Below are 70663 nucleotides of genomic sequence, written 5' to 3'. Positions count from 1 at the left end.
AAGCTTTGCTAAGAAGGCTAAAAGTCAGTTCTGGTAAACTTATGGGTAAAGGATAAGGAAAAGTTCGAAGTTGGTTCAAGAGTCGTTGTATAACTAAACAGGCAGGCGGTAAATTGGAACCCTCTGCTCTTCAGCTTTTCAGGGGAATCAGTCAAATAAGGCAGGTGGTTTTTCTTGTTTGATGTCGTGTAAGAAGCGCAAGGGTTTCTCAGTTTCAGTTTTTACTACTTCTTCTTCTGAGGGTTCGGTGGCCCCCCGTATTGGGCCACCCGGGTCGAGATGAAAGTTGGTGCTTGGAATTGTAGGGGTTTAGGACAAGCGGACACCCCTAAAATTCCTTATATTTTGTCGTAAGTCCGCTTTTATGGTTTAGATGTAGTTTTCCTCATGGAAACTATGCTTCCTGTGCATAGTGTTGCACAAAAGTTAGCATCTTTATCGTTTTCGGGTAGTTGTGGTATAGACGCGGTAGGCCTAAGTGGTGGTTTGTTTGTCTTTTGGCTTGCTCCGTTAGGATTGGTTCCTATGTTTATATCCCAAAATGTTATCCTTTGTAAATATGTTATGAGTGATGTAACAAAATATTATATGCTTGTGTATGGTGCACCGTATATTTCTAATAGGTTGGAAGTTTGGAATACGATTTCTGAGCTCATAGATGCTTATCCAAACGTGATTCTTCTAGGCGATTTTAATCAAGTTGAATATCTTTCGGATAAAGTAGGCGGTAATGCCTTGATTCCGGGTCAGTTGGACTTTACTCAATGGCGTTTGGATTCAGATCTTGTGGATATCCCGTTTTTAGGTCCACAATTTACCTGGACTAACAATAAAATTGATTCGGATTCGATCTTGGAACGTTTGGACAGAGCTTATGCTACTCCTTCTTGGCTTACTGATCATTCGGATGCCACTGTACTTCATCAACCTATTTTATTCTCGGATCATGCTGCCATTATTTTCCGGGATTCAATAGAGGATACTGGAGTTCAACGACCTTATCGGATTGAAAATTGGTGTTTATCGACAAAGGATGTACATTCTATAGTTGACTCTGTAGTTTCAATTGTTGTTGTTGGTTCTCCGATGTTTTCCCTGTCTCGCAGGTTATCTTTCATTAGAGATCGGTTGTTAGCTTGGTGTACTTCTCATAAACGATTGTGGGATATTGATTGGAAGTCTCTAGCCCTATCTATTGGTCAGGCAGCTTCTAGCTTGCATACTCGTATAGGTCGGTGTCTTTTTATCACTACGGGAGAGAAAAAGGTTGCAGAGGCTCAAGCTACTTTTATGTTTTGGCGTCAGCGTGCGAAAATTAATTAGGACGCGACTGGAGAAAGTCACTCTCGTCTCCTTTTTTCTTTAGTTCATTCTTGTCGATGTCGTAATAAAAATTCACACTTTGAACTCCTCTAATGGTTCTTGGGTTATTGATCCTGTGGGTATTAATCAGGGGTGTTCAAAAAAACCCGACCCGGTTGTTCCGTCCCGATTACCCGATGACCCGCAAAAACCCGATGGGAAATTGACAAATTTTTCTGGTTTTTTCGGGTCGGGAACCCGTCCCGCTAAAATAGCAGTTTCGTGGGCCGGGACATGGCTAATCTCGAGTACCCGTTAAAAAGAAAAAAAAAAAAAAAAGATCAAGCAATTGAAGATGCAAGAAAATATGTTGAAAATGCTAGAACAGAAGCAGAACAAGCTAAATTAGAAGCTGAACAAGGCAAAAAAAGAGGCGGAAAGCTGTTAAGAATGACGTGGACAGAAAAATTGCTGAGAACAATGCAGTTTGGGAGAAGAAGTTTAGGCAACTTCTGGATTTTCTTGGAGCAGGAAGTTCATCGGATACTGATATACCAAAGCTAACAACACCAAGTCAGCATGCTTATAGAGAACTTGCTTTACCAGAATACATAACTTGAAAATAAACTAAAAAATAAACAAATAGAAAGCACTGGACATAACAAGCAATTAAGTTATCCTAAGTCCTAATTGATTCTCACAAATCTTAGCATTGTGATAAATGGAAGATTTATAACTTGAAATAAGATATAAACTAGGTTTTATGTACAAACTTATTTTAAAAAAAAAAAATCCGGGTACCTGGGACGGGACACGGGCCGACTTATTAACTACCCGAAGATCCAGGTACCCGGATTTTCGGGTACCCGAATATCCGGGTACCCAGATATGAACACCCCTAGTATTAAGTCAATGGTGCTTTCGTTTTACAAGGATTTGTATACCATTCAGGATTCCTCTCCGGTATCAGAGTCTTCTTGGTGGGATTAGATTCATCTTCCTTCTCTTTCTTTAGACCAGCAAAAAGAGTTGTTAATCCCCTTTTCAGCTCTGCAAATTAAGGAGGCCATGTTTGGTATTGATGACAACAAACCTCCAGGTCCGGATGGTTTCTTTTCTGCTTTTTTCAAAGTTCATTGGTCGTTGGTCAATCCTTTTGTAGTTGGCGTAGTTCAGTACTTCCTTACTCATGGCTATATGTTAAAGGAGTGGAACCGTACTTTCTTGACTCTGCTTCCTAAGGTTGATAGCCCAGAGCTTGTCTCGCAATTTCGTCCTATTAGCCTTTGTAATGTACTTTACAAGTGCATCGCCAAATGTATTACTGGTCGGCTCCGTCCTCTTCTACCTTCTTTGGTTTCTGATTACCAGAATGCTTTTGCTCCAGGACGTCTTACGTCAGACTATGCTCTAATTGCCCATGACGTTTTCTCCTTCATGAATGCTTTAAGGGTGAAGAAATAGTTCTATGCTACTCTGAAATTAGACATGAATAAGGCCTATAATCGGCTTCGCTGGGATTTGTTACTCCATGTCTTACAGGTCTATGGCTTCCCTCCGTACTGGATTCATATTATTCATCAATGTGTCTATAGTCTCTTATCAAGTGTTGGTCAATGGGGATCCGTCTTCCACCTATTTCCCACAATGTGGTCTTCGGCAAGGTGATCCGCTTTCTTCCTATCTATTTGTGCTCTGTATGGAGGTTCTTTTTACCATGTTACGCAGTACGGAGGAGCATTCGTTATTCAAAGGCATTTGTATTTCGTGAGGAGCGCCTTCTATTCCGTCTGCTTGTGATAATCTGATGGCCCTTCTTTCGGATTTTTGCGGTTTGTCTGGTCAAATGATTAACTTGCAGAAATCCTTTGTTAAATTTAGTCGGAATATTCCTTCAGATTATCGAGATTATCTAGCTCGTAGTTTGCGGCTTCAAAGTCGGGATTCTCTAGGTTGCTACTTGGGCTTGTCGGTTGACTTGGGGAAGAGTAAGGTTTCAGAGTTTCGCTTCCTGGTGGATAAAATGTCAAAGCGTCTTTCTGATTACGCCTCCCTTCGGCTTTCTTCTGCGGCTATGTTGGTGATTATCAATTCAGTTATCGTTGCTTCGTTCAACCATATTTTGTCCGTGTTTCAAATTCCTTCATCGATCTGTCAGCATGTTGATCGAATGCTTGCTCGTTTCTGGTGGCGAACCTCTTCCTCGTCCCGGGGGATATCTCTTCGCTCTTCTCTCTACTTCATCTTCCTAAGGGTTTGGGCGGATTAGGGCTTCGTAGTTTGCAGAGTTGTAACTCGGCCCTACTTGCTAAGCAAAGTTGGCGCATATTTTGGCATCCTCAGCTTCTAGTTTCACGTGTGTTGTCGGCGAAATACTCTTCCCTTCAGTCCTTCTAGTCTCCTCGGATTTCGCGGCCTTCGTGGGGTTGTAGAAGTCTTCTGGCTAGTATGTCCACTTTAACTCAAGGGATTGCTTGGAAAGTAGGTTCGGGAACTCAAGTTCGTCTCCTCGAGGATGCATGTTTGTTTGGCCCCTTGGGGGCATGTTTCTTTCAAATCGGGCTTGAGTGAGTCGGAGGTTCCGACTCATGTTTCTTCTATCATTGATCCGCGTTCTTACGCGTGGGATACCTCTAAGGTTCATCGGCTCTTTGACAATATTACGGCTTTGCGTATTTTGTCTGCTGACTGCCCTCAGAAACTGATGGACGATTTTGTTTATTGGAAGTTTACTCGTGATGGTCAGTTTTCCACTAAATCGGCTTATGCAATGCTGATTCGCCAATCTATGGTGTTTGTGCCTAATGATCTGATACCGGCTTCGTGGTGGAAGCATTTTTGGGGAATGCCGATTATGTCTAAGTTAAGGATGTTTTGCTGGAAAATGCTTCATGATGCTTTACCTCTTTCCGCTACTTTGCATTCCCGGGGTCTTCCAGTAAATCTTGTCTGTGTCCTCTATCATGCTCACTTGGAGACGACTTCGCATCTATTTCGGGATTGTTTGGTTATTTCTCCTCTCTTGACCACTGGTCCCTTGGCACTCCAGCGTCCTTTGTCTATACACTCGTTTACTCAGTGGTTCATAGAGCTGGTCTCTGCTTATGGAAATTCTAGGAATTGGCATAGTCTAGCCATTGTGGTCTCTCTTTTGTGGGCGATTTGGCTTACTCGTAATCAAGTTATTTTTAATCAAGCAGTCTGGTCTCATGCTTCAGTTCTTCATATTTCTGAGAAGTGGACATTGCGTTGTTTGGAAGCTGCTAAGCTCTCTAGCTCTGTTTCGTGTTCTCGATGGCGTCAGTCTCCTTATCCTTCTCCTGTTACTTTTGGGTGTTTACATGGTTGATATTCCAGTCTCGCAGATTGTTGTATTGTCCTTGATGGTGCTTGGAATGGTCGCGATCATACTGCGGGAGCAGGTTGGATTTTCATGGAGAAGCTTTCCCTTACTGTTTTGGGTGGTGGAGCTCATGCCTGTCGGACTTCATCAGCTTTACAGGCGGAATCACAGGCTTGCTTCTAGGCTCCTCAGGCTGTTAGGCGAAAGGGTTTCTTGTGTCCCCTACTCTACATGGACAACACAGCTCTAGTTTCCATGCTATGTCATTCCTGCTCGGATGATATTTCTTGTGTTTGGCTGTTGGGGGCTATTAGAGACATTCTATTACAATTCGATTCATGCTGGATTCGTAAGGTCCCTCGTCTTTGGATTGCTCGTGCTCACTGGTTGGCTGTTCGTGCTCGTCAATGTCGTTTCCTTTTCTGGTCCTTTTAATTGTTATTCAGTTTGTTTTTTAGCTTCCTTAGTCGTCTTGTGTTTTCTTGTTTTAGTCAGTTCTTTAGCCCTCTTCTGCTATTTCGTTATATAAATTCTTTGTAAAAAAAAAAAGAAAAAAAAAATTCTTAAGAGAGAATTAAAGTGTGCTGTACTGAGGTGATTTGTGAGTTAAGGTGAGGTCACACCTTGCCTTGTACTGCATTCTTTGGTAACCAGTATTCACAATACAAGTTGAAGGTTGAATATGAGCAGAGCTGCAACTCGATCCTTGAGTTGTCATCAAATCAAATTTTTTAATTATTAAAAAAAAAAAAAAAAAAAAAAAAGTAAAAAAAGAGGGAGCCAATTTAAAATTCACGCATCTGCTAATGTACACTGACTACAATATCAGCTTAATCAGCTTGAGGAACAGAGAACATTAAATCAAGAAGATATTAATACATAGAAGCTTTAGTTGGAAGATTAATGCTAGCTAGTCATTTATGTAGTAATAGATAGATAAAATCATCTAATTAGCAATATGAGTAGCATTAGTTGCAAATTGAATTCATCTTATAAAGTGTATAATAAAAAGTCACAAGGCTATTCTATGATCTGATGTCAATCCAAATTCACATTCACCTTGAAGAATACAAAATAACATATCAATGATTTGGGAGGATATAAGCTTTGCTAGCTAATGCTAGATAACTACCATGCTAGTATAATTTTTCCGGGTAAACAGCAGAAAGTACATTTTTGAAAGTATGTTCATCAGAAGCACAGGAGTACAGGACAAAATAGAGCTGCAAGAAGAGCTAAGCCAACTTTCACCCCTACTTTAACCAGTTCTCTGTTATTCAACAGTGATTTGGTTATTCAACAGTAATTTGGTATCAGAGAATGTTCACTCCCACTATCTCAAAGGAAAGTCTAATCTTCTTTCAGGATGGAACTGGAGTATGTTTGGTTGTCAATGGGGCAGAGTGCCTCTAACCCAATGTTGGCAGATCTTTCCCATGCCCTTACCCCTTCATATCCTCTATTGACGGTTATTAGTCTTTAGTAACTTCAAGTATCTAGCATACTTAACCTTCACCATTAATTTGCATATCAGCTTTAGGGTTAGCATCAAAGACTCCTGGTGCCATAATGAAAACAAAGCACGACTAAAAGAGTGCTATGCCCTCCAGTCCTCCACCATATCATGGGTTATCAATGAACTCATCTATATCAATCAATCAAGAATCACTTGTAACCTCAGGAAGCATCGACACATACTACATATATCTTTGGCATGAACTCCTTCCATCTCAGAAAGACACCGCCAGTCTCTCCTGTTATTACATTGAAGGAACTTCGATATAGAATGCCTTTCTGAGAAAGTAAATCACCCACTATTGACTGACAGGTTTGATAAGTGCCATTGGAATGACAAATTAATGAGATAACTCTCATAAATAACACTGGGGGTGTCTACCATTCCAAGAATTAGAAAGGCAGGAAATAGTGATGATTAATAGACAAATACAACTTCCTATAGCTCATCATCAATGAATCTCAGACTTCTCACAAAGGAACAGCTGCTACGAGCAGACGAGAGACTTTAAGGCACAGAACTAGCTTCATACACAGATAAACACACGACATACCATTGAGGTAATCAAGTATTGACCCTAGCTACAATCCCCATATGGCAATGTTACATAAGTGAAGTGAATACAGTTGAAGCCATGTAAAACCTTGTCTCAAAATGTTAAGCTTAACAAGCAGCTCATAGAAATTGTAGTTAGAGGGTGAATGTTGGTTGATTATAATGATACTTGAACATGCGATCAATTCAACAGACCGGCATATGATTAATTTAACAAGGCATGTCTAAGTCTCCTAGAGGCACACAGGGTAGTTCGCTAAGCTCTTATAAAGGCCCCTAAAATATATGGTTGAGGTTCAGCCTTTTCTCATAAAGGCAAGATACAAAGGCACCGGAAGATTAGTATTTATGTAGCCTAATTGTTAAGCAAATAAGTCATAATAACCGAACATGATCGATCATAAGTATACACATACCATTCGTATTTCGCCATCCAAAGGTTCAATTTTGCAACAGTTCGATCAAAAAAGCAGCAAATAATCAAGTAAGCAAAACATATTGCATCAAAACACAGAATTTCAACTAATCCAAATAAAAAGAGGCGGGCAATCCGCCATATACATCAATTTTCGCAGTAGTTTCATGAATAATCACTGTCCACAAAACTGGACATCAAAATGTATTCTTCTTCACATGTCAAAATTATTAATTTAGCACCAAATCAAACTCTACAAAGTAGAAATATTTGATGCCACGTGATTGTATAACGCACAATTTCTTAAATTTTAACTTAATTTACCTCTATAACAGAAATTGCTTTCCTCCATTGTAATTAGAAACAAAATTCCCAATTTTGGCTACCAAAAAATTAGCAAAACCTCTAACACTAATTCTCCTTCTGAACCTCAATCTCTGCTCTCCCCTCGACCGCCTTCGAATCGGAACCTTGCTCGTCGCTCTTCGCCGCCGCCTCACGGTCCATTTCTTGCTTAACCTCCTCCTCAGCCGCTTTCTCCGCCCTCAAAATAGGTTCATAATAATCCGAATGAGCTATCATACAATTCTTCAAATTCCCAGTAACTTCAAAGCATTTCTCAACAATATCTTCCTGATTCTTCTCCGCATCTTCTACACACTTCTCCCAAGCTACAAACTCATCCTTACAACCTCCCCCTTTCATGAACAAGCAAAACCCACACTCCCCTTCTTCTTCCTCTTCTTCTTCTCCGCCATTCTCTCTCTCCTTTTCATCTAGATTGCTGGGTTGATCAGAGATTTCTGGGGTTTGATCTTCAAGGATTTTGGGATCTGGGTTTTGACTTTCGGAAGAATTGGGATCTGGGTTTTGCGGAATTGAGGGAGATGAGGACATGTTTGGAGCAGCGGGAGAATTGGGTGTAGTGGGGCTAGGGTTTTGAGATGAAGATAAAGCTGCTCCCATGGCTGAATTTGGGGGATTTTATAATAAAGAAAAACCCTTGCTAAACCCAGAACAAGAGGGAAATTGTTTGATGTGTGACTTTTCATTTTTCTGAGTATTGAATTTAATTATTTAAAGATCCACAAATAAAATTCTAAAATTTAATGTCTTGGGGAAAAAGTACCACGAGAAGTATGACCAAGTCATATACTCGCTCTGTCCACTAGTATCTGTAACATTTGTTATGAATGGATGCTCTCTATATGTGCAATAAATTTTTTTTCTTTCCTCTTTTAGTAAATTTTAAAGAATAAAAATATCACCTTACTCTTACTTTTATTTTTTAACTTTGTTTAACATCTTTTAATTACACTCAATTTTCTACCTTTTTCCCACTCAGTTTAACCCATCCAAAAACAAAAAAAATAAGGGACCACTTCTTTCCCTCCTTTTTCCCACTTAATTAAACCCACCCAAATTTAATTAAACTCCACTAAAAGTTTTGCCTAAGAGTCCGCAAAAAGGACGTTTGGTGCAGATAATCGTGGGCGGAGGGAGCATCACAAATATAAATTTTGTTTTTTTTTTTTTTTTTGGTTTTTTTTTTAAGATAAATTTGTAAGGAATATCTGGTTTTTTAAAATTGCAATTGTTCAATATTCATAAACTAAATTTGAAGCACATTTTACTACTCCCTCTATTTCTTTTGGTTAGTTACACTTTGACTAAATTTCTATTAGAAAAATATTCAAAATGTAAGCAATAATTAGAAAGGAGGGAGTAATATATTTTGTCTGAAAAAATAACGAGTGTTGTTATGAAAATGTTGAATTCGTCTCTATTCCATTCATTCCTTAAAGTTTGACTCACTTTGTATTTGCACGGTCTCCAATGAACATCTTTGACCCTAATAATTTCGGCTATGTATAAGTAAAATTTTTAAAAAGTTGATATTTAAAAATTTTGTCATAAGGGAAATCTAATAAGATCAAACTTGTTAATTTATTTTGATTACATAATCATAGAATATGGTCAAAGTTATTTTATTTTGACCATATAAGTGATTCGAACTTTCAAAAATAGAGGTATTATATACTTTCATTGTTCAAAGTTCAATAATACAAATATATGTACAAGTAATTTAAGATACTAATATCAAGATGTGTATTAACAAATATATTAGTCAAATTGTTGCAACTTTAAGAAATATCCAGAGTAGGAAATATAAACCATGTTTTTCTACATCTTATGCCCCAATTGTGAAAACAAATGACTTTATCATTTGTCATGTCATCATTATTTGTAATACTAGTTAAGTCTGTGTGTTGCCCTAATTGCTTGTAATGTATTTGTTTAACTAATGTTGTTTTCTTGTCACTAGTAAGAAATACAAAGTATTAACTCTAATTGAAAATTTTAAATCTATCCATGCAGAAAAAAATACTTTAGACATAAAATCTTGCTTCATTTACATTCCGTTCATTTTATAAAAATTACGTAGCATTGTCACCTAGGTGGAGGCATCTTTGAATTCCGCCCCCATCTAGGTGGAGGTGAGATTCCAGCAAGATGTTTAAAATAGCAAAAGTATAGAGAATGCTTTTAGGGTTTAATTTTTCTGTATATTACTTTGTAGAAGATTGATACATTTATACAGAAAAAACAGAGAAAAATAAGGAAACTATTATACAGGATATATACGCCTAACATAATTAGTCATATTCTGTTCCTATAATTAAGGAGCTAAATATGACTATTTCCTACACTCCCCCTCAAGTTGGGCACTCGGATTCCCAATGCCCAACTTGTGCAAAGTATTACTGAAGGCTTCAGTACTGACAGCTTTAGTTAGGATATCTGCCAATTGATCCTTTGATCGAACAAATGGAAGTTTGACGATCTTATCTTCTAACTTGTCTTTGATGAAGTGTCGATCAATCTCAACATGTTTTGTTTTGTCATGCTGAACAGGATTTCCAGAAATACTTATTGCTACCTTGTTGTCACAAAATAATTCACAGGCTGTTTTCTGAGGAAAACCGAGCTCATTTAACAGTTTTCTAATCCACAGGATTTCAGTTATCCCTTTCACAATTCCTCTGAACTCAGCTTCTGCACTTGACAAGGCTACTACCTTTTTCTTTTATCTTCTCCAAGTGACAAGATTCCCTCCTACCAAGGTGAAGTATCCAAAAGTGGATTTCCTCCCATCTCGGTCCCCGGCCCAATCTGCATCGGTGTAAGCAATTATATCGAGGCTATCATTTTTGCCAAAATAAATCCCGGTGCTGATTGTACCCTTTAGATACCTCGGGATCCTCATTACGGCTGTCATGTGATGTATTTGAGGGAGATGCATGAATCTACTCACTACCCCTACTGTATATGCGATATCTGGTCTTGTGTGGGCTAGATAGATGGGTTTTCCTACAATCTTCTGATATTGTTCCCTATTGGTTGCCTTTGCCCCTTCTACGATCTGAAGACCATGATTTGCTACAATTGGAGTGTCAGCCGGCTTACATCCTAACATTCCAGTTCAGCTAAAAGATCGAGAATATACTTTCGTTGATGAATAAAAATCCCTTGCTCAGATCTTAGGACTTCTATACCAAGAAAGTATCTCAAGTTTCCTAGGTCTTTCATCTCGAATTCTTGAAACAAATTCCCCTTTAAGGCAACAATTTCTTCCTCATCATCTCCGGTGATGATCATATCATCTACATATATGATTAGACAGGTGATTTTCTGTTTTGCCCTTTTTATGAATAAAGTGTGATCAGAATTACTCTGTCTGTATCCGAACTTCTTCATAGCCTTAGTAAACCTTCTAAACCAAGCTCTTGGGAAAATGTTTTAAACCATACAGGGCCTTCTTCAACTTGCATCCTTCTCCATCCTCAAAATCATGAGAATATCCTGGGGGGGCTTCCATATAGACTTCTTCTTCAATGCTTCCATGAAGAAAGGCATTTTTGACATCAAACTGATACAAGGGCCAATCTTTATTTGCTGCTGCAGAGAACAACACTCGTATCGTATCTATCTTGGCTACCGGGGAAAAAGTCTCTGAATAATCGATCCCATAAGTCTGAGTGTAACCCTTGGCCACCGATCTTTCTTTGTATCTTTCAATAGTTCCATCTGCTCGGTGCTTAATGGAGAATACCCATCTACATCCCACCTTCTTCTTTCCTTTGGGTAGGATACATTTTTCCCATGTCTGGTTCTTTTTCAAGGCAACATACTCATCTTCCATAGCTTGTCTCCACTTCTCATTTTCAAGAGCTTCTTCCACGGTTTTGGGAATGGTTGTTGAGTATAGGGAGGCGGTGAAGGCAACAGTTGTGTTAGACAAGTTTTCATTGTTGATCCTTTCTATGGGGTATTTAGACCGTTGGTCTTCATATTCCGGGTCATATCTTTTGGGAGGAACATCTCTCGTGCTTCTGGGAGGTAACTCATATCTGTTTAGACAATTATCACTAGGAATAGATACAGAGTCAGTAGGAACAGTACATGATTCATGGGTTTCAGAGTTTACCTCAACTGATATTGACTCAGGGTGCTTAGGGGTCGCCATTGGAGTGGATTGAAGAGAAGGAGCTGATACTGATGTTAAGTGTCAACATCGGTGGTATTTCCTACTTGTGTTGGAGGATCATGGTCCATCATTTCTGGATATAGTAACCAGCTAAGGTCATCATTCGTAGTCTCCCCCTGAGGACCAGGTTGGGTATAGTAATAGGAGTGTTCAAAAAACTCACAGTCAAGAGTGGTGTAGATTTTATTTTGAATGGGATCATAGCATCGGTACCCTTTTTTATTAACCCCATACCCAATAAAAACGCATTTAATGGCTCGCGGTTCGAGTTTATTTCTAACCCTTTTTGGAAGATGAACATAGACAACACATCCGAACACCCGAGGAGGTAGAGAATGATAGGATGGAATGGAAACATGGGAAGAAAGAGTATCAAGAGGAGTTTGGTAGGCAAGAGGTTTGGTAGGTGGTCGGTTGGTTAAATATATGGCTGTGGCAATAACTTCTGGCCAAAAATGGACAGGAACATGGGATTCTAACATAATGGCTCTAGTAATTTCAAGAAGAGTTTAGTTTTTCCGTTCAGCTACCCCGTTTTGTTGGGGAGTATCCCAGCAGGTAGTCTGGTGAATAAGGCCATGATCAGAAGTAAACTGTTTCATATCCAGGGTTATGTATTTTCCCCCGTTATTAGATCGGAGAATTTGGGGTTGGGCATCAAATTGAGTACAGATCATGTTGTAGAAATTTATAAACACATCATACACTTCAGATTTATTTTTTAGAAAATAAACCCAACTCATACGGGTGCAATCATCCACAAACAAAACAAAATAAGAATAGTTATGAAAGGCAAATTCAGGTGCAGGACCCTAGACATCAGAATGAATTAAAGTAAACGGTCTAGCAGCATGAGTCAAACTAGGAGAATAAGAGTGTTTATGGCTTTTTGCAAGTACACATGCTTCACAATCCAAAATAAAATCAATGTCCTTAAAAGAGGGAAATAATCGTTTAAGATAACTAAAGATGGATGACCTAGCCGTCGGTGCCACATCCAGATCTGATATTCCGGTGACCCATGAGCAAGCAAAGCGTTACCCTGTTGAGTCGCCTCATCCACATAGTATAGGCCTCCTCGTTCAATACCACGACCAATGATCCGCCCCGTCTGAGCATCCTGTACAATACAATCAGAAGAAGTCATTAGAGTTGTACAGTTTAGTTCCTTGGTTAATTGACTAACAGATAAGAGTTTGTGAGTAAGACTCGGAATTAAAAGACAATTTTTTAAATGAATTTCTGATGTAATATCTACATCTCCGGCCTGAGTAATTGGAATAAATTCCCCATTTGCAGTCTGAATCTTAGTACGGGTAGTGGATTTGGAGGAATGAAATTCGGATGGGTCGTAGGACATAGTGTCTGTGGACCACAGTCAAAAACCCAAGTGGATTTATTGCACATGAGGCCCAAACCGTGAGTTGTATGAAGGGAAGAAGTGTATTGATCTTTAGTGGGCTGGGCTTCTGATTTACAAAGGGAAATATGAGAAGCTTTAGTGGGCTAGGCGTCTGGTTTAGAAGGGGAAGTACAAGGTGTTTGAGGGTTTTCAATTTTTGTTTTGTAGGTTTCATTTGTTGCCTCACAGAAATTTCTAGAGGAAGATTCCTCTAGAAACCTCCCATTTCCTCTTTCCGTCAATTCCTCTGTGTTCAGCCATGTTCACTAGAAAATCCGGTGAACCCATTCTTGCTACTCGTACCTGTTCGCTTGTCAGTGACGGTAGTAGATGGGTCCTCACTGGTATTGGTCGGTTCACCTTCTCTGATGGCGACATTAGCCTTGCCGCCGGTCTTTGTCACCTTGGTGGCGGCTTTGCGCTGTCTTAGGTTCTCCCACCATTCTGGGTAGCTGATGAGCTTAAAACACCCTTCCTTGGTGTGTTTTGTTCCCCCGCAATGACTGCATTTTAGGTGGGTTTTATCCTCTCGCTGGGATGAGGAATCTGAACGGCGTTGAGCGACAAGACCACTTCCAATCTCTGAGGGACCTCGTCCCAGTGATGAGTCGCCGGTCATTATACCGCGACAAGCAATTTCTCGTCTGATAGAGGCGTATGCGGCATCAATGGTTGGAAGGGGATCTAAATACAGAATATCTCGTTTTTCCTTGTCAAGTGAGTCATTCACACCGGCCAAATTGATACAACCTCTGTCGTTGTATAAACGAGTTAAACAATGTGATGTCCTCTGCGCATTTCATCGGGTTAGGCATTCGTCTATCAATTTCTTTCCAGAGGGTATTTAATTTGCTAAAATACACCTTTATAGTGTCAGTCCCTTGTTTCATAGAAGCAGCCTTCGAATTCAGATCATAGATCTGCAGTTCATCTCTACCACTACTGAGAAAAGTCTCAATACCTTTCCATAAGTCTCGGGAAGTTTTATAGTCCAAGAATTGGTTTACAAGGTCTCCGTCAATATTCTCGATGATCCATGAAAGGACCATCGAGTCTCTTTGAGCCCATTGCTGGTACTCTAGATCGTCTGATGAAACGAGGTTGGCAATGATGTGATTGAGCCTTCCCCGGCCACCAATCGCTATCTGCATCAGTTTACACCATTTGGTGTAATTGGTGAAATTCAGTTTTTCAGCGACACGCACTGTTTGTGAGGTCCCTGTTTCGGTGTTGGTTGAATTTTTGTTGAATTTTTGAAACATTTGAAACAGTTGTTCCATATGTTCCATAGAAATAAGTTGGTTGGTATTTTCCGGTGGTTCTTCCATCACAGGTAAGTTATGGTAGATGATGAGCACCAGAAAAAAAAAACGATCTCTCGAGGATCGACCCTATGGCTCTGATACCATGTTTAAAATGGCAAAAGTATAGAGAATGCTTTTAGGGTTTAATTTTTCTGTATATTACTTTGTAGAAGATTGATACGATTATACAGAAAAAACAGAGAAAAATAAGGAAACTATTATACAGGATATATACGCCTAACATAATTTGTCATATTCTGTTCCTATAATTAAGGAGCTAAATATGACTATTTCCTACACAAGACACTGCCATGTTTCGGGGTTTACAAATCTTATCCTACGTAGTTTAGAAATGAAGAACCAAAAAGGAATAGGCCAACTGCTGGGAAATAGGTGTTAAGATATATATGTATATATATTCTGTTACTGTAATTTAGCTAAGCATATATTTAGATTGATATGATTGTAATTAGTTCCTAAATATGTGCCTTGTATTATGGCTAGCAACATGCGGCTATCTTGTATATATTGGGAAGTCAGGGAATGAAATCCCTTGAGGAAAATATTCCACAAACTCTTTCATGGTATCAGTTGCCTAGGGCACGATTTCCTTAACAATTTCTTAACAATAGGCAGCAGAAGTTGCACCAAAAAAAACTGAGGATAAGTAATTTTTGTCAATACAATAATTGTTTGTTTATATTTTCAAATTAATCAACGTTTCATTGCAGTATTACAGCTGATGAACAGCTTTAAAACACAGCATAATAATAAAAAATAAAAAAAAATATTTCCTGTCCTGAACAAGTGCTTCTGTCACGAGCCTCTACCCGAGCACCAGAATGGAAGCAATAGGTTCTTGGAACTATGATGTTTGCGCTAGCTGTGTATAAGACCAGCATGCTTCCGGTAACTTAAGCCGAGTAGAGGAATGCCACATTTCATGTTTTTGTTCCTTGACAATGTCGTTGTTGTCCCCCCCGCCAGCCCCTAGTCTGCAATTGATCAGTTTTGGAAGCCAAATGATTCCAGATATCTCAAATTGACCTCAATGCAATTCATCATCTAGTGATATACATCACACTTGACGGAATTCTGATATTGCCTAATCATCCTTCTCATCATCATCATCTTCATCAGTGTCATCAGCTTTATGTTTATCATGGTAATTGAACGGCAGTGGAACAGACCTGAAAGCTCTAAATTTACCCACATTGTTTACGTGCTCATTTTCCAACCTGACAGCAAAAATATTGCATCTCAGACAGATCACACGCAGACGACAAAGTCTCCCATTATAATCAGTCTCTACTGTTCTCACTACTTAGAGCTATCAGTATACATATGAAAGGGAGAATAAATGCAGCACATATACCTAAAAAAGTTCCAGATGCCACGACGAATTATTTCCAGACAAGAAATTGTGGTTGAAATTGCTGTTTTTTGCAGACCAGGGACATTAAACTCTAAAACAAGCTGAAGCCAAGCAGCTCTTAGAAGAACATTGTTGACCTGCAAAATTAACATTGTCAAAGTATTGAGCTATGCGAAAACTGCATACATTGAAAGAGACTGACAATAAAATTTAAGCCAGTTACCATAGCAACGTAGTATACACTTTTGTGTGAAACCAGTAATCTGTCCCTCAAAAAAAAGTTCTTGGAATTCTGGCGCATCAGCCCCCAGTCAACCACAATATCCCAGTATGTATTATATCCCACTGCCATAGCTGAGGTTACTAGGGCCATCACCAACCAAGGTGTTCCGCTCTTGAGTTCATAAACCGTTCTTATAACCACAGCAACTATTGCCATAAGATACTTCAGTGCATTGTATCCATGTATAGAATCTTTCTCTTGAACCAATCTACGAAGACACTACACACAAAGCACAAAAAAACTGTCCGTAACTCTTTTTTTTTATTGACACGGTAAGATACAGGGGCCCTCCTATCTCAGGAAGGGGGGTGAGATCGAACCCTCGCTAATCAGTAACTCAGTATATTAATTAAACAAGGTTAAATATTGAGAAACTATGTAAACTGAAGAATTTCAGGGTGAAAAATGCAGTAAAGTAATAACCAATGCTAGATTTAGCTCCAAAAATTAATTATACTAAAGGAAAATGCACCTGGAAACAACGGATCCAGTATGGTATGATTGCGATTACAAAATAGAAAGCATTGTATACTCCATACTTGTGGCACTTGGATTGTCCCTGAGGAAAATCTTGTCGGCTGTAGTAGCATATGTAGAACTCGATACTCCTTATTGCCGATATCTGGTATCAAAAGAATTAGGAAAAAAAAACACTCAGCAATGCATGACCAAGGATGTGTTTCCAGCAGTTAATTTCTTTAGTACTCAGGAAAGTAAAAGACCTGGCTGGTTAGCTGATCTGCCAAGAAAAAGTCTGCTAGTGTAACCTAAATAGAAAGAATGACAAGTTGATGAAAATGACCAAAAATAACTCCCATTTAAAATGCATCTGGGTTTTTTACAGTAGTACCTCATAAAAGGGAGCACAGATGCAGCGACATAGACATTTGATCAGAAAAAATCGGCTTGAGCGAAATATGATGTTGAAAGGACAGAAGGTGACAACAAGAAACACCTGTAACAAAAATTTCACAGCATTTGATTAGTGAAAGTCCAACTTTCTTTCTTTCATGATAAAATAGTTTTTCTCTGATGAACTGTGTTCAGAATGAGGAGAAAATACATTTGAGTTCGTTCACTTACCAAAAGCACTACTAGGGGGATCAACTTGGCATAATTCTTGCTGTCACTCTCTGCCAAGCCAATAAATATGTTAGAATTTGCTAAGAAGCCAGCAAGAGCAAGAACTGCAAGACCATTGCTGAGAAGGAACACTTCTCGATAACCCACATCCGTTCCCTGCTTGAAATTGAATATAAATGGATAATTGACTCGATAGCGTTTCCAGACGTATATGTCTCCCGCATACATGAACATATGCAGGATTATATACAAAAATAAGCTGCAATGGAGATGATTTTAAAGTAAGGTTGCAGCAAGTGGAACAAAAGGCATAAATTTGTACCAAAATTTAAATTATCTTTCAAACGATCTAGCTTACCTGTAAAGTCCAAACATATTATTCAAGTAATTGGAGCCTTCTTGTCCTTTCTCCATAATTTTTCTTGCCCGCATCATAAGAGTAATGGCAAGTACAAGTGCGATAGTGCATCCAAAAAAGAATCCTAAAATAAACAACAGATGCACCAGAACACATTATCTATTATGTCATGCTATAATAAGTAAGATAATACACAAGTATGGGTGTTGCTGCTACACACCTGAAAGAAAGGTTACTCTGTGCTTTTCTCTTCTTTTTATTGGTCTCAGAGGCTTCATGCCTTCCCTTCGATTTGCATTAAAGAAGTGTTTTATAAATAAGTGTTCTAGATCCTCCATGAGTTTTGTAACCTGTATTAGCAACACAATGAATAAGTGAATCCTGAAGGGGGATATCTGCAGTCCCATTCTCTGAAAGAAGTACATATGCTTCTCTACTGAAGATTTCATGTACACTTGGAGAAGTACATTGATAATTATTTTGTCGCAGATAAACTACATAATCTAAGAATACCTATGGGAGAATAACTAGATTACCTCATCACAGTTTCCCAGGTAAGACTTGTCCACGATTTTCATGTATGATCGAGCTGCAGACCTTGAGGTGGTCTGAGATCAGGAACAGTATCAGTAAACAATGATGTTTTATCAATTTACCTAGTTTCCTAGTAGTTCCTGACACAGGATAAGCATGACATGTAAATACATAAAGCTTTTTGATGCCTCATAGAAAGCCCTCTGCCCTTACCTTCTCATACTTCTTCATGATCTTGGCAAATGCTGAGAGGTTCATAAAGCTGACAAAAAACAGAAAATAATGAGCAATTGAATGTAAACATATTACTAACTGGTCACTGAGTTGGATGCATACTGAAGTCAATAGTTTCCTAAACATGAAAGTTGCCACAGTTTTCTACCTGTAATTTCTTAGAAGCCGAAGTTCTTGGTAAAATTCTGTAAAGGCAGTTTTCAGTCGCTCTTCAACTTGTTTCAACTCCTCTTTGCTAAAACTCAACTCTTTATCATTGGAATCTTGCAGAAGACCTCGCATCATTGATATTGGACCTTGAAGTGTATTATTAATCTTGACATGATTAAGGACCTTCAAGAGATCTGATCCATTATTAGTCGGACTTACAATTTCCCTGCTGCCACCAGTTTCACTTGAAGACGGTGCTTCTGCTACATAGTATAAATTTCACAGGAATGTATTCCAAACCAGAACCATTAGTCCATTACAACATGAACCATGAATGCTTTTGTGTCAAGTAAAATAAACAAGCCAGCATATGTTACCTTGAGTACTGGCTCTTAAGGGTTCCATAGGAACTTCTGGATCAGACCTCTTAACACCTGGGTTTTGTACCTTAATTCGCAATGCAATATAAGCATCCATTTGCTTATTCAACTCAGCTGCATCTCTTACAACTTCATCCACCTTATCTTGATAGAATGCATTGACCTTGTTGAGCTCCTCGTCAAGTTTCTTGAAGAACTTGACCTCATCCTCTCTACCTGTATCTTCAGTTGGAAAGAGAAGCCTAGTCCTGTAGAATGTCCTGTTACTTTCCCCTAAATAGGGACTGACCTTAATCGCTTGGTCCTCAATATCCCCTGTACTTCGCTGATTACTGAGCTCTATGCCTGACCCTCTAAAGGGGCTGTACATTGAGAACCTCTGCTGTAAGGCTCTCATAGGTGTTTGTGGCGTTCTAGGGACTCGAGACTGACGGATTTCCCGTAATATCTTCTTTAAGCCATTGTAATCCATGTACGCCTCTACCCACTCGGGCACCATTTGCTGCTTGTACTCTTTTCCAAACTTCATTTTGGCAATGTATCTTCCGTAGCACCTCCTTCAAGGCTAAATTTATCTTCTGACCACTTTTCCTGTGAATCAGATTATTGAAAAGAAAAACAAGCCTTAGTTTAGTTTTGCCACATGTTGCTGCCAAAGAATGAAATGTAACTAAACAAACAATGCAATATATATACAAACTTCAATAAGCAAGAAAAGCAGAGGACCTATGACATGAATGTAACCGAGACCAGATTTATTAAATGATTCAGAAGAAAAAAATTAATCAAGGTACTGGGCGATGATGGCACGATCACTTCTAGAGCTATTCTAGCATACAAGAAGATAAAACAAAGATAAAAATAATTGAATTCTTAAGCTATCTAACATGTAAGGTGAAGGGAAGTAAGCATTTTGTAGAGAATATTCTCAAAGCCATAATTATTGAAATTGACAAGTACTCTAAATTTTATGTCTTAAGCAACTAGAATAAGATCATGACATGCTTATTTTTTTTATAATCAAATGCTGATAACTTGGGTTTAACGCATTTAACATATAACATTGCTGATTTTAGCTGTCATAAATTCATTCTATGCTTGCAAACCCATCAACAATGACGCCAACGAGTACGATGACCACAACTACAGTCACCACGTTGTACCATACCCTTTTGACCTCACGCCTATGTGATCCTAACTGAAATTACCCAAATTGACTCGAAATCACTAACCGGCTAATTGACCTCTATGTCTGTCAACTCAACCCGAACACCTGATTTGATAGCTCTAAATTCGAACACAACCTTATCGTTAGTATTGATTGAAAACATTGCAAAAGTACAAATACATATTTCAATCCTTCTAGTTTAAAGCAAAATGTATGACTAAAAAAAACTTAACCAAATATATCACAAGGCAATCATGACTTACTCTAGAAGCTTAGTAGCTTACTCATAATTATATGCATAAAATTACTTAACAGAAGATAAAATTACCAATATTCTAGAAAATTAAGCTTTAAGCTAAAACGAACTTGAAATTGAGGTCAAATTCTAAAAACTAAATTCTAATTCAATGTAATTAAACGAATATAAATACACAAGTAACATAAAATAATAAATGAATTTCTCATTAGTCAAAATTCTTAATGTCTAAATTATGCGTAACAAACATAAACACGCTATAAATTATTTAAATTAATCAATATTCATATTGTTAAAATTAAATCATGCTTAAACGCGCAAAACACGATCAAAAACCAGCTGTATTGCAACCAATAAAGGAATAATGAAAAGAGAAGAAGAAAACCTTTGCTTCAGGTTAGCTTAATAAACCGCCATTGTTAGTGTAAGTAATATTTCTTCACCATTTTCTCTCTCCTCTAACTTAAAGTCTAAAGAGTAAGTTGCTCGCTTTATATGTTGCGTAAACTTTTTAATCCATAGGTGGATACATAGGGCGCTAGCTTGAGCGCTACACATACCCCGTATGCCAGTAGTACATAATGCAGACGAAATTCAATCTCAAGTCCACCTATAAACTTTAATTAACTAAACTAATTAACGACGATTGTGAGTAGGGGTGGGACTTTTCAAACCGAACCGTGAAACCGTCCGTTACCGAACCGAACCATCACTGACCGAACCGTTTATAACCCGCTAATTTTAAACCGAAAACCGAACTGAACCGTATAATGTCAAACCGAAACCGAACCAAACCAATTAATGTTAACCCGTTACGAACCGTAAACCAATAACAAACCAAACCGTTTATAAACCGAAGCCGTTTGAACCGATTAATGTTAACCCGCTAACTGTTTAAACCGAACCGTTTATAAACCGAAACCGTTTAAACCGTAGGAAAAAACCGTTTAAATCGAACCATTTACAACCCGCTAACCGTTTAAACCGAACTGTTATAACCCATTAAACCGTTTAAACCGAACTATTTTCAAACCGCAACCCGTTTAAACTATTTAAACCGAACCGTTTACAACCCGTTCCATTCAAATTGAACTATTTACAGCCTTTAACAATTTGTTAGAATTCCACGAAATATATTTGATGTTTAATGTAATTTAACAGTACAACTTTTATTTACATATAATTATTGATTTAAATTAAATTTTTTTGCTATTATAAATTTAAAATTATATTCTTGTATAACTAAATTAGGAGTTATAAATTAAATAAAAAAATGAAAAAAATTTGGCCACCCACCCAATCCAACCACCCTCCACCCACCCACCACTGTAACCCACCCTAACACCACCCCCGCCGTCACCCCAGACCCACCCTAACACTACCCCCACCCACCACCGTTACCGTAACCCACCCCCACCCCACCAACGTCAACCCAGACCCACCCTAACACCACCCCCGCACCCACCATAATTACCGTAACCCACCCCACCCCACCACCCACCGTAAATAAAAAAACCCAGACCCAAACCTTACCCCACCCCATCCACCACCGTCACCGTAAATAATAAAAACCCAGACCCATACCCCACCCCACCTACCACCATCACCATAACATACCCCACCCCACCCCCTTAACAAACCCCACCCCACCCACCACCGTCACTGTAAAAAAAAAAAAAAAAAAATACCAGACCCAACCCAACCACACCCACCACCGTCACCGTAACACACCCCACCCCACCTCATACAAAAAAATCGAAAAAAACCCAAACCCACCGTAACCCCACCCCACCCACCCCCACGAAACCCAACATCCTCGAAACCCCCCAACTCACTCTAATTGCTCACCCACCATAAAACTCCCTCCCTCCCTCGAAAAATCCTCCATCCCCACCCACCCGAACCCAGTCTAACCGCCGCCGCACCCACCCTAACTCGGCCCCCTCCGTTGCCCACAACTTGAAAAAAAATTAAAAAGAAAAACAAAAAATAAAAAAAGGAAGAACGAAAACACCTTATATATTAATCCTGAATTTGGCCTCGAATTTGGTTTTAAAAGGCCAAATTCGATCATGAAACAACTAGATCAAGAGTTTCGTGGTCGAATTTGACCATAAAAACCGTCGTGCGTGGTGCCGGTGGACGGAGACGGAGAAACGAGATGGAAGAAAGGAGAACATAGACGGAAGAAGGGAGAAGAAGGAAGAAGAAGAAAGGAAGAAGGAAGAGGAGATGAGAGAGAACGAGAGAGCAGTGAGCATATTAGCAGCCATGACTTCAAAAAATTGATAATATTACAGAAGAGGATTAAGAAAACAAAAGAGAAATCAAAAAGAGTACTAAAGAGACGATGGTAAGAGTGATCTGATTGGTGGAAAAGAAAACACACGGATCGTGAATTGGAATGTGTGCGATGATAGGCCGTTAGATGACATGCAAATCAATGGCTGATATTTAATATAAGACGGTGACACGGATCATGGGATAATGGATTTGGATAGTATGTTTTTTTTATTCATAGCTACATACTAATAAAAACACTACTGTACTCTTAACTTTATGTAACTTATAAATTGTAAGAAACACAAATGTTTGGAAATTGGAATTGATTCAATATGACATATTTAATGTATATTAGTTATATGTATATCAGTATATGTAATAAATAATAATGTATGGTACGATTGGTATCATACTATCATTGGTATGTATAGATAATCGATAAATGTATCTGATTATTAAAACTTAAAACAGTTGATGATCGATCTAATTGAATACTTCTACTTCCCCACCCGTTTTATTTAACTTGCAAGTTGCAACATAAAAATGTTGCAGCCTTGTAGGCACGTAATCTTAAAAGGTGATTAGAGAGGGTAAGACAACAAAGTAATTCAGCAATATAACTTAAACACCAAAATTATGGAATAGTTACAAACAATTGTCAATTATTACTTTATTAGACTAATGGGAAATTGAATAATCGTGATTTTAATTAAACATCCAAATATAGTTCCGTAACATTAAATTATTAGTTTATTACAATATCAATTATCGATTTATCGTATTCAAAGTACCAATTCATCAAATCATGGTTATGACGCGATCTTTAAAACAATTAAAACAAGAAGCTGATAGCCTGATAATATTTGATAATGAAACAATAATACATTAATACCTTATAAATTTGTAATAGACTAATATTTAATAAACAACAACAAGACTATAACCAAATTTGAAACATAAACATTAACATGATATAGAATGAATGAGAATTTCTGTAATTCTATATAATCTGATATCTGAATCAATTTATCGTATTCAAAGTAGCAATTCATCAAAACATGGTCATGACACGATATCTAAAACAATCCAACAAGAAGCTGATAACCTAATAATATATATTTAATAATGAAACAATAATACATTAATACATTATAAATTTGTAATAGACTAATATGATAATATCGAATAAACAACAACAAGAGTATAACCAAACTTGAAACATAACATATTAACATGATATAGAATAATTGAATAAATGAAGATTTGTGTAATTGTATATAATCCGATGTCTGAAAATAAAGTGACGAAGTCCCAACTTTACATAAAACGAAAATAGCTAACCGGTCAAAAATCTCTTAAAACCCAATTTCTACTCGATCCATTATTTTTTTCACCAACCTATGCCGACCCGCTAATGAAATGGAAATACTAGTCCCAACTTGATATAAAACAAAACGCGCTAACTGGTCAAAACCACTTTTTAGAACTCGATTTCAACCTGATCCTATTTAACTGATTACCAAACTAACCCGAACGATTTTAGCACCAAACCGAGTATAAACCGAACCGATATGAATCGAACTAGCATTAACCCGGGTAAACCCGCCCCTGAACCGACCCATTTCAAAATAATCCGTTCATGACCCGAACCTATATGAACCCGGACCGACGTTGACCCGGTAAAACCGCCCCTGAACCGATCCGTTTCAAACCGGCCAGATCATGACCCGAACCGTTTATAAACCGAACGGGCATTGACCCGGGTAAACCCGCCCCTGAACCGACCTGTTTCAAACCGACCCGATTATTAACCGAACCGTTTAAAAACCGAACCGGCATTGACCCGAGTAAATCCGCCCCTGAAGCGACCCATTTCTAATCGATCTGATTATGACCCGAACTGTTTATAAACCGAACCGTTTATGACCCGAACCGAATTTAAATCGTACAAAAATAAACCGAAACCGAACCGACCTGTGACTAAACAAAACCGAACTGAACCGACCCGCCGTCTAAATGAAACCGTTTTAACCCGAAACGTTTCAAACCGAAACCGTTTCAAACTGAGGTCAAACCGAACTGCCAGACCGAAGTCCCACCCCTAATTGTGAGTCTAGTGACTAGCGAGTTGTTTGTTATGGGTTGCATTAAATTTTTGGCCGCTCAGTAGCACAATTAGACAAGATGCCGCACAGTAGCATAATTAGACGAGATTTAATCTCGAGTCCCACCTAAAAACTTTAATTAACTAAACTAATTAACGACGAATGAGTTGTTTGTCACGGGAATGCACTGACTAAATTTTTGGCCACTCAAAAGAGTATAAGTATATGCACACCACTTTAAAACGTTGGTTTAATAGGCGAATATTTTGAGATCGTGTGGTTTAGAGACCACCGTTGCTACTGTGGTCCATACTAAATCGGAGCCGTTAAATTACGCGGAAACTCGCTAGAATTGTTGTTTGTGTGAGTTAATTAGGTTGCGTAAGCTGATTTTGATACTATTCCAATTATATTGGTGTTGGCTTATTTTTCCCGCTTTTTTTTGGGTGTGAAACGGTTGTGAAAGCGAATATTGTCATTACACGTGGCCTTTATTTGGCACTTTTGTGCGGTTTCGATGTCTGACGTGGCTATGATATTTTTGGATCGTATGGGCTCCATAACTTGAAATTATTATAAGAGGTGATTGATGATACGTAATTTAATCTTCTATATGGGGAAATGTCTTTGTTATGGCCCAACCAGAGTGGAGTATTTTCATACATAACAACATAAGTGATACGCGTAAGGTTGTGATGTATTTACCTGATTTTCACTCATTTAAATATATTTTATTTTATTTAAATTGATATAAACTTATTAGATGTTATTAAAATTTATTTTATTGTAATTTGAATTTGGGTTTTCTTTTTAGAATTCATTGTCCTGAACTTATCTAATCTGAACTTAAGTAAATTTATTAGACTTGAAAAAAGTGAAAATAAGGTGAACACAATATGCCCTAAGTGTTTTGTGAGTTAAGCTTTTATAAGGAAAAAAATCAAATATATATATATATATATATATATATATATATATATATATATATACATGATATTCTCGTCATAATTTCAATTAATTATGTTGCTATTTACTATTATATATTTTTTAAATGTCAAGTGTCCCTAATATTATTAGGACTTTATTCAATATATATATATACATATATATATATATATATATTGTTAGGACTATCATAAGAAAATCTAATTTGGTCTATATAAATTTGATCTTATCTCTTCAATTATGAAAGAAGAAAATATTTGTTTAAATAAGTTGAATTGAGCATAGTCTAATAGTTTAGCATGATTTTAAAAAAAAAATCTAGAGAAAGTAATGTGTTGTGAGGTAGTATTTTATGGCCATGTATTTAAGAAAGTATGAAATTATAGTCCCTTTGTTTCTAAAAGTTCTTCTCATTTTGACTTTGCACGTTTATCAATGCATTAATTTAACCATAATATCTTTAGTTGCATACTTCGTATTTATCTTTAGGAGATCACAATTGGATATTAATAAACTACTCATTGAGACAAATAAAAATAAGACCAAATATGGCAATGTTATTGTTTATAATAAGATTAATTTAGAAGATTCTCTCATGTTATGAATAATGTCAAGATTTCAAATGAGAAGAACAAAAAGAAACAGATAGCGTAACTCTTACCTAGATATTATTTACTACCTCCGTTTCTTATTATTTGCAACAATAGGGCATTATTTTTAAGACATAAAATATTCCTTTACTACAAATAATAAGAAACAGAGGTAGTATTATGTTTCTTTACTTAAAAATAAATAAATAAAAAATAACATTATTATGTTTCTTTGCTTAAGAAAAAAAAAATTATTATACTTCTTTGCTCAAAAAAAATATACATAGTTGAGTTGGATAAATAAGTTTTGAATTGTACTAATGTTGTTCACTATAATTATAAGATAATTAAATTTTGGGCAATTATTTATATGAAATTCAATGGCTGAGATTATATGAAACCTGGCCATTAGATTATGTGAAATTCAATGGCTGAGATTAAAATACAAATGTGCTTAAAAAATACACTGCACGCTTAACTGCTTCGACTTTACTGCACAACGAAGCTCCATACTTATCAATGGAGAATGCACAACGAAGCTCCATACTTATCAATGGCGACTGATTAATCAATTTGAAGGCTTGATAATTTTTATTTCATCATCTTCTTCACAAGTACGAATAACTCCGATTAAAGAATTTGAAGGCTCGATAATTATCAAGGTCTGTTAAACTTTTCAATTTCGATTTTATTGCTCTGAAAATTTCGCATTGCATCAACTATTATGGTTTCATCAATTGTTGAAAATTTTGAATTTAACTTGATAGTGATTCTAATGATCTCAGATTAAACTTATCATCAAAAATTAAGAAATAATATTTGATTTTTAGTAATTGAGAATCTTCGATTACATGTTTTATTGAATGTAATCAAATTAAACTTGATAATGATTCTAATGATCTCAGATTAAACTTATCATTGAATTGCATGTTTTATTGCATCAATGGCCAGGTTATTGAATTGCATGTTAATTGCATGATAATTTTCGATTTTTGAGGTTTGCATGATAAATATGTATAATAACATAGAAAAAATATTAGTTAGCAAACATAAATAAAATGAGCAAATCCAAAAAAAAAATGAGCAAAATAATTTGGTGATAATGGTGGTGATGGAAGGGTGCAGGGGACAGGGGACAGGGGCCAGGGGCGGCAGTAAATATAATGAGCAAAATAAACTTAAAATGAGCAAATGACTATTATTGTTTAGCAATTATTGTTTTTTGCTTATTTTAACTTGCCATGGTCTGTATTTTGATGTGCTATATGGTTCCCTTCTCTCTTTGAACTTAACATCATGGAGCATTGGAGCTGGTGTTGTGCAACCTAAATACTTATTTGCTCATTTGTCAAATGAGCATTGAGTTATTTGCTCATTTGACAAATGAGCATTCAATTATTTGGTAATTTGGCAAAAAATCAAGGAATTGTTTGCTTATTTCACAAATAAGCATTGAGTCCCTTGATTTCAGTTCTAGTTTTAGATTCTGAAAATATTTTGTGTGTGTGTGTGTCTGTGTGTAGGTGTGTGTGTCTGTGTGTGTGAGAGTGAGTGTAAGAGTTATGTTGTAAGGAGTAGTTAGTATGGTTAAAAAAAATGAGCAGAATAAGTTGGTGATGATGGTGGTGATGGAAGGGTGCAGGGGACAGGGGCCAGGGGCTGCAGTAAATATAATGAGCAAAATAAACTTAAAATGAGCAAATGACTATTATTGTTTAGCAATTATTGTTTTTTGCTCATTTGAACTTATTGTTTACAAAACTACTTGTGTTCTGTAGCAACATTGCTTAAACATCTAATAACAATTTTTTTTCTGAAATTCAAATTATCAACTTCGACTCCAAACAACATTTACTGTCATGATTCATTGAGTTACTTGCTATGCTTGCCTTTACACAAGCCCCACCCCCTTCTTCTTGTTCTGTTTCCTGCACCGACCACACTCCCTTCTTCCACTTCCCTATACAAACCTATCCCCCCTGCCCCCTCATCTTTATGCTTGCACTTCTGATTTCTGAAAATGATTTCAGTTCTAATTTTAAGGAGGTGCATATTCACTTGTTACTATTTTATGGAATTGGTAATGACTTGTTATTTCTATTATATTTAATGTCAGAAATGATAAGCAACAACGAAGAACTTAGACAGTCATTCTAATACCATCACAAATGTGCCAACTACTCCTACAATAGTAGTTTCTCCTAAAGTAGCACCTTTGCTCACTCCTGGAGGAACAAAAGAATGGCTACCAATATGCCCCAATGAGTTGAAACCAGTCATAGGGATGAAGTTTAATAATCTTGAAGAGGCCCTTGAATTCTATAAAAGTTACGCATTTGCTGCTGGATTTAACACAAGAAAGTCTACAACTAAAAGACAAAGAAGAAGCAAAGAATTGAAATCACAGTATATATTATGCAATAAGGAAGGATACAAAGAGAAAAGAAAGGCTACTGTTAAAAAAGATTTAAATAACAAGGAAGGAGAAAGCAATGAAGAAAAGGCTTTAATCAAAAGGAAGAGACTCATTACTCGTGTTGGGTGCAAGGCACATATTATCATAAAGCATTGTGATGATAACAAATTCATAGTGTCACAATTTCATGAAGGACATACTCATGCACTTTATACACCTAGTTGCAATCTCTTCCAAAAAGAAGGAAGGAAAATGAACATATTGCACAAAAAAATAATTGTGAATAATTCTAAGGTAACACTTTTAAAGTCTCTTATGTTTCATCAATTCTCTATATGTTCTAATAAAAGCTGTTTGCTCATTTGACAAATGAGCAAGTAAATATTTGCTCATTTGACAACTGAGCAAATAATTAGTTGCTCATTTGAAAATTGATCATTATTTTGTTTGTTCATTTATAAATGACCATTAAATTGTTTGCTCATTTTAAAAAGAGCATTAAATTGTTGAGCATTGAATTTTTTTTATTTGACAATCTCTTTTAATCTTTAAATAGGTGAATATTGGTCCCGTTACAACTTTTCGAATGATGAAGGAAATTGTTGGAGGATATGATAACATTGGTGCATCTAAGCAAGATTTCAAAAACCTTCATAGAGATTTAAAAGCATACATTCAAGGAAGTGATGCTCAAATGTTTGTGGATAACTTTACCAACAAAAAGCTAATGTGGAGCGCATTTTTCTTCGATTTTGAGATGGATGAAGATTATTGCATTTGTAGAGCATTGTAGGCAGACCCTCTTTGTAAAAAGAGTTATGCTCTATTTGGTGATATGGTATCCTTTGATACCACATACCAAACCAATAGGTAATACATAATAATCACAATCCATTTTTTATGTTATAACCATGATAGCCATGCCTTATTTCACAAATGAACAATGAGTTATTCGCTCATTTAACAAATGAGCAGTAAATTATTTACTCATTTGTCAAATGAGCATTGAAATATTTGGTCATATAAAATTTAATCTGTATATGTAAACAGGTATAATATGGTGTTTACTCCATTTACAGGGGTTAACCATCATAAGTGTTGCATTACTTTTGCTGTTGGTTTCATAGAAAAGGAAGATATTGTGTCATTTGAGTGGCTATTTAGATCATTTCTCAAGGCAATGGGGGGGGAATGAACCTAATTGTATGATCACGGATCAGGATCCGACAATGAAAATTGTTGTTGCAAGTGTGTTTACAAAAACTGAACATCGTTTTTGTATGTGGCACATAATGAAAAAGTTACCTGATAAGGTGGAGAAATCAATCATGCAAGAGGAAACTGGTTTCCTAAAAAAATTATGTGCTTGTGTTTGGCATCTTGAAATTGAACCAACTGAGTTTGAAGAAAGGTGGAACAACGTGATGGTTGAATACAACTTAGAAGAACATGAGTGGTTAGGTTATATGTACAAGATAAGGGACAAGTGGATTCCGGCATATTTCAGAGATGTGTTCCTTGGAGGTATAATGCGTACAACTTCAAGATCTGAAAGTGAAAACAATTTTTTTTGCTCCTTTATCAATTCTCACGTGTCACTTGTTGAGTTTTACTTGAGATATGAAGCTGCAATTGATGCCCAAAGACACACTCAAGGTCAGAATGATAACGATTCAAAGCACAAATATCCTGAGTGCAAAACACCACTAGGGATAGAAAAGCATGCAATGCATTTATATACCAACTCTGTGTTTTATGAATTTCAATATGAGGTTGAAATTGCTTGTTTTTCTTGTGGTGTTGATGAATTGAAGAAAGAAAATGGATTGGAAGTTGCAAAAGTAAGTGAAGGAAATCAGGCTAGAACATTTGATGTAGTGTTTAATCCAATTAACTTTGAGACCACATGTTCTTGCAAGCTATTTTATAGACTGGGAATTGCATGTAGACATATGATTTGGGTTTGGAAAGCAAAAAGGTTAGAAACCATTCCTGATCAGTATATGCTACACAGATGGACTACTTTGGCATTGAAGAAACCAATTTTTGACTTGGGAGGAAACCTATTGGAGCAATATGCTAATATAGTTGACAAGAAAAAACTGTTAAATGATTTATGGTCAGAAATTCACAGTTGTGTAAGTTTGACAGAAGGCAAAGATGAAGATATTCAAGACCTTTTGATAAATCTTCAAGGAATAAGAAAAGATTTGGAGGCTAAGAGGATTGCAAGAACTAATGAAACAACATCTGGAAGTACAAACAACAAAAAACAAGACCTTGAGCTATTGATTGGAGTTAGTGTGCCAAATGAGATAATTGTTAAACCTCCAAAAATTTCAAAGAATAAAGGAACTGGGGTTCATGTATCAAATGAAGAGAATTCAAAAAAGAAAGGGCCTGTGATTGATGAGTCAAATGTTGAAACAAGAGGTAGAAGTGCAAAAAGGCTGAAGGGAGAAAAAGAGAAGGCTATAGAACAAAACCAGAAAAAGAAGAGATTATGTAGTGGTTGTGGTGAATGGAGTCATCATGATATTAGAAATTGTCCAAAAAAAGTGTAATGATACTTTTATATAAATAAAAATTAATATTTTTATATAAATATAAGTTTATCATTTTTGTGTTTTTAATTTTGTTGAAATGAGCAAATAGTTAATTTCTTATTTGTCAAATGAGTTAACATTTTTTAAATCATACATTAAATCATACCTGTTTTTTCTTTTGGACAGTTTGTTTAACAGGTTTAACAATGGTTGAGTATGTTCTTTTGGGATTGAAAATTTATATGGCTTGCAAACAGAGCAAATAATTTGTTGCTCATTTGTCAAATGAGCAAATAATTTGTTGCTCATTTGTCAAATGAGCAAATAGTTTGTTGCTCATTTGGCAAATGAGCAAATAGTTTGTTACTCATTTGGCAAATGAACAATTAAATTTTTGCTGATTTTGTCACATGAGCAAATAGCTAATTGAAAATCAAACAAATGAGCCAAAGCATATTTAATAAGGTCAATTTTAGAAAATTATCTCCAGTACATATACATACCAAAAGTTATACAATTGTCACATAACAATTGAACTTAAACTTCTACTGTTTTACCAAAAGTTAACAAACTTATACCAAAAGTTAACAAAAGGTATACCAAAAGTTATAAAACTAACATTTCTACTGTTTTAAAAAATGACCAATTGAACTTCAGTCTAATTACATCATAACAATTGAACTTCAGTCTTCAATCAATTTGAATGCTGCTGGATTGCTGCCCCTACCTTTTGGTATGACTTCATTTTTCAGCCTGTTATCTCTTTAGGACAGTTTGTTTGACAGGTTCAACAATATTTACTTCACTTGAAATAATTGACAGAGTATACTTCAAACGAAGTTTTTCAATGATTATGTGTTGCAAAATAAAAATGAAACAATAATTCAGGGTAAGTATAGGTTAAGTAATTGCTTAATGCATGCATATGAGAGGAACGTAGCCTGAATGATAGGTTAATGGAAATTCTACTGTTTGACAGGTAAGTATATGTTAAGTTGCAACAAGCATGAAATGTAAAAGACTTACATTATTTTTCTTTAAACCTAAATTCCACTTTTGCATACCCATATAAGTTTCCATATGCCTCATCATTGCAACACCACAATGCAAATCAGCATCATCAGAAGACTTCCAAGATACATCAATCACTACAGATTCCATGGACTTGATTTGTTTTGATAAAACAAGACTTTGTATTGTTCCATCACCATCCATGAAATATAAAAATGCACTTTTATGAAAATAAAAAAATAAATTAAGATAAGAACAAAACCAGGCAGAACAAATATAAACAGAACAAAATCTTGAGCCATACCAGATTTTTAAGAAATTTCTTGTTTTCTTTAGAACCATCTTTGTAATCAATAACCTCTATTGTACCACGCTCTGTGGTGCTGTTAAAACATACCAAATAAAAATGACCACTTTCATATACCGGGAAAAAGTAAAGGTCAATATCTTTCTTTGAGATGAATGTTCTGCTAAATTCGAACTTCACAACATCACAAAACATCTTATTCCTTTCTTGAGCACTATCGTTTTCATAGTGAAAAAGGCAATCCTAAATAATACAAAAATAAGATGAATATTAATCAAAAAAGTAAATAAGAATTGAACAAAGTGATGTGAAATCAAGAGATATATGTCTTTAAACAAAGTGATGAATATTAATGAAGGTGTACTCAAGAGATATTTTATTTGTCAAATGAGCATTGAGTTATTTGCTCATTTGACAAATGAGCATTCAATTATTTGGTAATTTGGCAAAAATCAAGGAATTGTTTGCTTATTTCACAAATAAGCATTGAGTTCCTTGATTTCAGTTCTAGTTTTAGATTCTGAAAATATTTTGTGTTTGTGTGTGTGTGTGTCTGTGTGTGTGTGTGTGTCTGTGTGTGTGTGTGTGTGTCTGTGTATGGGTGTGTGTGTCTGTGTGTGTGAGAGTGAGTGTAAGAGTTATGTTGTAAGGAGTAATTAGTATGGTTAAAAACATGATTCAGCAACATAATGTTCTGTTGTAAGTAGTAATTAGTACGGTTAAAAATATGAGATTTTTAGTGAGCTTCCTGAAACTGCGAACATTACATGTAATTAGCTTTATTTTTTACAAAACTACTTGTGTTCTGTAGCAACATTGCTTAAACATCTAATAACAATCTTTTTCTGAAATTCAAATTATCAGCTTCGACTCCAAACAACATTTACTGTCATGATTCATTGAGTTAGTTTCCAATACCAGTAGTGGATGAGTTGATTGATGAATTGGCAGGTTCTTGGGTTTACAGAAAAATTGACTTAGGAGCTGAGTATCATCAGTTAAGGTGCATGATAGAGATGTGTTCAAGACTGCAATTAAGACTCATAATGGGCATTATGAGTTCCTAGTCATGCCATTTGGTCTTACAAATGCTCCAACTTCATTTCAAAATTAGATGATTAATATTTTCAAACCCTTACTCAGGAAGTGTGTGTGAGTATTCTTTGATAAGTGTGTGTTAGTAAAGAGATAAAATGCAATAATCATCATTTATTGTTTGCTCATTGTTCAAATGAGCAAATAATTAGCTACTCATTTGTCAAGTGAGCAAATACTTAGTTGCTCATTTTGTCAAATGAGCATATAGTTTGTTGCTCATTTGTCAAATGTTTAATTTTTGCAGATACAAAACATGTACATTCAAATATAAAAATTTATATGAAATGAGCAAAGTGAACATGAAAAAAATAAAACAAAATAACATGAATGCATTGAACTTACAGCTGCATTACATCTGAAAAAGAAACGTCCACTAGAATTGACATCTCTGTATTACTCTTGATAATTCAGAACAGCGGACCATGCATTAATGACATCAGCATGTATTTTTTCTTGATTTTTTAACATTTCTAATTGAAAAAGCATCACTTCACTTTCAGGATCATCCTTCAATAAAAACGTTGCATCACTACATATAAGATTTAGGTAAGTTAAAATAATTTCAATCAAAGATATGTAAAGTGAGAAAGAAATTTAAGGTCAATTGCCAATTTTAGAACTGAAAAACTGAATAAATACTTACAAACGATTTTTTTTTCTCAGAAAAAACTGAATCCAAAACACCTTTCTGAACTGCTGTTAATGGTGTATAAATGTTGATAACCCGAGACTTAAAAGGAGATCTTATTTGCAATGATGGTTGCACTATACGCTTTTTCTTTTGAATAAAACTCTCATTTTCAGCATCTCCTTTTCTCTTAAGTGCAACTGGATCATCTTGAGCATGCAAAGCATCAGCAACATCAGCAACAACAGGAGCAACTACAGGTTCATCAGTAGGTGCAATGCTAGGGGACTTCTCCTGAGAATCAGTTTCTTGAGAGATTCCTAAGCTGAATGAAGGAGTTCCACATCCTTTGGCCACTGCACTTCTTAAACTATATCTTCTACTTGACTCTCTCCAAGTTTTTTACCCTCATGTTCAGCAGCCCTAGGTTGTATGATAACAGATGGAGCTTCAGAATCAGAAATACCACTTGCTATGTGAACACATTCAGCAGCAATCTTAGTAACATCAATTGGTTCTGATTCATTCAGTTCATCAACCCTAGCATTGATTGTAGATTCAGCATGCTTGTCATTTCCTGAAATCTTAGAAAACCTATCCCAAGCTTCAATTACAGCTGGATCTTGCCAATACTGTTCATCTTGGCTAAATGAGAGAGGAATTTCTTCAGTCAAAGCTTTAGAGCTCATCTTGTGCTCATCACAAATGCTCATTGCATTTTCCATCAACTTTTGAATCTTCTCATTGTTTGGAAAATACTTGACAGCAGCTTCATGTTTTTGATTGAAATCCATGTATGCCAACACTAGATTTGTAGATGCTGTTGCAAGCTCCATAAGACAATTCTGTAAAAAAAAAAAAATAAAAAAAAAATATATACATAATAAGATGAATATAAAAGAAATGAGCAAAGTGAATATTAAATGAGCAAAGTGGATGTGAAATGAGCAAAGTCGTATAAAAATGAGCAAATTAAAGTGCATATGAGCACTGAAGGTTTTATTCATTTGATAAATAAATACCTTCTTTGGATCTTGTTCAGTTTCTTCATTTTTTGGAGAAATTGGATCAAATTCTTCCTAAAATCAAGCCAAAAAAAATTAGAAAATTTATATGCCTGGCAAACAGAGCAAACAGTTTGCTAGTAGCAGCGGCAACAAGGGACACTCAAGGGCATCTAACGAAGAGGCCATGAATGTTGTTAAGCAAAAAGTGTCCGATGGTGGATCAGTTAGGTATGAGGAAAGAGTATAACAACAAGTTCTGATACTGTCAGCATAGTCAAGAAATGTAGCTGTTGTACCATGGTTTTGGTAGGAAGGTCACCAGAAGGCTTGGTTGCTGCAAATTTGGGTCTTACTGTAAAGAGAAACTCCCCTGAATTAGGGCCAGTTGGTGGATTGTTGACCTCTCAAGAGATCTCAACAAATGCTTCTGTTTTGGTGATTCAACAATTCAGAGGCAAACAGAGCAAACAGTAACAACTAGACAGTAGTAACCAAAGTAGAATTTTCTAGCAGAACAGAGCAAACTGTTTGGCTGGGAAACTTATATAGCTGGAAAACAGAGAAAACAATTTGGCTAACAACCAGACAGTAACAACCAGAGAGTAGCAAACAGTAGAATTTTCTAGTAGCAAACAGAGCAAACAGTTTGTCTAAAAACCAGACAGTAACAACCAACCAGACAGTAGCAAGCAAAGTAAAAATTAGTTGCTCATTATTAACCGTCATAACCAAATCAGAACAAGTTGAAAGCAAATATTCTAACAAATATTAACCGATCGTATAACACATTATAATTTAAAAAAAAAATTAAAGACATAACCAATTTTATAAGTTGCTCATTTTTGAAATGAGCAAAAATTAGCTGCTCATTTTTTAAATGAGCAAAAATTAAGTGCTGATTTTTTAAATGAGCAAAAATTAAGTGATGATTTCAAAAATGAGAAAAAATTAAGGGGTGTAAAGAGAAACTCCCCTGAATAAGGACCAGTTGGTGGATTGTTGACCTCTCAAGAGGTCTCAACAAATGCTTCTGTTTGGGTGATTCAACAATTCAGAGGCAATTCAAAGCCGGTATCCCTTGATGAGGGAGAGGCAACTGACAAAACTGAAACTAATTGATTGAGTCATTCTTATGTCCAAAGAATCACAGTTTTTTCTGATTAGTGTCTTTCATAACACCGAGAAGTAGAACTACATAATCTGATAATGTCGAACAAGAAAATCTGTTATTTCAATACTGATGAATTGAAGTTTACTTTTATAGCAAATGATTTTCGGGGTCTATGACTGATCCATATTGAGTTGTTCTATTGATACAAAATCGTAGGACATATGCAAATTGAATCTAGATGTATGACATCTAACAAAAACTTAACAAATTGAATCAAACTAAAGACAATAACTAGACAGTAGCAACCAAAGTAGAATTTTCTAGCAGAACAGAGCAAACTGTTTGGCTGGGAAATTTATATGGCTGGCAAACAATAGAATTTTCTAGTAGCAAACAGATCAAACAGTTTGTCTAATAACCAGACAGTAACAACCAACCAGACAGTGGCAAGAAAAATAAAAATTGGCTCCTCATTTCAAAAATGAGCAAAAATTAGTTGTTGATTTCAAAAATGAGCAAGTAATTGCTTGCTTATTAGCAAATGAGAAAAAATTAAATTTCAGTACATAATATTACCTTATTCACACCTAATTGAATTTTCACTTCAGAAGGAATGATGTTTTCCTAAATAAAAAAAAATTAAAAATGTAGGATAAAAAGGAATAGAATAAAATAAAATAAAAAATATAGTCAAATACCATTTTAGGCAATCTCATGCTAGAAGAACCAGCATCAACCTTTTTTCCACGAATACTTCCAAGCCTGCCTTTAAATACTTCCAATTTTTCACGGGTAGACAAGATAGCTGTTGTCCACCCTTTGAGAATTGGAATTTCACGAACAGCTCGTACTTCTTCAAGAACAAATTTATCTACATACAATAACTACAAACAAGAAGAAAAATGATTAGTAAATTAAAAATCGACAAATAAATAAGAAAAATAATTAGTAAATTAAAAATCGACAAATAAATAAATAAATAAACAATAATTATAGCAATACCATAAGAAACAACAACGACCCGGGAAGAACGAGTTGGACGTTCTTCCCAAAATAGTTTTCCCTTCACTAGACAATCAAGGATATACTTACACCAATTCAGATCCTTGATTTTATCAACATCAGACAAAAATGTAAGAATATCATAATTGATATTCACATTTTGTTTACCTGACAAAAAATAGAAATGAGCAAACAAAAATTTAAATGAGGAAATAATTGAAATGAGCAAAATAAATTGAAAATGAGAAAAAATGAGCAACAATGAGGAAACAGAAATTGAAAATGAAATATTTATATGGCTGGCAAACAGAGCAAACAGTTTGGCTAACAACCAGACAGTAACAACAAACAACCAGACAATAGCAAACAGTAGAACACAGCAAACAGTTTGCCTGGAAAATGACCAGAACTAGACAGTAGCCTTAGCCTTGTACGAAGAAGGATGTCCTTGTGGGAATAAAGCAACATCAAGTAGGAAACCTAACAACCTAAAAAAGCCTTCAACAGCTAGAACAATGAGTTTTTGAGCTGGTAGGCAGGAACATACACATGAACTTACTTCTGGTACCACCTAGATGCAAATTACCACAAAGTGACCAACCTAAACTATTGTAACAATTCAGCTTTGAAATCCGTTGTGTTTCTAAGAGTGCAATCACTGCAATGAACCTGAAACTTCTTATCAAGGTGCACATATATCTCTTCTTTTACATCATTAGTTGTCATCAATAAAACCATAAATTAAATGAAGCTGACATAGACATCAATTAAATGAGCAAACATAAGCAAAAATGAGCAAACATAAGCAAAAATGAGCAAACAGAAATTGAAAATGAGAAATGAGAAACAGAAACATAAACAAAATGAGAAAACAGAAATGTAAATGAGAAATGAGCAAAATAAAAATAAAAAGTTTACCATCCATCAACGTAGATACACAGAGAACTACGAAGTTCCTTTTAGAAACATAAACAAAATGAGCAAACAGAAATGAGCAAAATAAATGAGCAAACAGAAATGAGCAAAATCAATGAGCAAACAGAAACATAAACAAAATGAGCAAACAGAAATGTAAATGATAAATGAGCAAAATAAAAATAAAAAGTTTACCATCCATCAACGTAGATACACAGAGAACTACGAAGTTCCTTTTGAACATTGCACCAGCCTGCTTTTGCCCCTTTAAAAATTCTTTCAGCTCACCTATCTTGATAGACAGTGAGTTGCTTTCGAATTGCTTCTTCCATTGTTTGACGACATTACTGTTTATGGAAAAATTATTTTTGTCCATCTCTATGCCTCCCATCGGCAACCCAAGCACTTGGTGCACATGTTCTTCAGTAATTGGGAAAGGATCAGAATTAGGAATTTTTAATGAACATGTGTGTGCATCAAAGTGATGCACCAACCATAATCCTAACTGCAAAGGAAGTTGGGTGACCTTCAAATACTCCATTGACCCAAACCCTATATCCTTAATAGCTTTCAACTGTTTATCAGAAATTGATTCCATTACGTGCACAATGGATGACGGTGACATGCGACTATGCAATGTCCCATGAACATGAGACTTTACACCTTCTGCTTTTTTGATGGATTTCATCTCCCCTGTTAAACCAACATCAATAGCAAAACCTGATGTACTGACATCAACAGTAGCGACAGCAACACCTGATGCACCAACATCAGCAGCGGCACCGGATGAACCAACATCAGCAAGACAAGATGAACCAACATCAACAGCAGCGACAGCAGCACCTCCTGATGAACTGACATCAGCAGCAGCACCGGATGCACCAACATTAGCAGCAGACTCTTTTTAGATAAACTCCCTGCTCATACAAAATTATAAAAAAAGGTAAACATCACATAAATTTTTTTAGAAAAGGTAAAATAATTTAATTGCTCATTTGTGAAAGCAAGTGATGAATTTTCAAAACTCATGCAGATAGCCTCAATATAATTAACAAAACCAAGTAAACTTATTATCCAAGACGATTAAAGACTTCAAACATATCCACTCACTAGAAACACTGTCTTGCTACTTCCTACAACTGGAAGGTTTTGACAAACTATACATAACCATTAATCATACAAATAAACATATACAGTATATTTATTCTACTAAATGCAGGACATGTTTGTTGGTGAAAATGATACAACAAATACTGTCTTAGAATGGGCAAAAGCTTGTGAGGCATCCTACGGTTATGAATAAGGGAGGGATAAAACGGAAATCAAAACAAACAAGTAAAACAGGGGTTTAAGTGTTTGGATTACCGTTCGAAGGAAGTTTTATACTAGCTTTAATAGTACTCAAAACCAAACCTAAAACCTAAACCACAACATAATCACAACAAAATCGAGCAAAAATCGCAACAAAATTAAGCAACATTGTAGGATAAAAACGACAACATAATTTCACAAATACACAACCAAAACCTAAATCCATGCATAATAAAACTAAAATCAAATTAATAATTACTAAAAAAAACAAAAAATATACTGAAATCAACAAAAAAAACAAAGTAAAACATAAACAAAACAAAAAATAAAAAGAAAATCAGCACAAATAAAACGAAAATCAAAACAAACAAGTAAAACAGGGGTTTCAGTGTTTGGATTACCGTTCGAAAGAAATATTATATTAAATTTAACAGTACTCTAAAGCAAAGCTAAACAGCAACATAATCGAAACAGAATCGAGCAAAATTCACAAAAAAAACCTCAAGATAATCTCGCATAATCACAAGCAAAACCTAAATACATGGACAATAAAACTAAAATCAACTTGATAATTACTCAAATAAGCGAAAATTATACTGGAATCAACAAAAAAAGCAAACTAAAACATAATCAAAGCGAAAATGAGCACAAAAAAATCATAAATAAAAACGAAAATCAACAATGAATGTAACCTAAAATTAATTGAAAAACAAACAATAAACTTACATTGATGAACAATTGATGAAGATTGAAGAAAGTATGATGAAAATTCAGAGAAAAAGAGAGTAGAAAACCGTGAGTTGAATGAGGAGAGAGAATTGAGCGTGAAAGAGGAGAGAGAATCGCGCCAGAAGAGGAAGGAGGAGAGAGAATCGCGCCAGAAGAGGAAGGAGGAGAGAGAAAATGGCAGAATTTGATTTTTAAAAAATATGGTTTTGTTTAAATCAGGATTGTATTGTGACCGTTGGATGTAATTGATCCAACGGTTATAATGAGTCCTCACATATAATAGTGGTCTCGCATAAGGGGTGTGGTCTCATATGATCTTATTTCTATATATATATATATATATATATATATATATATATATATATATATATATATATTATCAACTTTAATCTTGTGGTTTTGAAAAGTTATTATTTATTCTGTGTCTATGATGACATATAATGATTTTTGCACTCGTAAGTTATATTAAAGCAATCAATAGTTGCAGAATATTTTTGGATCGCAATATACAAGACTGGGATGGTTCTCCAAATATAAACAATAACCCACAAACTACGTTAAAAAAATTAATCAAAATGATGCACCAAATAAGTCAATTTTTGTTGAGTTCTTTTGGATTTTGATTCTCTGCAGCTAATTTTAAGTCTTTTTAGTTTAAGTATGAGTTTGGTCCACTAACAAAGTCAAAGGAGGTTTTATAGTAAAATCAATTGGTGATAGTAGAAGTAACTTCTCTACTTTATAATGTAGGACATTTACAAGTGGATTTACAATGGATTTTAACAATAAATACGGCCCCATTCACTTCACCTTATTTTTGCTGAACTGAAATTATTTTTACTGAACTGAAATTAATTTTACTGAATTGAAATTTGATGAAGTGAAATTATTTTTTACTAATTGTCGATTATATTTCTACTTTAAATTTACTGATTTTTACTGAACTGAAATTATTTTTATTGAACTAAAATTATTTTTGCTAAACTGAACTTATTTTTAATGAAATAAAATTATTTTTACTGAACTGAAATTATTTTTACTGGACATTATTATTTTAAGGTGAAGTAAACAATGCCTAAGACTAAATCAATTTGTCAATCAATATTAATTAAGAGCTAATTTAATTTGTGATCCTAAAGAAATTGGATCCCAGATAAACGTCACACACCTCACATCTTTATCTTTATGCTCAAAATTTGGTTGACTTCCTCTTTCAAAAAAAATAAATAAATAAATAGGGTGACTTCCTTTAATAAATAAACTACTCTAGAAAAAGCATGCAAGTTAGTAGCTTACGAAAATATTGATTTATAATCAAGACAATCATTAAACGGCTAAGTAGAAGAACTAAGTTGCATTATTATGTATCCTTTCAAAAAAAAATAAAAAAATAGTAAAAGCATTATGTATTGATTATTGCCGAATTTGAATGTAATCTTAAATGTTAGATCAATAAAAGACAGGAAGTTGACTTTGTCTATTGGCATATTCGAGACTTTTTTTGTTTTATAAGTTGCAATTTGGTGTTTAGTTTATAATACGTACTGATTTAAGTATATTAAATAAATAAAAATTAACATTTTCAAAATTCACTTTGAAATAGATTTAATTTGATATGAGTTATAAAACACGGTTAAAAAAAACTTTGAATCACGTGAATGATGATAGAGCTTATTCTGTTCACTTTATTTTCACTTATTTCATGTGTAATAAGTTTGGATAAGTTTAGTTTAGGAAAAATAAGTTTTGATAAGGGTTATTCAAATTTAAATTACAACTAAAATAAGTTTAATAAATTACAATAAGTTCATATATAAATTCAAATAGGGTAAGATAAGTTCAGATAAATGAAAAACATGTAAATAGAACACAACTTCGTGGAGTATTGAGAAGGAGGCTTTGTCTTTTATTAGAATAATCAAATTAGTATGAAGTTTAGAGAAAGAAAAGGTGTATAGGAGTAGTAATTAAACTCCATGTCATATTGTTATTTAGGGCTGAGTAAAACTACTCGAAAAATCGAAATTCGAAAATTCGATCCGTAACTGTTTAAAAAATTAGGGTACCCGATTCGATAATTATAACGGTCCGGGTATCCGTTTCGATAATTTTTTATCGGATATGGTTATAAGGTATCATTTTAAAATTAACGGTTACCCGATCCGGTCCGATAAGAAATTTTTTGTGTTTTTTTCCCCTACTTAAATTCGATTTTCCAAAATCTAAAATCCTACTTTATTTCATAATTACTTTATAATATCAATGATTAGTAATATTATTAAAAATTTGGTCAAGATCATGTGGTATTGTTATTAATTAGTGTTAAATGATATCATAATAACTACATTATTAAGTTTAATTATCATTATTGGATATCTTATTGGGTACCCGAGAACCAATCTAAAAATCCGGGTACCCGAACTTATCAGTTTAGTTTATGCATATCACTTTTAGTGATATTGGTTATCGATTACCCGAATTATTAGTATTAACGGTACGAGCACCTGTCCCATGCTCACCCCTTTTGTCATTGACTCATTGTATATAGATTAGAGACCTCTTTGAAATCTGTCATAAAGGAGAAAGAACCCCTTGAAGAATGGAGATGGAGGCTATAGAGCTGAGGCATTTTAAGGGGAGGAAAGTTATGTACCTATTGGTACATAACAGGGGCATAATGGTAACTTAGTACAACAAAAAGGTGATGGGACCATATATTATTACTTTAAATTTCAGGTTTTAATTGTATCACTATAGTCATTTTAATACCATTACAACTACTATTATACCATTACACTCCAATGACATAATTTCACAACCTAGTGGTACATATATTAATTTCAAAAGTATACCATTGTAACAATCTTTAGTGTAATTTTAATTATTTACAGTACTATTGTAATAACAATGATACATTTTACATCTCAGTGGTACTAATGTTCATTTAAATATTTACGAATTGTCATGTTATGTACCAACAAATACATAACATTCCTCCATTTCTACTTCATTCTATGGAGCTAGTTGAAGTTCAAAGTTTAAGATAAGGTCCCCCACACCCCCACTTTTGGCTAGGGGTGGCAAAAACTGACCCGACCCGACCTGAAAATAGCGGGTTAGGTTGAGAATTTCGACACGAAAACTTAAATGGGTTGACACGAACCCGACCCAAAATTAAATGGGTTAGGTTAAGGTTGAAAATTTCAACCCGAAAATGACCCACGTAACCCGAAATTATTTTCGGGTCAAAATCAGGTCGGGTCAACCCGAACCCGGCCTTATAACCCGAAAAACTCTTTTAAAAAAAAATAAAATATTTGGCCCAACTGCCCAAGCCCAAAAGGAAAGCTGAGCTTAAAGTCTTAAACCCTAAAAACTAACAGCCGTTTTTTGCTCATTTTCATCTTTTCTCATTTTCTCTCTCCTCAAACCTTAATTCTTTCTTTCGTCACTCCTCTTCTTCTGTCTTCTTCTCTGTCCCTCTGAATTCTCCATTCTCATAATCTCATCTCATAAGAACTCTCAAGCTCATTAGCTCAAGTGCTCAACGTCTCAAAGGTAATTTTTTGTTAATTTTTTTCGTTTTATTTCGTTTTGTTAATTCTTTCTTTCGTTTCGTTTCGTTTTGTTTTCGTTTTTTTTTTCTTCTGAAGTTCTTCTTTCGTTTTTTTTTTCGATTTTTGCTTTCGATCTCCAGTTCTCCATCTTCAAAGCTTCCTCTCCTTCAAGTCGTCAAAACTCAAAGGTAATTTTCTGTTAATTGTTTTTGTTTTTGTTTTCGTTTCGTTTCGTTTTTTTTTTAATACAGTTTTTGATTTTTGCTTTCGAATTTCAATCTCTGTCAAAACTCAAGTCGATTTTTGCTTTCGATCTCCAGTATTTGATTTTTTTTTGTTGTTCTTGCCTAAAATTTATATTGTTGTTGTTGTTAATGCCTAAAATTTCTGTTGTTAATTTCTACTGTTGATTTGTTTTTTTTTTTTTACGGGAAAGGGTGGATCTGTAAGACCATCTGTTGCTGATTTGTTGTTTGACGGGAAAGGGTATTTTGCATGTGAATTTTTTTTTATTTTTAGTTCTGATTTATTTTGTTGTTCATATAATTCTGATTTATATTGTTGTTCATGTAATTTTTAATTTATATTGTTGTTCTTGTTCACATAATTTCTGATTTTTAGGTTTAATTTTTAATTTATATTGTTGTTCTTGTTCATATAATTTCTGATTTTTAGGTTTAATTTATATTGTTCACATAATTTCTGTTCTCCATTCTCGATTTTTAGGTTTAATTTTTAATTTATATTGTTGTTCTTGTTCATATAACAGCCTAGCTTGTTGTTGTTTACTTGTTGTTTAATTTATACTGCGTACAGTTCCCAAGCATATTTTTTCATGTTGTTCATTTCTGTAGTTTATTATTTTATTACTTTATTTCTTTAGTATATTTTGCAAGTTTGTGAGAATGTAATTATTGTATATTTGTATTACCAGTCATTTACTAATTACTACTAGATCAGTTTTTGTCTCTTGTTTTAAATGTTTTATTTTGTTATAATTTTTGGCAGAAATAATGGACACCCATGTCAACAACTTTCTTCCAGGGAAGAGGGGGAGATTGACTCTATAATAAAAGACAAAGGAAAGGGTAAAAACCAGAACACTTCTTCTGGTAAACTTCGTGTGATTCTTACTAGTAAGAAACGTCCACGTCGTCTTTCTTCTGGTGTTTGGGTGCATTTTGAGTTTTTAGATGAGCCTGATGAAAATGGTAATCTGATTTGCAAATGTAAAAAGTGTGGTTTACGTTTTAATGGTGATAGTAAGAATGGAACTAGGAATCTTCATCGTCATTTGAAAAATTGTAAACGAAGGTCTTTTAGGGATGTTGGTCAAATGATATTAGAGAAAACATCCTCTAGTTTAGGAAATAGATTGTCTGATTTTGATGCTGGTTATTTCCGTGAATTATTGTCTATTGCTATTATGTAGCATGATATGCCATTTCAGTTTGTAGAGTTCAAGGGTTTTAGGAGATGTTTTAATTATTTGCATCCTGATTTCAAACCTGTCACTCAAAATACTATCAAATCTGATGTGCTTAAGATGTATAAAAGAGAGAGAAAGAGAAATTAAAGGCGGTTTTGGGCTCAACTTGTAGTAGAATTGCATTGACTTCAGATTGTTGGACTTCTATAACCACCGATGGTTATATATCATTAACAACTCATTATGTTGATAAGTCTTGGTGTTTGCAAAAAAAAGATCTTAAACTTTTCTTACATTGGTCCTCCTCATACAGGAATTCATTTATGTGATCATGTGTATGGTTTGTTAAAGGAATGGGGTATTCAGAAAAATATTTTTTCAATTACATTAGATAATGCTTCTTCAAATGATGTTTTTGCTGAAAATCTAAAAGGGGAACTTGAGTTGATCAGTGGTGGGGAATTTTTTCATGTAAGGTATTGTGCTCACATTCTTAATTTAATTGTTCAAGATGGTTTAGAAGAGATTGATGAGGCTGTGTATAAGATTAGATAGAGTGCCAAGTATTGTAAGAGTTCATAAGGTAGGAAACAAAGGTTTTTAAGTTGTGTATCACATGTTGAAATTCAATCTACTAGAATTTTACAACAAGATGTTCCTACTAGATGGAATTCAACTTACATGATGCTTAATTGTGCTTTGTATTTTAAAAAAGCTTTAATTCATTTTCAAAAAGTTGATGCCAATTATGTGCATTGTCCTTCTGCGGAAGAATGGGGTAGAATTGAGAAAATATGCAAGTTTTTGAAAGTTTTCCATGATGTCACACTTGCCTTTTCCGGGACCAAATATCCAACTTCCAATCTTTACTTTCATAGAGGCTTACAGGTTAGGTTGTTGTTACAAAATGAAATGAAAAGTTCAGATCTTTTTATGCAAAGAATGGCTTGTAAGATGTATGAGAAATTTGGAAAATATTGGTCAGAATTTAGTACATTTATGGCTGTTGCTGTGGTGTTGGATCCACGATATAAGTTGCAATGTGCCAATTGGGGTTACATGAGGATATGTGGTCAGCATAGTATTGAATATGAGCTTGAGTTCTCTAAGGTTAAGGATGCTCTACGGAGGTTGTACGAGGCTTATGAATCCTCTCATTCTTCATCAAGCAAAGCTATTCCCACTACTAATGCTTCCAATGAAGCTTCTGATGATTTTATGATGGTAAATAACTTTCTGATGCATTGACCTTTATTGCAAGTGAAACAAATGCCAAGTTTTAATGATTGAGTAGCAAATCCTGATATAACTCAGCAGCTTTTAGTTTGCATCTTTATTGTATAATCTGTAATCTGATTTTTATTTTCTGATTTTTTGTGTCATGCTACTCATAACTCATGTAATCTAATCTTGGTGTATAGGATTTTTATAGTTTCTCTATGGAGCAATCAAGTGTGGCAATCAAATCTGAAATTGATATGTATTATGAGGAGCCACTTATCCCTCGAGGCACCAACCTTGATGTTTTGTCTTATTGGAGAACTTGTTCGGCCCGTTATCCTATATTAGCTAAAATTGTTAAGGATGTTCTTGCTGTCCCCGTATCAACCGTGGCCTCCGAATCAGCTTTTAGTACTAGAAGTCGGGTGCTTGATTGTTATAGAAGTTCTTTAAAATCAGAAACGGTGAAAGCTATCATTTGCTTAAGGGATTGGGCCTTTGGGGAAGGTAATAAATAATTTTTTATACAAGTAATGAAGTAATACAATACTTCTAACTTTTATTTTTAGTACATGTCATATATTATTGATTGTAATTTGCTATTGTTTTTCTTGTAGCAAATATGGATCCTCAAATGGAAATGCTATGTGGATCAGTTATGAAGCTTAAGGTGGGGGACAACGATGACAGTCATGACACACCACGTACCTCGCCCGAACTTGAACAATTTGATGAGAATGCTTCTTCGAACATTGTTTGGCTCATGAAGACAATTTCTGATTTTTTAAAAACATTTATTTCTTTTTGTAATTTGTTTAAGACTAATTTTGTTATGTAATAGTTAATTAGGCATTTAGACTTGTTAGACTTTATTTGGTTTTCTACTTTTCTTGAAACCTTTAAGTTTGGAAATCATGTTTGAAAACATTAGGTAAAAAAAAAATTCAGGTTTTGTTAACTGGTAAGTAGTAAAAAACTCAAAATCAGGCTGAAAAATCAGGTCATTCAGGTCAAAAGAAAATTTTTAAAAAAAATTACAAAATCAAGTCAAATCAGGTCGTTTTCAGGTTGACCCGAACCTGAAAATATCAGGTTCAGGTTGGGGTTTTCAACCCGAAAACTAGAATGGATCAGGTTCAGGTTGGGGTTTAGCTGACACGAAACCCAAAAACCCGAACACGAACACGAACCCGACCTGACCTGATCCGTTTGCCACCCCTACTTTTGGCACTAGTAACCGGTGACCAAACACTAAATAACGAGCGCTGATATACACAATAATCGTATTTCACAAATTTGGTGTTGAGGCTTAATTTTATACAAAATACTCCCTTAGTCCCTTATTTTTTGCCCCATTCGACTTTTTACGGTATTTAAGACGCGTCTTCAAACGTATATATCTCCATTTCTATATGCGTAATAATTATTATTAAAAATTGATATTAATAAACTATGCAATGAGAAGATTCTAACAAGACGCACATGAATATATTATCACTTATAGATTAACGAAAATTCATGGTCAAAATTTTAAAAGTTTCACCCATATTTTTGCAATGGGGCTAAAATTAAGGGATGGAGGGAGTAGCTGTCATTTTTATCATCTACAGTATAAAGTATTGACTCGGAACTTTATTTTCAAAGTTTGAGTTTAAAGGTTCAAGTGTTCAACCATAATGCCGGACATGTTATATTTTCAAATCCGTCGTTAACACCATAACAAGTTTGACGGTGAAATTAATAAATTTTCCAATGAGATGAATAGCGAATCACAAGTGAATTTTTTTATTACAATGCTTTTTCTGTGTGGCTGGCCACACCGTGTGGTTGGCCACACCGTGTGGTCGACCACACCGTGTGGTCGACCACACCGTGTGGTCGACCACACCGTGACTTATAAGGGTTACTTATTCAGGGGTTACTCAGTCGGTCAAGGGTTACTTATACTGGAGTTACCCAGTCGGTTAGCGCATTTTCGTCGGGGTTACTTATTTAGGGGTTAATCAATTGGTCAGGGGTTACTTATTCTAAATATACTCAGTCGGTTAGCGTGTTCTGTGTGAGAGTAACCACTGACCGACCGAGTAACCCTTGAATAAGTAACCCCTAACCGACCGAGTAACCCCTGAATAAGTAACCGTAGAATAAGTAACCCCGGCTATACGGTGTGACTAGCCACATATAAAAATTTGTGTTTTTATTATCATTCTCTATTCTCACATGTTAGTCACCCTTAATCTACAATTTGAAGAGGTGAGTGTCAATCTATCATCCTCATTGGACCCAACCGTACCGCTTCTTGACTTCATACAAGAGATCGTAAATATTGGGCTACTTGCTATAAGGAGATATTTAAATTCACTACATCTTGCGTTCTTAAGTCAATGGATACTCCTAACCTCCATTGTTGAATTTTGGAGGGTGGTAATTATCGGTGAAAAGTTCCATTTTTTATTCACTGCGTGTTTTTTCTTTTATTTTTCTCCTAGCTAGGATCATGTTTTTCTTCTCTCTTTTAAGGGTGAATTTGCTTTTTTGTTTGATGGATTGCGATAGACTTGTTTCATGGGTAAGATTTGTGCGAGATCGAAAAAGAGGTTAATCTTTCAATTACAATCAGACCAATTAGACGGAAATTTTCTTTACGGCTACAACAGATCGATAGACCCCCTCGCTGAAGAAAGTTATAAACTACAGCTATGTTAAAGAGGGTATGAAGGATGTACAATTTGTAATAACAATAGATCATGGCTTTGCTGAAAGGATTATTTTATTTGATTCAATTATTATGCATTTGATAGATATAAATCTCTTTGTAGATGTCGTATGACTTTATTTATATATCAATCTTTATTCTAAAAAAAAAATATAAAAAAAATCCAATGAATACTCCTTTATTATAAATCTTCGCAGAGCTACGATCGTTGTTGCAAATCGTACATTTTTCATACCCTCTTTCATCGTTGTGATTTACAGCCTTTTTCGACGATAGGGTCTATCAATCTATTGTAGTTGTGAAGAAAATTTTCGTTTGATTCATCTGATTGTAATCGAATGATTAACCTCTTTTTCGATCTCACAGAAATCCCCGTGAAACAACGTGTGCCATACTAAACTCAAAAAACATATATAAAATTGGAACAAAGCCTACCATAGGAACACTTACTGCACTCAAACCCTTTATTAGGGTGCTTACTACCTTCAAAGAGTGTAGTTTTATTGAATTTAATAACAAAAACATAAAGAAACTATAGGGAAAGGGTTGGAGAAATTTGGCTGTTTCCAACCTATAAAACACTTAAAGAACCCTAGAGAAAGAAAAATAGAGAGGAGACGACTAACCGACTAGGGTTTTTAACTTTTTGAGATGAGAGTAATATTTTATTATTATTATATATTTTATAAATAATTAAAGATATAAAATCTGTATCAAAAGTACAATTTATTATCTCTCCCAAAGTACCATTTATTCTCTCCATCTCAAAGTACTACCTCCACTACAATGTATAACTTTTGAATTTTTATATCTCATAATAATGCAATGTGAAATCATGTTGAACTCGTCACATTGTATTAGAAACGGAGGGGGTACTCCGTGATATAATACCCAAAAGTTATACTTCGTACATAGTATGTAACGGTGTAACGGAGGTAGTAATTAACACGTTTTACGGAGGGAGTATTTAATCAGGCACGAGTCCCCTAATGAGGAGTCAGGAATTTGGTAAAGAGTGACAAAAGTGAGTCTTTCAGTAGCTGTGACTTTCTTAAATCTCGTCTTTCAGTACTTGTCTTATTATCCGTCCTCAATTCCTCAAATGGAGTCGGTAGGAAAATTGTACGATTAAGAGAGAGAATACTCAAATTTCTCCAGAAAACTTATCGATTCAGATCAACAACTACTACTACAAATTCAAATGAAATGATGTTCATGGATCTGAATGAGTTAAGAAAGCGATTTTCACCTTCAAAACCCCAAATCTCAGACGCCATTGATGCTTCTCGAGCTCAAGTTCCTCGTCCTATGGCTTCCTCCTTCAACTTCATTGCTGCTAATGTCACCAAAACTTTCGCTGCTCTTCTCATTATTCTCCCTGTTTTGATCACTTTCTTTCTCATCTATCGTAACCCCAATTCCGATCATCGATTTTCCCCTTTTGCTGATGCTAGGGTTTTGGATCCTAAATCTTCGTTTACTACTTCGCAATCATCAGGTTAACTTTCTCTTTCTTCCTCTTTTCTTAATTATTTTCACCTTTTGTGATCAGATATAGTGCTTTTCTTGTAATTATTATTGTTGCTTTTTGCTTCATTTTGATTTGATGAACTTGGGTCTTTCTCAGAGTTGACTTTTTTATTTTTATTTTTCTGGGGTTGTAGAATTTTTTGGGGATTTTGATAATGTATGTAAGTTTAAGATGTGGGTGATTCATGCATTTTGGATCAGTGATTATTTCAATATTTAAGGACGTTATTTGATGTGATTTTGCATAAGCTTGTTGTCTTCAATTATTGCTTACTTTGGTTTGATCTCTTTTAGAAATCGGTTTGTTTGTATGGATCTTCTTTCTCTAGTAGAAGATCAATACGTATGATAGTATTAGTAGTTTAATTGATTGGGTTGAAACTTAAATTTTGCTTTGTACTGAGTAGTTGTATATGGATTTTGGTAGCTAGAACGAAGATGAAGACAATGCTTGAATTTGTATATAGAGCAACTGTTGAAGGGTATTGTCCATGTTTCGTTATTGAGGGTTCAGGGTGGGGTGGGGAGAAATTAGGGATTATTGGCACCACTTTTTACTGAGAAGAAGTGATGAATGATAGTAATTTCATATTTGCAGTCCAATTTGACCAATGCAGCCCACTATGAAGTATTATAACTCATTTATACAGATGGGTAACATGGGTTACATTTTTTTCCCGTCTTTTCGGAAAATTCATAAAGTTAGCTTTGTGATGTTCGATACACTGTAAGGAATGTCCACTAAGGCCATGATTGGACTGAAGGAAATCATTCAAGGGGTAAAGGGGTCTTTTAATCAATGAGGTGGTGAATTGGTGGAGTTGGTGGTGCTTGAAGGAATAGATATTAATGTGGGAGCTGTTATTCTTGTAACCGTTCATTTCAGCAATAATCTCCTACCTTTTTTTCCCTCTTCATATCCCTTCCACCAAATACTATCAACCACCTTCACCTTTATCCATTTACAGTCTTTCTATTTAATTCCTATTACCACCTTAATGATTTATGCATTCCATGCAAGCCCTAACTATGTATTACGTCTGGTATCTTTTTGCCCCTTTGTAAGGCATTTGTAAGGTTAAAGCTTTCTTAGTCCAGTTAGCTGACACACAAAGGTGTGTGTTGTCTGTTCATGCTATCTCACACTACCCTAAGCTATTATAGCTGATATCCCTACTCTGAGAGGCATTGCATTGGGAGGAACCTAGAAGGTGGAAAGATCCAGGGTAGGCCAGTTGATTTTATTGGTCTTTCCCTTAAACCATAGGCTTTCATTACAGCTGGCATTGCCATAGTGCCATACTCATCGAGAGGAAGCTGGATGATGATAGAGCCTTGAGAAGCCAGGTGATTTGATAGAAATGAAAGGTTCTCCCCTAGAAATCATTGGATTTGAATATGTACTTTGCACTATGGCTGGCAGCAGCCTTTTAGCAATCTTTCTTTAGGTTCGCTGCTTTTCCAGCATTGTGGCTCTCACTTGAAGTTTGTTTCTTCAAAGGCTAGATAAGCTTGAGTTCTTGTCCTGTTGTCAAATTTCCCGGTGGTTTTTGCTTCAGAAACTAAGCTTTAAAAAACATTGTAGTCCAACCTTACTTTACCACTATAAACCTATATAGTTGCCCTATTCCACCTAAATGCCTCTTTGATGGTCAGCCTTTCTTTGAGCCTATGCTTCCTTGGGTCATGCCACTAAACAGGCGCCATTTTCAAGATTCTATCCCAAAGAAAATTAATGCAGAGCGGTCGTTTTCATGAATCACTTTCCAGGGAAACATGAACTAATTACCAAAGTACAAAAGAAAAAAAAGGGGGAATTATCTGCTGTTTTCAGTGCCATATGAAGCATCATTGTAGAGCAGATTATCCAACTTTCAGTTGTGTTACATTTATAGAACTACATAATTCAACTTCAGAGTAACAATTCAAGCAGTGCGGAGTATAAGCTTGGCCTCCCCTGCTGGTGATTTTGTACCAGTAATGGCAGTAAGTGTAGGGTTCTTTCTGTTAGTTTGTTCTGAAAGGTTCAAAAAGTAAGCAGAACAAAGTTGACAGATTTGTAATTTTTTTATGCCACTGCATACGAGTTTGTCTTTTCTTTCTGTTAATGAAGATGCATCTATTTTTGTCATTTGTTTGTCTTACTCTAGTGCCCATGATACTACTCTCTGTATAATGCTTTCATTTGAAACATGACATCTTTTGTTAAGAATGGGTGTTATCAAGTACTTAACTTTCTATCGGATAATGTGATCAACTGATCATGGAATGTTGCGTGCATTAGTTAAAATTTAATCTTGAACTATTTTATGCCTTTTTCTGAGTCACTGAATGTTTCTACAGAAAATGCTGAAGTGGCTAATGACAAATTGCTTGGAGGACTTCTTCCCTCTGGAATTGATGAAGCATCCTGCTTAAGCAGATACCAATCCTTCATGTATCGGAAGACATCATCTTTCAAGCCTTCAACTTATCTTATCTCTAAACTACGGAAGTATGAAGAGCTTCACAAACGATGTGGACCTGGTACACAACCGTACAATGAAGCTCTGAAACAACTGAAGTCTGGCAACGAAACTGCTGTGCCTACAGAATGTAACTACGTTGTGTGGATGTCATACAGTGGCTTGGGCAATAGAATTTTGACTGTGAGTGCAGCTTATCTTTATGCTCTTCTCTCAAACCGGGTACTTCTAGTTGACCCAGGAACTGATATGACTGATCTTTTTTGTGAGCCGTTTCCTAGCATCTCATGGTTTTTACCTCAAGACTTCCCATTATATAAAAAATTTGAGAATTTCAACCAGAAATCTTCCAGGTGTCATGGGTTTATGCTGAAAAAGAATCTTCTGAATGCCACAAATGCCTCAACTGAAGAGGTACCACCATATTTGTATCTTCATCTGGGTCATGACTATAATGATCACGACAAACTTTTCTTCTGTGATGAAGATCAAACTCTTCTCAACAAAGTTCCATGGCTAATAATGAGGACCGACAACTACTTTGTCCCTTCCCTTTATTTGATCCCATCATTTGAGGAAGAACTATTTAAATTATTTCCTGAAAAAGTAGCCATTTTTCACCACCTAGGGCGCTATCTTCTCCACCCTACAAATGAAGTTTGGGGGTTGATTACAAGGTATTATAATGCTTACTTAGCCAGGGCAGATGAGAGGATTGGAATCCAGATCAGGACGTTTGAGGAGGGACCAGGTCCGTTCCCACATGTAAATGACCAAATTCTGTCCTGCATATCCAAGGAAAAATTACTCCCTGAAGTTGACAAAGATGATTTATCTTTTAGTTCATCAAAGAACCCGAGGTCCATTGCTGTTCTTGTTACATCCTTGGATGCAGGTTACAGCGACTCTCTAAGAGAATTATATTGGGAACATCCAACTGTTACTGGAGAAGCGGTTGGAATTTTCCAACCAAGCCACGAAGGGTTTCAGCAATCACACAAGAAAAATCATAACAGAAAAGCCTGGGCAGAAATGTATCTGCTAAGTTTGAGCGATAAATTGGTGACAAGCGCGTGGTCAACTTTCGGGTATGTTGCTCAAGGTTTCGGAGGATTGAAACCATGGATTTTGTACAAGCCAGAGGATAAGAAGACCCCAAACCCAGCTTGTGGTCGTGCCATGTCTATCGAGCCTTGCTTCCATGCTCCTCCTTTTTGGGATTGCAAGGCAAAGACAGGTATTGATACTGGTAAGCTCGTACCTCATGTAAGGCATTGCGAGGATATCAGTTGGGGTCTTAAGGTGGTTGATGGTCGTGAAGAGCTATAGGTCAGATTTAGGTAGTTGAATACTAGTCAGTGTTGAATTATTTTCGAGAATGAATTGCTTCGTATCAAACCTTGTGACCATGGAACTCTGTGTATGTACAAATTTGCCATTTCAGTAGATATATTTGTGCATGTACTGTCGCGCGTAAACATGGTTAAACATGGGCATGGATGATAGACTGATGCGTCTGATTGAGCTCTTATAAGCAGCAGAGGGAAAGGAGCAAAATGTATCCCTGAAATGCTCAGGAAATTGTCATTGAAAAAGCAATCATGAGCTACTGAGGTACTCCGCTTACTGTACCAAAGCGTATCTGCTGCTACTTTTTATGACATCGGGCGTGTACTTTTTTGGCACCTGATCTGTACTGGAACAATCATCTGTTTGAAATAAAGTGATTAAAAGATAGATTTGTACTTCGTACTATGTTTTTGTGACCAAAATTTCTGTAGTTCTTTAGTATACTACTCCGTACTGTACTGTTTAGAATTAGTTGCCCCCATATTGACTTTTTGCATTATTCATATATGGAGTATCAACTTTGACCCTACCATTATAATGATATACTTCCTCTATTTTCTTTTATTTGAATCACACCTTCACGGGATACACTTTGAGGAAGAGTTTATGTAATGCAGATGAATAAACCAAAATTATTTATACACGTAGTATCTAATCCTTTTCTATTTTTGGTGTTAAAATTATTTTGATAAAGTCGCTCATTTACTTACTTTAATCAACTCTTTAGAAAGTGTGTTTAAAGGTTGTGTAGTATATTGCAAATAAAAGAAAATAGAGAAAGTATAATATAATCAATTTTATTAAATGAAAAGTTGTTGGATTAGAATTAATGCCTATGTTCCCAACTATCCAAAATTATTTACAATGGCATAATAGATAATTAATGATATTAATGACTAAAAGTTGTGTACAAGTAATTGTAAAAGTCATATTCTACGTATTACAACTGTTTCTAAATGAAGTAATATAACTTTCCAACCAAATATAATTTTTATTTTTGAACCTAAAAAAAAATGAATTAATGGGGTTTTCTATGTAGTGTGCTTGTATCCTTATCAATTTTGGGTTTGAACCCTTGCCTCTACCCAATGTTTTTACGGAGTAAAAATTATGGAGTAAGTGGACAAATCACACCCTTTTGCAATGTTTTTATATAAATGGAGGTTGACAAAACCTAACTATACCATGACTCGCTCCTCATCGCAACAACCACCACAACCCGCCTTTCTGTTTTCTCTTCACATCTCTCTCTTCAATTCACTCATTCCTAACTCACCTCGATTTATCTGGGTTAACCATTTACGAAGACAAAGCAAGATCCGGTGAAAGAGAGGGAGACGGCAGTTGAACGAAGTGCCAAAGTGAGGAGAGAGATAATCGAAGAAGAGAATGTCGTACATGAAGGGTGATCTTCTCACTAAAACCAGAAAGCTGGTTAAGGGTCTCGCTAAAACCGAGCCCCTTTGGCTTAAACCCATGCAAAAGTTAGTTTGTTCAAAATTAATGCTTCGTGTTAAATTTTTGTTCTTTGATGCATTTCTCGATTTCCCAATTTTTGATTTTCTGTATTTTGTTGCTAAATTGTAGTCTCATAAACCCTAGGTAGTATAAGGTTTAATTTTCGCCGTTTTTGGATTGATTAATTGATTGAATCTCATAGTATTCTCTAATTGTTTGGTGATTTGAATGCTTTTCTTTCTTGTTAATTGCTGCCTTTATATGGTATTTGATCAGTTGATGCATTTCGTAGTTACCCATTTGTCAATTTTAGGTTGTTCACATTGATGGGTGTTGTTGATTTTCATTGTATTTGGAATTTGGCATTAAAGGTTAAACTTTGCTATCTTATCTATGCTTTAGTTTAGGGAACTTTAAGAATTAGTTGATTGAAGTTTATCGAAATCGAAAGTGGCTGGGGAAATTTTGAGGTGTTTTTACAATTTGTGAACTTTTTTCAAGAGTGAGCAGAGATAAATTAGGTTTTTGTAGTGTGTAATGGAGAATTGGAGATGAATCCCTAGTTAGGAAATTATGTGCATCTTTGATGTTGGAAAGAGTGGAAATAGCTTGTAATTTGAGTCTAAGGAGATTCAATTTGGGCAAAGAAAGCTTTCGTTGTACACGTATGCAAAATTCTTATAAGAGCTGGATTCAGTTCGTAATTTTGGTGTAATTTGGAGTGTTCATGCATCATGATTGGTGGTTTATGAGGTGCCGATACCCAGTTGAAGGTGCCTTTTTGGGACTGAAGGGTGCTTCTTTGTGATATCAATTATGCCGCATGGGAGTTCTGCCCTCTATTTCTAGAACATTTAAACCAAGATATAGGCTTGATGGATATGTCTGAATTAAATTATAATATCTAAATGGTGGTCTTGTGTTTCAATTAGTTATATGATGATTGATGAAATACCTATAATAAGTTTTGCCTTAGGGTTCTTCTTCAATATTCAAATTTACATGACCATCACTACCTGTTTGGTGTTTGGAGGTTAAAAATTATATGGAAAATCACTTGCGGTCAATCCGTAAATTGTGCTTCATGAATGTTCCCTGTGAAACATACTTAAATTCTTCGGGTTTGGAAAATATAATTTGGAGTTTTGACTGTCCACTCTTCTAGTGTATGATGTGCTGGTCTCCTCGTGTTTCTAGTATTTGATCTCTACTTCATGCTCAATCTATAAATTTAAAGTCTTAGTCTTTTCAGATTATTCTGTATCGTTTGAAATTTGATTACTCTCACTTGTGTTGTCTAGGGCCCCTCCTGTTGTGTTTCCTCGTTCTGATGGAAAAGTGAAGCCAATCAGCCTTCCTGAGGATGTTTATGTAAATAAATTCTACCAGAAGCATCCAGAGTCAAAATATGAAGATCCTATCAAGTATGTCTTTTTCCATAACTTTAATTTTTCTTCTTTGTACTTTTATTAGATATGGTCATGGATCCCAGTTTTTGTTGTCCATATCAAGCTAATATGTTTGTATTATGTTCAAGCACTTGAATGTGTAATGAAATTATTACAGAAAAAGAATTACAGGTGTTGTGTTTCTAAAATTTTTTATTTTGAATTTTGAAGATACTGTAACATGATCAGTTTTCTAAAATTTTGTTACTTTTGAAATTAAAGCTTCCTGTTTTTTAGCACGAGCAGCTTGCTGCTTACAGACAGTATTTGTCCCCCCCTCCCCCCCCCCCCGCAAAATCATTCAATGTGGTCTCGTGAGTCATGGCTTGTCATATGAAGCAGTTGTACTGTGCCAAGAAGTTGATATTTCTAAATTCTAGATGACTTAAAACATTACTTATTACACTGGAATAATGCTTAAACAAGATATTGTATATGTGAGTGGTAAATGGTACTCATTGACGCTGTTGTTGGCTGTAAAGTTGTTTATGCTTGAATCTTCTTTTTCAGTATGTAGACTATTAGACAGGTATTGTTAATGATACTCCAATGCAATGTTTACTGCTTGGCAGAATCAAGCAAATGATAAAACACCAAGACCAGCTATGTTCTATCATGAGACAAAGTTTTGTTGGTTTGGTTTATGACTTTTCTTCATTTTGAGCAGGTTTAATAGTTTCAGTCCTGTTCCAGCCCGTATTTTTGCTGGGCGAGTACTCGAATTGAAGGAGCAAGGAGTAAGAGAGGAACAAGCGTTGGCCATAGCTGATGTATGGGAGACTGTATATTTAGTTTTTAATCTCCTTATTTGTTTCAGTCCTTCATGCCATATAGGCATATACTACTCAATTATCTTCATAGTTCTACTATCATCCTTAATAAAAAGGCTGCAATTGAGCTTTGTGCTAAATTAAAATCAACTTTGGCCATTAATTTTGTCATTCCATTGTAAAATTTCTCCATCCCATACACAAACTCAATATCAATTTTGACAATTTTGCAGTCAAAGTTGGTACGTTATCACTTTAAAGTAAAATATGACCTAATATCTGTGGAGGGACATAGTACTTCTGCCTTCATTATCTTTTTTGATCTCATAAGCTGACTTTACTATTTGCTCCAGATGGAATATCGAGGAGAGAAGAAATCCAAAAGGCAGGCGTACAAGCGTTTAAGGCAAATAGCTCACATTCAGGGACAAAACCACCCCCTAATCCATACCCAAGTGCTATTAAGGAGATACAGGCAGAGGAGCGACCTCATGTCCGTGACCGATTTTTCAATCCTCATATATTAGAGATAGCTAAGAAGCTAAAAGAAGAAAGAGCTGCTGATATGCGGGAAAGGTTTGGAGGGCGAGGCGCTTAGTTCTTGAAAAAGTAATTTGAATCAATCAAAAACTAGAGCAGCCTTGCTTTATCTTGCCAAGAGTTTGCACCTTTTCTTTTGCTCCATTCGTATGCATTTGGTTTTCCATTATTGTTACATGATTTGCTTGGTCACGTTTGCTGAATTAGAATCATAAATCAAATTGATTTTTGTTTAGAGATTGAGTTGTAGAGTTTAGAAAACAAATATCAGAATTTTTACGATTTTTCTCATCGAATGCTAATTGCTAATAAATCAGAATTCTCCTGAACTCCCATTTGGTGCTACTATATCCCTGTATTACAGCTTCCAGAGTTCTTAATTCTTCAGCTTTAAAGTTGTTTATTTCTTCCATCTTTTAATTTCAATTTATAGAGCAATTTGGTTGCCTATGTCTTCTTTTAAGTACTGAAACAGGAGGGAAAAAAAGTGCTTTCGGCTGCTGTTATGTAATATGGTCTTGGATTGTCTAAAATTCCTCCTTTTGTATGTATATTGAGATAACTGGAATTAATTCTCTATTATAAAGCACACTTATTTTTTTGTATCTGTTGATTAAAGTAGATAATGCAAGCAGCCCCTTTGAAAAATTGGAATTGGTACAATCATCTATTTGATACTTGTTGAATACTTTTAGTTTGGGATAAGTTAAATTAAAAGGGGAAAGATAGAAGAATTTGGAATCCCACATAAACCAAATGGCTTATAGAAATGACCAAAATCTTAATATCCCCAGCTCCACCATGAACCACAAATATAATTGACAGTCTGCAATGACAAGCTGATGTGTCACAATCTGAGTGGCTATTAATCCCTATTTGTATCTTCCTCAATTCTCTCTCTTCAAACCATCTATCAATCATTCCAAGATTTCTAAACCTGGTTTGCAGCATGAAAGCCATTAACTTCCCAAAACCCAGCAACAATACACTCAACTTAACTACTCCAATTTCCTCTAAAAATCCCACCTTTATCACTTCATATTATCCCCATTTTTCTAAATCCTTGATATACCCTTCACTCTTACTTCCTCTCTGCTCCAAAAATCCCAACATAATTGGTGAAAATCCAAGTCCCAATTCTAATTCCAATGTAGAATTTGGTTCTAACACAAATGAGATTGACCCGGAAAAAACCCCACCCAAACCCATTTCTAGTTCAAGTATTAACCCTTCAACATCATCATCTAGGGGCTTAATCTTTGATCTTGGTCAAACTGGATGTTGGGATAGTGCTGAGGTTGGTTCCCCCGTTGTGAAAAGATTTTTGAGTGATGATGAAGAGAGGTGGTATATGTGGTACTATGGTAAGTCAGATAACGAGTCGGGTTCGGGTTCAATTGGGTTGGCGGTTTCGAGCAATGGGGTGCATTGGGAAAGGGGAGATCAGGCTATGGATTCGAGTTCCGGAACTGGGATGGTGATGACTTGTGGTGAAGATTGGTGGGCATTTGATACAAAAAGTGTTAGGCCTTGTGAGGTTATGATCATGTCTAGTAATAAAGTTAGAGCTTCAATGGCTGTTTACTGGCTTTACTACTCTGGTTTGTGTTCTGAGGAGGTGGAGTTCCCACAAGATTACAGTCTCCAAATTACTGAAGCTGCAAAAGGGGTTGGGTTTGGGTTCGAGTTTGGGTTTGGGAGAGTTTTTAAGTCATTGCCAGGGTTAGCCATAAGCCAAGATGGAAGACATTGGGCTAGAATTGAAGGTGATCATCACAGTGGAGCATTATTTGATGTGGGAGCAAAAGGGGAATGGGATTCTTTGTTCATTGCTTCCCCACATGTTGTTTTCCATAGTAGTGGAGATTTGAGAATGTACTATCATTCCTTTGATGCTCGAGAAAAGAAATTCGGTATCGGTATTGCAAGATCAAGAGATGGGATTAAGTGGGTGAAGCTAGGCAAGATTAAGAGTATAGGACTAGGGGGAAGTAGTGAGGGGTGTTTTGATGAAATGGGGGTTGTGAATGCTAGTGTGGTAAGAAATAACAAAGTAGGGAATTATTTGATGGCATATGAAGGTGTTGCCAGGGATGGGAAGAGTAGTATTGGGCTGGCGGTATCGAAGGATGGATTGACTGATTGGAGACCGGTGAGCGAAAAGGCGGTTTTGATGGCGGCTTCGGAGGGTGGATGGGATAGCAATGGAGTTGGATCTCCATGTTTGGTTCAAATGGATGGAAATGATGATCAATGGAGGTTGTATTATACTGGACTTGGTGTACAAAGTAGGACTGGAATTGGGTTGGCTGTTTCTCAAGGAAGTGATTATACAAGTTTTAAAAGATGGACAGGGTTTCACTTATGATTAATAAATAGAAATAGGGTTAGTGTGAATTGTGTGATAGAGATCCCAAATCATAAGCATTTAGCTGAATATTTGATGTAAAAAATTCGTGGTCCGTTATTAATTTATGTGCTTTCTGAATATTGGTTGTCCTTAATATTATAATATCGAGGTTCTTACATGACAATATTTTTTGTTGGCAATTTACAAAAGTAATTACTCCGTACTCTTTACCCCAAAATTTTCAAAGAGTACGTGTTTACGGGTTTACTCCTACTCACCTCAACAAATATTGATTAGGAACCAATAAAAAGCTCCTGACACTTGGGAGCTCTATGCAATCAAACATGAATCAAAAGGATCTCAACACGAAATAATTTTTTGTATAAATATGTTTGGCACTTGACAGGACTAAAATCAAGGAAGCTCTGCCTAATTTCCTCATAGAATACAGACTGTCTTCATCAAAAAAAATCATAAGAATTTTTGCATAAGAAACTGTCAAAATTTATGGAAGACTAAACATCAGAAAGAAGAGAGACCTGCAACCTGCCTGAATTTCTCGTATGAGACCCAAAACATAAACTGCCAGGGACCAAGCCTTGCCCACGTGGGAAAAAACCCCTTCCATAATGCCTTTGGTCCTTCAAGCTTTACTGTCTTCGCCAAACAATCATAAGAATTTCTGTACATCAGTTTACCATCCTCACTTGCTGCTTGATTCATCATTCTAGTCTTTACTACATCAGCTGGACAGCTCAAGGTTGTAGCTGCGAGGCCTGACATGATAGAAGCTAGGGTATGAGCATATATGTTGTCATCGGCTATCTGATTCCTAATAACAAAATGCTTTGCATGATCGTAGCATGCCAATTCCCCCATGTTTACCAAAAATGCTCTTTGCATGTTCGGGACAACCCCTTTCCAAAGTCCAGGAAAACCCTCGTTAGAAATGATCTTGCGAAAGGCATCTATAGGACCAGAGTATCTGGGCTGCAGACCTTGACAGATTAGATGACCATCTGCTTGCATTCTAACCTTAACTAGATCAGCTGGGCTTGCCACCACCTGCACACCTAGGGGCATGAACAATGATGTTGAAAGATTATGAAAGCATAAATAAGAGACAACAACAAAGAAATTAAGCAATCAGCTCACTGGTCACAAATTTGCATGTGTTGAATTTCATCGACAATTAATTATTAAATTTATTACTTGCTCAAGATAAGTCTTCAGTGAGTCACCAAGTTACCAACCAGCAGCAAAAGTTATCTAGGTTTGGTCCTAAACACTGAGCTTCAGGTTTACAACTTCAACCAGTATTCTGATGACATCTAAAGCCCTTAAACCCAAGGCTGCCATGTAAACCAAACTCTCTCAGTGGAGAAGAGAAAAGCATCTCCAGCATACCTACCTTGTACGCAATATTCAAAGTACCATAACTTTGAAAATGTGTCTGATGAACTTGTTAGTTCCCAAAGCTTATAAATATTTATGATCCAGTCAAGTCCAGAAGCAATCACATACAGTAAAAGTTCTACAAGAGTACAAGGAAACTTCTTCTGGAAAAGTCATCACGTAGAGGCAGAAGAAATGAACAAAGCAGCACAATAAGAGACCAAATCCAAGAGTACATACTTCGTATTTCTTAGCATTCTTTCACTAAACAATTCTAATTAACGTAAGTGCCTCGTTTTAGGGGTCATTTTGCGTTTACGTTAGTTTTTAATACACAAAACGAGATACGTGAATTTTTTTGCCAATTCCAAGCTCAATTTGGAACCTTAAGTGCTAATAAAATAGGACATTTTTTGGCCCGCAAATCGAAAATAAAATAGGATTGGATGGCAATCAACAAGTTAGTAGCACTTTTGGGCTGTAATTTGCAATTTTTTTCTTAAAATGGCTGCAATTTGCAAAATACATACTTGAAATGGCCAACTTAATCCAACTACAAAACTAAGCTGCACCCCGCCCAAAATTTCCCAAGTTAACTTGAGCAAGAAAACACATACGAAGTACACAAGAGGGCTAATGCAATTTTCGAGGCACAGTGAGGCACTGATTTCAACAGTTGAAGTTATATTCATTCATACAAAGAATTATTGTTATATGTTCAAAATATAAAACTCATTGATAATAGTTATATGTTACAATACCATCATAGAAAATATTGACATTTCTATACCTATAATTAATCTTTATAAAAACCACAGTAAGAAAGCTTCTTAGAGACGCCCTTAAAAAACATATTCTTCCAATGTTAAAGTTTTAGAAGGAAAATGCAAGCTCATTCCCTTCCTCAAACTTCTTTCCCTTACGCATCCATTAAACACATGATTAGATTTGCAACTGGTTCATCACGCTGTCCTTTTTCAAACAATGAGCACCACAATTCATGATCCCGAAGAAGTTATTGAATCATTTAGCATCCTAAGATGAAAGTCTCACTTGGTTGGCATGCTCCTTCCAAATCAATACAAATGGTAACTTTTATCAACCATCATGGAAGCTATATAGGTAAAAACTATACTCATACCTAGGTCCCTAATAATTCATTGGTTATACACTTATGCACGGTAGCCATAGTTTATTATACATGAGAAATAATTCTGACATAAGAGGAAGTCATTGGTGGGGATAATAGCTAGGATGAACCGAGACTCATTTAAAAGGCAATATATAGAAGAAATGAAATAGAGTGAGCAGAACATGACTTCCATACACCTATAAAGCAGAGCAAATTAACAAAAGAGTGATGCATAAAAGCGAACACTGATGAAATATTTTCATGGATGAAAAGCCTACCCAAGGGCAATATTCTCCTTGAATTTGTGTTTTGCTCACGACTCCTTCAGAAAAACAAAACCCATATTTTTTTAATTTGAGTACAACACCCTCCACAATACAACTGCTATCTTAACTTCCTCATTGTGAATCGATTAACTACAGAGAATTCAAAAAAGAAAAAAATGCTATCACCCAAAATCCAAACAAGTAGATAGATAACAATTACCAACCCAAATTACACAAGTTTTTCATCATTTCTCCAAATTTTCGATTTACAACAACAGCGTAGAACGGAATATCATTTTTTTTTCCCTCCCATTTCTAAATTGCAATACTATCTCATCATTCCAACATCACTCTTGAACCATTATAAAAAATCAAACTACACCATCACATAACTGATACTCAAATCATACAAGTTGCCCAAAAATTCCACCTTTGATGTTGTTTTGGTTAAGTAAGCAAGCATTATATTAAAACCAAAAATTATGTACAAAATTAGGGGGAAAATCCACTAAATCCCTTTCAAAACAAGCTCAAATTTCACCACAAAAAAAAAAAAAAAACAAAATAGTAAAAACATCATATAGCTTAAAAAAATTCTCCCCAACCCAGATCATTAATCAACTCAATCAATCAAGATAAGTAATTTTTAAAAAGCAAGAAAGTATAAATATTTATACCTGAGCAATAACCCCAGATAAACCTCCAACAAGAGCTTTGGAGGAGAGAGAAAGAGACCCAGAAACAGCATCAGAATGTTGATTCTGAGCAACAAGAACAGCATTTCTCAAATATTCATAACCCACAATTCGAATAGGAGTATAGAAGAGGTGGCGAATAATAGCAGGGGATAAACCTTGGTATAAACCCAGAAAACCCTCGTTTCTTACAATGTTAATAGCCACTTTGAAGGCGTTTGTTGCGGCGGAGGAGGCGGTGGATGAGGCGTGGAGTTGGAGTCTGGTCTTGGTTATGTCGATTGGAAAGGTGGTTGACTCGGCTACCATGGCCGAGAGGGAGGTCAAAAGGATCTTCTTGTGGGTGGGGTCTTGGCCTTGAGTCAGTTTCATGGTCGATCATATGCACCAAAACAAAATTGTTGTCTACTTACGCTATCAAGGGAAGCCTAGGTCGATCGGGTTGTTAATGTGTGTGCGCGTTTGATGCTGATTGAGTGTTGTTTTAAAATGGGCGCATAGTGAATATTGTGCGCTCAAATGTATAAACAAAGAGTTGTATATTCAGCAATTGTGATTGTATATGTCAAAATCAACTATATACAAAGTATATTTTTAAAAAGAATTTCGTCAAATTTACAGTCAAAAAATAATTATATAAACCATACATTCAATCGTTTTGACGGTCTATACTACCACCATTTCTGATTGATCTTAACATTTACTATTAGCACAAAGATTAATAAAATAGAATAGGGTGTTAAATGGAGTTTATTTTTGGAGGGCGTAGTGAGTATGATACATCAAACACTAGTTTCAGGGGGAGAAAAAAAATAAGTGAATCCTTAGACATAGGTGAAAGCTCCAACATTTTGCAAGTATAGAATCAGCCAATTATTAGAGATGAAAGGATGGCTAAATACATCATACATTTGTTTCTCTTCTATTGCATTTGATCTATATATCCCATCCCATAGTTCTTTACGCACCAACATAAAGTAAAGGAATCATGCTATGTTTATTTATAAGTTACTAATACAAGGGGGTGGGACTGGGAGTGGGAGAATGGGACATTCTCCACAATAGTCATCCAAGTGTCTTCGTACTATACATGCCGCGGGTAAAGTAGATTAGCATCAAAAGAAAAGATGAACATGTTGGACCCACTTGATCAACAAAAGAGCACCACAAATCATAAGCTCATAAGACGATCCATGACCAATTTGACCACTTCTGGAGCATCAACTGTGACTGCCACCTTAACTGTAGGTTTATCGGTCCATTCAGTCACTTCTTCAAACCTATCAGATCCAGAAGCAAGTGTTAAGCATGGAAACAGAGACATGTGCAATTGAATTTATCAGGAGAAGGAAAATGCAGTAATAATATAGAAGTCGGATATGATCACTAGATGAAGCAGTTTGAGAAAAGTTGTTGAGACAGAAAAGAAGCTACTTTTATTCATACTATTTTTACTTTGACATATACAAGTGAAATAGTAACTATAGATTGGGACTGCTATAATGGCTTACCTTTTCTGTTTGTTATACAGTATTGTGAGACCCCTAGTAATACCACTTGTTTGCACTCTTACGGCACCATCTGTCCAAGTAAATAATGAAGGATCTATAGCAGCGAGGATGGAGGCAGGATCATGAAGATAAACACCTGCATAAAAAACAATTAACAGCTACTCGAATAAAAAATAAATTAATAATAAATATATATCTATACCAGAGGGTAAAACCAAAGTACCCATACAAATGATTCGACATACCTTTAATATTGTATGCATCAAAATGGTAGGAATAATACACATCTAAGATCTTGCACAGGTACTGAGCTAATTTTCCATTTGATGCTGCCAACTTTTCTCGATCAGCATCTGCAAGCAAGGATATAAACATACAGTCATTTGAGGCGTGTTAGGCATAACCAACATTGCACTAGGATCACCACGAATCTATCCATGATTGCAAAGAAAGATCACATCAAAAGCAGTACCCGAAAAGGAGGCCTTTAAAAAAAGTAAATATGGAACACACTCAAATCCAAAGGGAATAATATATATTAAGTTGAAACTAAATTGAGCACAAGTGGTAATGAGGAAGGAAGAGGAGGCAACGTTTGTCGCAACAGTTAACAAGAGCTCGAGCAACAATGTTTAACAAGAGCTCTGAGCAACAATGTTTATCTAGAGCCTTGATGTATCAAATTCCAAAAAGGTCAGCAGCATTTACAACACATCCTTCTAGTAGAGGACTTGAGGCATCAGACTCAAAATCAAAGTGCACTAGTATTGAAAAGGCATAAAAGCTTCAAATCAAGACCAACATCTCCTAGTGTTACAAATTAAAGACTAACGGTGTGATTAGCCAATCAGTTTTTGTGACAAAACTCATCCTGCAAAAGAATCTAGAAATTGGGAGAACAGCGTATGATAGACAAAAAACTGAGGAGAATAGTTGCAACAATATTATAAATGACTCGTGTCACTTGCATATATTTATACCTATCATGATATAGAGGCAAATACTCCAAAATTGTGGAAGATTGGAGATTCTAGAATGTTACCAGTGAAAAGAACTTGGTGGGTCACATTTATTCCCACAGCAAGAATATCAGCTCCACTTGTGAAAACAATATCTGCGGAATCCGGATCACCAAATATCTGTCCAAACAGTTCAAGGACGTTAAGAGAATGAGAATGAATTGAAATCCCAAAGGCAGAGTGGTACAGATTATCACAGAAGTACTAAAAAGTATTTCTAATCTGAAGCCTCAAGGAAAAATTACTCACATTAGCTTCAGCTGCAGGGTTTACATTGCCATTCACGGCAAAAGCTCCACCAAGAATAACAATTTTTCCAATGTTTTTTGTAAATGCAGGATCAAGTTGGATTGCCTGTGGGCATTATTCAAGTAAGCATATATGACAGAGGAAGGGGACAAGCTAAAGCAGCAAAATATACAGAATAATTGATAACTATTCTTTTAAAGTCCCAAATGGAAACACAAACAGAAAGAAGAAAAAAGGGTCAAATACAATAAAACCTACCAAAGCAATATTTGTTAGAGGTCCCAGAGCCACTAAAGTGATTTCTCCAGGATACTTGCTAGCCTGATCAACAAGAAAAGCAGCTGCTGATTGCTCAATTGCCTTTCCATTTGGAGGAGGAAAGTTTTGGTTACCCAGACCATCTGCCCCGTGAACAAAGTCAGCTATGCGGAGCTTTGTACCATTCTTGATAAGCAACAGATTGTGTTAAATTCTTTTTTCAGTGAATTTGAAAGAGGATCTGAAATATAGTATCCATAACAGAAGGCATACAGTGATTGTAAAGTGAGATCCTTCAGCCACTGGAATATCCGTCCTCCCAGCCACCTCTAACTACACCACAAGGAAAGCAAACCAGGAGAGGAAAGACAAATGAAATAAATTCAAATGAAAAGATATTGGGTTCATTGAAGCACCATACCAGGAAATCTAAATTTGAAGAATCAACATGTTTTGGGCTATAAATCTTTATGTTTGGCTATTGATCTAACAATTATGATTCATGATGATCCAGAACTTCGTCAAATCAAAATCATGAATAACTCATCTAGGAAAAAAAAAAATCAAGGCAAACCCATAAACTCACACCCGATACCTCATCCTAGCTGTTGAATTAGGATGATTTATGTCATAGTTATTCTCAAGTTTATTTCATCCTAGTTTATTTGAGGCTTAAAGGCCAATAAAATAGACATACATACAACAGGGAACAGAAGGGCATTAACCTGGGAAGCTGGGACCTAAAGCAATCAATATCTCAAATTCTCAATTATAATCTTTAGACTAGGACCTCATTGGCATCCTTACATAGTTACATCGTGCCTCAAAGAAGATTTGAAGCTGAATATGAGATATCAAACATACTTGATGCTTGATAGACACCAGCTACATAATTTTTTTAGTGCTACTAAGAAAGTTAAAGAGGAGGTTAGTATTGAAAAATAAGAGATACCAAATGCAAGGCATTTCTTGTTGCTAGTGTGGTGTAGACATTGCCATATATAGTAGTGAGACCAATCACCTCCACCTCAGGTGATTGAAGAGCCACAAATATTGCCATAGCATCATCTGCATTTATTCCCAATCAAAAAAATTAACACAAAAACAATTTTGGGTAAGAAAATCATTAAAGAGTCTTAGAAAGTCACTAAAATTTCAATAAACCAAACATGGGAAACAAAAGGCCTACCGATGCCAGGATCAGTATCAATTATGAGCTTTTTCTTCCTGGGCTCCCCCTCTGCCATTGCTATTAGCCTGTTTCCTGAGGAGCAATGGCAAAAGTAGTTGATATTGATCCTTCAAAAATATATAGTTGGTAACCCATAACATCCCGAAATCTACCAACGGTCATCTTAAAATATCAATACAAGAATTTCAAGCAAAGATTCCTACAGAAATTCAAGCAATATTGTGTCCGCCCCCCCCCCTCCCCCCCCCCCCCCGCGCGCGCGCATTTCCCTCAGGTAAAAAGCAAAGTTATACTATAGTATCTACTACAGAGTATATCAATCTACCTTATTTAATCTTGCTACATGGTTGAATTTAACTTGTGATTTTATTTATGAAAAATCAAATGGACTTCTCAGCAAGAAATAAATTAGAATCTTAATTCGAATCCATCTAAAACCTTATGATTTATTTTTACCCAATGGAAGAATCGCCCTCACTAAAATCTTCGGCCCCATAATCTATAACAGCATAATTGAGCTACTCCATATTTCCAATTACCAACTTAGGTCCAATCCTATAAATAAGAACATATAGAAAACACATCAGTTTGTAATTCCTATTTTTGTAAATAAAATCTATGACAAGAAATGCACAATTCAAAACCATAACCAGATTTCAAACAATGCTTACAAACATCCCATACCATTTTCTTAACAAGCATCAATAAATGTTATTCAAAATTCGAGCAAACCGAACTACGATAGATCCAAAGCGACCTGACCAATACGTTCACAAATTACTCAGGCTTACCCTACCAATCATTTGTTCATAAAGGCAATCCCATCAATCTTTAATCCATATTAGTCAACAGATTGGACTATATTATTATATCTGCTCATAAAATCATCATTCATATGATATTATGAGTTATGACTACTACCCACTAATTAAAAATCCTCACTTCAAGTAAAAATGAATCAAGTTTCACAATACTAATTGAAAATCAGTACTTTCTCTGTTCTAAAAATCCTTCTTGTTAGCAAGTCAAAAAAAAAAGGAAGAACCTTTTGAGACGGAGGAAGTATCACATTGCCAAATACCCTCAAAAAATAATCAATAGAAAGCCAAAAAAAAATCAAAGAAAATTCAATCGATCTCAAACAATAAAGTATAAAACTTGGAAAGGTGTTCAGTAATCAAACAAACCAAAATGAAGCGGCACTTGCTAATTTGGACAGCACCGTCGGTGGAAGGCGGTCAGAGTGCCGGTGAATCGGAGATGACAATTTTTGGGATCAGCAGCCAGCCAAATACCAACAAGAAGTGCGCAAACAAAGTTTATCAAATCAAACCAAACACATGCCGTTAATAACTTACGTAATTTACGAGTATTATATTTTTTGGGAAAATACAAGTTGATAAGCATAATCTTGGAGTAAATACTTGTTAATCAGCCTAATATACCAATTTGGTATATTAGGGGTATTTATGTCATTTGACTCATTAAATTAGGACAATTTTGTACATTGCTTAGCTTTCTTCCTCCCTTCTCCCTCCTTTATCAGTATCATGACTACCAACAGTTTGGCTTTATTCCTCCACACAAGCAAACTGCACACCACACTAGGTGGTGGTTAAAATTATTGTACATTGCTTAGCTTTCTTCCTCCCTTCTCCCTCCTCCATTAGTACCATGACTACCATTACAGCTTGGCTTTCTTCCTCCACACAAGCAAACTGCACACCACACCAGGTGGTGGTTAAAATTGTTGTTGCGAAGGAGATGCTTCTCCAAAGGGGTTAATATGACCCTAGTTGACACTATTTGCTACTAGGGTGTCTTTTTGTTTCGCCGCGAAACGGCGTTGTGACCTCGAAGATGGTGGTGGTGACTGAGATGAAGACGGGAAGACGAAGACA

At 35.7% G+C, this 70663-nt stretch overlaps 8 protein-coding genes and 1 pseudogene across 9 annotated transcripts in view; 5 read left to right on the top strand and 4 right to left on the bottom strand.

Annotated features, from left to right (window-relative positions):
• LOC110714556 overlaps positions 1 to 2766 on the top strand; it is a 2942-nt gene extending 176 nt beyond the window's left edge. Inside the window, exons 1-3 of the mRNA XM_021893099.1 lie at positions 1 to 23; positions 374 to 1231; positions 2318 to 2766. The exon at positions 1 to 23 is cut by the window's left edge and continues 176 nt beyond it. Of these exons, the coding sequence (XP_021748791.1) occupies positions 1 to 23; positions 374 to 1231; positions 2318 to 2766 (1330 nt within the window). The remainder of the gene's footprint in view (positions 24 to 373; positions 1232 to 2317) is intronic.
• Positions 2767 to 7214: 4448 nt separating this feature from the next.
• LOC110712986 lies at positions 7215 to 8200 on the bottom strand. Its single transcript, XM_021891446.1, has one exon. It carries the CDS (start codon positions 8095 to 8097, stop codon positions 7543 to 7545), a length of 555 nt encoding a protein of 184 aa, XP_021747138.1. The 5' UTR covers positions 8098 to 8200; the 3' UTR covers positions 7215 to 7542.
• A 6750-nt stretch (positions 8201 to 14950) lies between these two features.
• Positions 14951 to 19768, bottom strand: LOC110712975 (phosphate transporter PHO1 homolog 10-like). 2 transcript variants are annotated; one of them, XM_021891435.1, is made up of 14 exons: positions 19510 to 19768; positions 18781 to 19374; positions 18402 to 18666; positions 18233 to 18281; positions 18022 to 18093; positions 17706 to 17835; positions 17486 to 17609; positions 17128 to 17386; positions 16895 to 16999; positions 16767 to 16811; positions 16517 to 16666; positions 15985 to 16263; positions 15762 to 15898; positions 14951 to 15624 (listed from the first exon to the last, which is right to left on the bottom strand). In XM_021891435.1, the coding sequence occupies exons 2-14, from the start codon at positions 19310 to 19312 to the stop codon at positions 15492 to 15494; spliced, it is 2280 nt and encodes a 759-aa protein (XP_021747127.1). In that variant the 5' UTR covers positions 19313 to 19374; positions 19510 to 19768; the 3' UTR covers positions 14951 to 15491. The 2 variants fall into 2 exon arrangements, with proteins under 2 accessions (XP_021747127.1, XP_021747131.1); XM_021891439.1 differs by having other exon boundaries at positions 18402 to 18663.
• Positions 19769 to 29775: 10007 nt separating this feature from the next.
• LOC110714530 (protein FAR1-RELATED SEQUENCE 5-like) lies at positions 29776 to 31358 on the top strand. The gene is made up of 3 exons (XM_021893067.1): positions 29776 to 30318; positions 30361 to 31063; positions 31291 to 31358. Exons 1-3 carry the CDS (start codon positions 29776 to 29778, stop codon positions 31356 to 31358), a joined length of 1314 nt encoding a protein of 437 aa, XP_021748759.1.
• Positions 31359 to 50132: 18774 nt separating this feature from the next.
• On the top strand, positions 50133 to 55011 carry LOC110712959 (galactoside 2-alpha-L-fucosyltransferase-like). The gene is made up of 2 exons (XM_021891421.1): positions 50133 to 50632; positions 53008 to 55011. Exons 1-2 carry the CDS (start codon positions 50341 to 50343, stop codon positions 54456 to 54458), a joined length of 1743 nt encoding a protein of 580 aa, XP_021747113.1. The 5' UTR covers positions 50133 to 50340; the 3' UTR covers positions 54459 to 55011.
• Positions 55012 to 55567: 556 nt separating this feature from the next.
• LOC110712947 lies at positions 55568 to 59028 on the top strand (annotated as a pseudogene).
• Positions 59029 to 59141: 113 nt separating this feature from the next.
• LOC110712926 lies at positions 59142 to 61226 on the top strand. Its single transcript, XM_021891395.1, has one exon. It carries the CDS (start codon positions 59645 to 59647, stop codon positions 61061 to 61063), a length of 1419 nt encoding a protein of 472 aa, XP_021747087.1. The 5' UTR covers positions 59142 to 59644; the 3' UTR covers positions 61064 to 61226.
• Positions 61227 to 61405: 179 nt separating this feature from the next.
• Positions 61406 to 65040, bottom strand: LOC110712936 (mitochondrial uncoupling protein 3-like). The gene is made up of 2 exons (XM_021891405.1): positions 64516 to 65040; positions 61406 to 62110 (listed from the first exon to the last, which is right to left on the bottom strand). Exons 1-2 carry the CDS (start codon positions 64903 to 64905, stop codon positions 61568 to 61570), a joined length of 933 nt encoding a protein of 310 aa, XP_021747097.1. The 5' UTR covers positions 64906 to 65040; the 3' UTR covers positions 61406 to 61567.
• A 325-nt stretch (positions 65041 to 65365) lies between these two features.
• Positions 65366 to 70156, bottom strand: LOC110712916 (probable uridine nucleosidase 2). Its single transcript, XM_021891384.1, has 10 exons — positions 69950 to 70156; positions 68760 to 68834; positions 68523 to 68638; positions 67844 to 67903; positions 67571 to 67756; positions 67313 to 67417; positions 67087 to 67183; positions 66290 to 66397; positions 66045 to 66180; positions 65366 to 65813 (listed from the first exon to the last, which is right to left on the bottom strand). Exons 2-10 carry the CDS (start codon positions 68815 to 68817, stop codon positions 65705 to 65707), a joined length of 975 nt encoding a protein of 324 aa, XP_021747076.1. The 5' UTR covers positions 68818 to 68834; positions 69950 to 70156; the 3' UTR covers positions 65366 to 65704.
• Between the last annotated feature and the right edge of the window lie 507 nt (positions 70157 to 70663).

Source organism: Chenopodium quinoa, unplaced genomic scaffold (genome assembly GCF_001683475.1).
Source record: "Chenopodium quinoa cultivar QQ74 unplaced genomic scaffold, ASM168347v1, whole genome shotgun sequence".
Classification (NCBI taxonomy): Eukaryota; Viridiplantae; Streptophyta; class Magnoliopsida; order Caryophyllales; family Amaranthaceae; genus Chenopodium; species Chenopodium quinoa.
Note: the sequence above shows the minus strand (reverse complement) of the source record. Positions and strands in the feature narration are given on the sequence as shown.

What these genes read in the sequence shown, in the direction of transcription:
- LOC110712986 (XM_021891446.1), bottom strand. Translation starts at nt 8,097, where the DNA reads ATGGGAGCAGCTTTATCTTCATCTCAAAACCCTAGCCCCACTACACCC.
- LOC110712975 (XM_021891435.1), bottom strand. Translation starts at nt 19,312, where the DNA reads ATGAAGTTTGGAAAAGAGTACAAGCAGCAAATGGTGCCCGAGTGGGTA. An exon ending in TCTGTGCTCCCTTTTATGAG is followed by an intron (nt 16,812 to 16,894) that starts GTACTACTGTAA and finishes CTTTCTATTTAG; the next exon opens with GTTACACTAGCAGACTTTTT. An exon ending in CAGATCAGCTAACCAGCCAG is followed by an intron (nt 16,667 to 16,766) that starts GTCTTTTACTTT and finishes TTTTGATACCAG; the next exon opens with ATATCGGCAATAAGGAGTAT.
- LOC110714530 (XM_021893067.1), top strand. Translation starts at nt 29,776, where the DNA reads ATGAAAATTGTTGTTGCAAGTGTGTTTACAAAAACTGAACATCGTTTT. An exon ending in TTTATGAATTTCAATATGAG is followed by an intron (nt 30,319 to 30,360) that starts GTTGAAATTGCT and finishes GATGAATTGAAG; the next exon opens with AAAGAAAATGGATTGGAAGT. An exon ending in GAGATTATGTAGTGGTTGTG is followed by an intron (nt 31,064 to 31,290) that starts GTGAATGGAGTC and finishes TTTGTTTAACAG; the next exon opens with GTTTAACAATGGTTGAGTAT.
- LOC110712959 (XM_021891421.1), top strand. Translation starts at nt 50,341, where the DNA reads ATGATGTTCATGGATCTGAATGAGTTAAGAAAGCGATTTTCACCTTCA. An exon ending in TACTACTTCGCAATCATCAG is followed by an intron (nt 50,633 to 53,007) that starts GTTAACTTTCTC and finishes ATGTTTCTACAG; the next exon opens with AAAATGCTGAAGTGGCTAAT.
- LOC110712926 (XM_021891395.1), top strand. Translation starts at nt 59,645, where the DNA reads ATGAAAGCCATTAACTTCCCAAAACCCAGCAACAATACACTCAACTTA.
- LOC110712936 (XM_021891405.1), bottom strand. Translation starts at nt 64,905, where the DNA reads ATGAAACTGACTCAAGGCCAAGACCCCACCCACAAGAAGATCCTTTTG. An exon ending in TATCTGGGGTTATTGCTCAG is followed by an intron (nt 62,111 to 64,515) that starts GTATAAATATTT and finishes CTAGGTGTGCAG; the next exon opens with GTGGTGGCAAGCCCAGCTGA.
- LOC110712916 (XM_021891384.1), bottom strand. Translation starts at nt 68,817, where the DNA reads ATGGCAGAGGGGGAGCCCAGGAAGAAAAAGCTCATAATTGATACTGAT. An exon ending in GATCTCACTTTACAATCACT is followed by an intron (nt 67,757 to 67,843) that starts GTATGCCTTCTG and finishes TTGCTTATCAAG; the next exon opens with AATGGTACAAAGCTCCGCAT. An exon ending in ACCCTGCAGCTGAAGCTAAT is followed by an intron (nt 67,184 to 67,312) that starts GTGAGTAATTTT and finishes CTGTTTGGACAG; the next exon opens with ATATTTGGTGATCCGGATTC.